Source organism: Hemibagrus wyckioides, linkage group LG16 (assembly GCF_019097595.1).
Source record: "Hemibagrus wyckioides isolate EC202008001 linkage group LG16, SWU_Hwy_1.0, whole genome shotgun sequence".
NCBI classification, from domain to species: Eukaryota; Metazoa; Chordata; class Actinopteri; order Siluriformes; family Bagridae; genus Hemibagrus; species Hemibagrus wyckioides.
Window position 1 is genome coordinate 8677814 of NC_080725.1, and position 72089 is coordinate 8749902.

At 37.6% G+C, this 72089-nt stretch overlaps 4 protein-coding genes across 11 annotated transcripts in view; all 4 read left to right on the forward strand.

Moving 5' to 3' along the window:
• The first annotated feature begins 10126 nt into the window (after positions 1 to 10126).
• Positions 10127 to 27799, forward strand: slc4a5b (solute carrier family 4 member 5b). 3 transcript variants are annotated; one of them, XM_058411561.1, is made up of 24 exons: positions 10127 to 10461; positions 11616 to 11742; positions 12314 to 12474; positions 12622 to 12777; positions 13329 to 13415; positions 16660 to 16715; positions 18226 to 18383; positions 18487 to 18574; positions 18688 to 18842; positions 18970 to 19098; positions 19587 to 19761; positions 20019 to 20152; positions 20345 to 20616; positions 20884 to 20948; positions 21139 to 21330; positions 21732 to 21845; positions 22471 to 22632; positions 22911 to 23089; positions 23261 to 23333; positions 24868 to 24936; positions 25146 to 25319; positions 25884 to 26054; positions 26366 to 26487; positions 27260 to 27799. In XM_058411561.1, the coding sequence occupies exons 1-23, from the start codon at positions 10362 to 10364 to the stop codon at positions 26462 to 26464; spliced, it is 3096 nt and encodes a 1031-aa protein (XP_058267544.1). In that variant the 5' UTR covers positions 10127 to 10361; the 3' UTR covers positions 26465 to 26487; positions 27260 to 27799. The 3 variants fall into 3 exon arrangements, with proteins under 3 accessions (XP_058267544.1, XP_058267546.1, XP_058267545.1); XM_058411563.1 differs by lacking the exon at positions 13329 to 13415 and having other exon boundaries at positions 10128 to 10461; positions 12622 to 12771; XM_058411562.1 differs by lacking the exon at positions 13329 to 13415 and having other exon boundaries at positions 10129 to 10461.
• A 2959-nt stretch (positions 27800 to 30758) lies between these two features.
• vps37bb (VPS37B subunit of ESCRT-I b) lies at positions 30759 to 44948 on the forward strand. Its single transcript, XM_058411569.1, has 4 exons — positions 30759 to 30931; positions 33313 to 33484; positions 37056 to 37138; positions 43256 to 44948. Exons 1-4 carry the CDS (start codon positions 30818 to 30820, stop codon positions 43676 to 43678), a joined length of 792 nt encoding a protein of 263 aa, XP_058267552.1. The 5' UTR covers positions 30759 to 30817; the 3' UTR covers positions 43679 to 44948.
• A 4777-nt stretch (positions 44949 to 49725) lies between these two features.
• On the forward strand, positions 49726 to 60030 carry sec14l7 (SEC14-like lipid binding 7). Of its 5 annotated transcripts, none has more exons than XR_009206855.1 (13): positions 49726 to 49883; positions 49990 to 50065; positions 51301 to 51344; positions 51805 to 51867; positions 51964 to 52152; positions 54949 to 55044; positions 55120 to 55180; positions 55377 to 55460; positions 55605 to 55711; positions 56592 to 56731; positions 56822 to 56991; positions 57149 to 57264; positions 58116 to 60030. XR_009206855.1 is itself a non-coding variant. In XM_058411568.1 (13 exons), the coding sequence occupies exons 4-13, from the start codon at positions 51333 to 51335 to the stop codon at positions 58226 to 58228; spliced, it is 1035 nt and encodes a 344-aa protein (XP_058267551.1). In that variant the 5' UTR covers positions 49830 to 49883; positions 49990 to 50065; positions 50799 to 50847; positions 51301 to 51332; the 3' UTR covers positions 58229 to 60030. The 5 variants fall into 5 exon arrangements, 4 of the variants coding, with proteins under 4 accessions (XP_058267549.1, XP_058267547.1, XP_058267551.1 ...); XM_058411568.1 differs by lacking the exon at positions 57149 to 57264 and adding an exon at positions 50799 to 50847 and having other exon boundaries at positions 49830 to 49883; XM_058411566.1 differs by lacking the exon at positions 58116 to 60030 and having other exon boundaries at positions 57149 to 58109.
• A 1405-nt stretch (positions 60031 to 61435) lies between these two features.
• The window catches only part of LOC131367067 (metal transporter CNNM4), a 23018-nt gene continuing 12364 nt past the window's right edge, over positions 61436 to 72089 (forward strand). For both annotated transcript variants that reach the window (XM_058412277.1, XM_058412278.1), the window contains exons 1-4: positions 61436 to 62852; positions 64696 to 64839; positions 64933 to 65067; positions 65168 to 65337. In XM_058412277.1, coding sequence (XP_058268260.1) covers positions 61445 to 62852; positions 64696 to 64839; positions 64933 to 65067; positions 65168 to 65337 — 1857 coding nt within the window. In that variant the 5' untranslated portion in view covers positions 61436 to 61444. The remainder of the gene's footprint in view (positions 62853 to 64695; positions 64840 to 64932; positions 65068 to 65167; positions 65338 to 72089) is intronic.

The window sequence follows — 72089 nt, forward strand, 5'->3', positions numbered from 1 at the left end:
TAGTTCCTTATTCAAATGTAATCAAATTTGTGATATTGAGCAGGTTCTCAACATTTTCCTCACACCTAATCTCATCTACTGAAGCAAAAGTGGATGAGTGTAAATGGTCATTAAAGCAAAAGTGGAGCATACCAAATACTAAGAAACATCATGTTTATGCAAATATTTTGAAAAATTTGAAATGTTTCTTTCCACATTGTTTTATTCATATAAATGACAAAAAGGAAGACAAAATAGAATAATTTTCACTAGTGGTCTCAGACTTTTGGACCACACTCTGTGTGTGTGTGTGTGTGTGTGTGAGAAGGGAGAGAGCATTTTAAAGTGTGTCAAAATATAAATTTCTACACAGTTGGATCAATTGCTCAGTTATATACAGTATTTATGGATATAGAGATTTTAATAATTACCTGGACTGAAAAGGAACTGTTGGACTGTAAGAGGTCACTTTAAATACATTAATGAGCATTATCAAACTCTGACTGATGACACACATCAACAAAAAAGTTTGAATAGTTTAGTTTCACATTTTGTACACTTCCCACAAGGTGACAATACAAAGAGGTCTTAATAATATACCACTCTAAAAAGTCCTAAACAAGTAAAAACCAAATTTACGCTCATCATCCACTTTATAAGGGACACCTTATATATATACAGCTCCACATTCATGCAGTTAACCCATCTGCCAATCATGCAGATATAGATCAAGAACTTCAATTAATGTTCACCTCAAACATCTGATACCCTCAGGTTTTAACTCTAGATTTAAATAAAGCTGTATGTTTGTTGAAAACCCTTAGACATTTACTGCAACCAGCTATTATATACACTACCAGTCAAACGTTTGGACACACCTTTTAATTCAATGTTTTTTGTTTAGGGATTTATTTTCTACATTCTAGAACAATACTGGAGATTTCAAAACTATGAAATAACACACACGGACTTAAGTAATCCATATGTAATGACAAAAAAAACAGTTATGTTATTTTAAGACACGAAGGTCAGGTGTTCTGGAATAGTTCTTGCAAGAACAGTATTGTCAAGTGCATTTGCAAAACCCATCAAGCACCATGATGAAACTGGCTCACATGAAGACCATCCCAGGAAAGCAAGACCAAAATTTACCTCTGCTGCAGAGGAGAAGTTCATTTAGAGTTACCAGCCTCAGAAATCACCAATTAACAGCACCTCAGATTAGAGCCGTTATGAAGGCTTTACAGAGCATCAGTAGCAGACATATCTCAATATCAACTGTTCAAAGGACATTACTGTGTATTTCGTCCGCCTTCAGCATTGTTTTACAGTGTAGAAAAAAATAAACATCAGGAAAGACCACAGAATTAGAAGATGTGTCCAAACTTTTGACTGGTAGTGTACATTAATATTTATGCCATTTGACAGACACCCTTACCCAGAGCAACTTACATTTTCTTATTTTCATGTAACTGAGCAGTTGAAAGTTTAGGGCCTTGCTCAAGGGCCCAGCAGAGGCAGCTTGGTGGTCCTGGGATTTGAACACACAAATTTCATGTTAGTAGTTCAACATCTTAACAACTGAGCTACCGCTAACTCTATACAATGTTTTCAATAGACTACACATTTTAAAAATGAGTAGTCAAATAAGGGCTAGGGCTATTCTCCCACCATCCTCACAAGAATCTTTTAATTTAACTTACATAATTTTAATGTTACTATTTTAATAATACATTTGATATACATTATACATTATGATAATACATTATCATTCCTTTTGATGATAATTCCAGTGAACTATCCTAAATGCATAGGTACAAAAGCAAGAAGAAAAGCAACACTGCAACAAGGCAGTGCAGTGTGCATGCCATTTGCTGTGCCTAGTATAGACTATCTGCCCCAATCATCTTTTGCCCACTCTTTCACAGACCTCAGGCATTTGACCGTCCACACAGTGCTATAGCTGAATGTAATAGAGTGATGAGTATTTGTGTTCAGCCAGTCTTTTCAGTAATGCATAGTTAATTATCTTGTTTTTCTCTTATAGACATAAATGCTTTTTGTAGTGCTTATCTGTCATACATCAGCTCTCCTCCACCTGTGAGTTAATGCTTCTTGGTTTTTAAGGTAAGGCTTTTTTCTTTTAAATTGTAAATATAATATTTTGGAATTCTCCTGGCTATCCATAAAGGGTTTGTTTTTTTTTGGTTGAAATGGTTGGTTACACTGAGTGATTGTGTTAGATCATCTCAATCACTGCAACCTTCAACAGAGTTACCAAATCTTTTGTTTTATTGTTAACTGGGAAGTAATCAAAATATAACAGAATCTGCAAATTTTGTATGTACAGTTGTGAATTAACCCCCTAAAATGTTCATGTAAGTCCAGTTGGAAATGAGTGAAAACTGTAAGCATTAAATGAAATAAAAGAAGCTTTAATTTGTCACACATTTATTATAATACAGTGAAGTTCTTTTATTCACATGTATACTAAGAATGTATATACTTTGCATAAGGATACTATGGATGTTCTTATGAATTCTAAATGAGAATAATATAAATAGTTCATCTGGGGTGAAAAATCCAAACTGTTATTACAATTTTCTAAAATTATGAGTAAAATAGCATTTATTCATTTTTGACTATACCAGACTTGGTGTTACTGCTTAAATCTCTCAAGGATAGATGAGATTATGGAATCCAAAGCTTGAAGTTCAGTGTATTGTTTCTGTTTTTAATGTAAATTTATTCATGCATAGTTTACAATTCAATATTGGGCCCTGTAATATTTTCTTTATACCAAATCACTGACATATACAGAGAGATATTAAGATGAAATTTGAAACTGTGTGTGTTTCCTAAAGGTTTGCAGGTTAATCAATAATACTGTCAGTGCTGATTATTGGCTTCCCCAAGAGCCTCTGTTCATTCAGCATGAAGGACGGTGATCTAATGATATTGAGTATACACATGGAATATTGACTCATAGAAAAGCCTGCAAGTGAGTTTTCTATAGAAAAATCTCTACATTGTTTATTTTATATGACCATTTTATTCTTTAGTTCATTTACATGAAAGAGCTGTACTAATTTTTTTTTGCAATGAAGACAGTAACACATGAGATATGAATGTGCTGATACTGTGTGTGGAGGTGGTTGGTGGTGGTTGTATGAGAGGGGGAGCCCAGTTTTAATTACATCTTCATTGGCTTTTCCTCACATTGATTTGGTGAGGCTGCACGTTCACGTGCTTGTGCTGTTTAGTTTCAAGGAAATTATTTCTAAACTTGTCTGAGTCTTTACATCATAGAAGCAGGATTTCCTATTTTTGCCTATGCAACATTCATTTAACCACAGATATCACATTTTGACATTTAGGTCAATAATGTGCCTCTGCCTTATTTCATTTAATACAAAGATCAGACATTAGCCCATTGGGATTACAAGAAAGTCTTTCTGGCCTACCTTTGTCAATTGATATAAATAAATGTTATCAGTGTGTAAATGTTGTGGAATCTTGTGGAAATTTCTGGAAAAAAACGTAAACTTTTAAATCTACATTTTATTATCTAAAACTCTAATTAAATTAATTAACTTGTATTAATTTTGAATTATTTGTATAGCACTTGTAGTAACAGACATTGTCACAAATCAGCTTTACAGAATTATTGTAAAGACTAACATCTCTAATGATTAAGCCAGAGATGACAGTGGAAAGGAGAAACTACCTGAGATTATATGAGTTAGAAACTTTGAGAGGAACCAGAAAAAAAACATTGGTTTCTACAAAGAGTTTCCTCAATAAGAAAGGTAAATTCTAAGTCTGAGTAGCTACAGTAGCAAGAAGGTTAATTATTAGTTTAGATAATGTGTGTACAAGATGAGAAAGTAGAAACAGCAGAAGAGCAATCAGGAGCAATGAGCATTAATTTGGAAATCCAGAAAGAAAGAGGAGTCATATCACAGCACCACATTAAACAGAATATGTGGGTTCATGTATAACTTGACAGAAATCGAGAACATATACAGAACAGGTGTAAACAACAGCTATAAACTGTAAAATAAATAAATAAATAAAAAATACTGTTATTTATTTTACACCTAAATGTTTACTCTAAATGATTGGGAAATTAGAACAGTGCATGCATGCTGGGATAACATTTTAGGCAGGGGTGAGAATGATAAATATTCTCTTTTTATTGATATCTGAAAATTAGTGGATAGTTATTGTATACTTTTAAACAAATAGTCTAGGTGAATATAAAACCTTCTTTGAGCTTATATGCAAAGTAAAACCTGTGGTTTAGTAAACTTTAGTTTTGTTTTTTAGTGTGAGTTAATTCAGTGTGGTTGAATCAGTGCAAGCTAGTTGAGGGAAATGGTGGCTCAGTGCTTAATCTTTTGGGCTGCAGTCTGTAAGGTCACATGTTCAAAGTCCAGCAATGCAAACTTGCCAGGGTAGGTTAGATAACCCTCAACTCTTCATTAATCTCAGTTGCATTAGACAGACATAAATGTAGTGGATTACATTTGCTGTTAAATTTGCTGTTATTGCATTATAAAAATGAATTATAGAATGTTACATTGGCCAGTTTAACTCAGTCTTCCATGTTCAAATCAGGTGGCAGAAATGGTGACAGTTGTAGAAAATGCTTTTATGAAAAAGAAAGGCAAGCATAAAAACAAATCTTGTTATAGATAGAACAGAGCTTTTGGAATTTTGGGGTGTACATGCAGTGTTCAGTGTACATGGTTCATTCCAGGTGTGTTTAATCGACTGAGTTTGTGTGTGTTGTAGTCAATGTGTTGTAGTCATTTCTGTAGGCCATAAAACCTACACTTGGAGCCATCTTTGTCAGGATGTATTTTAGGGATTGTAGTGTGATGCCATTTTAGTCACCAATGTGACAACTTTCTTTTTAAATATTTATATTTGGAGTCTAAAAGAGATACAGACATCAATTCAGAATCTGTGTAAACCCTGTTAAAGATCATGGATTTGAAGAAGATAAATGAAAAGAAAATTAAATATATAAATATATATAAAGCAAAAATTCCTTTGATTAACAAAGCAACAGTATTTTTATCTTCTGTGCTATATGTGCAAGCAAATGCTGTGCTATTTTTTTTTTTTTAGCTAACTAGTATTGTTATAGTTACTTGTTTAAAATCATATATAATCTTAAAAAATAAAGTAAACTTATTACTGAATTGTTACTATGTTCTCTAATGGTTAATGATGATGGATTGATTAAATCCAACATTGTGTGTTGTGTTTTCTTTTTTAAAAGTAACATTTTTGACACAAAGAGTTTGACCTGAATTGCCTAAATAAAACACACTAACCCTGTATTCTCCCCTAAAAATCACACACTGGTGCTGAAGATGGCCCTGCATGGATAGTCTACAGATTACCGCAGGTTTATTATAGATGGTGCTACACAGACACCATAAAGATGGTACACATGAGGGGGGTGAAGTGTATGAATGAAGAGCATGCACAGCATTCAGCTGGTATTACAATAGGCTTCATGCTTCAAATAATTCAAATGATGTGAACATTCAGTGACAAGGGAATACTATTTTCAGACTAATCAACAACGCCCCTGGTGTGAATGGTCTTTCCTAAAGGGAGCAATTACTTAAAACCATCTAACTCAATTCTTCATCATTGATCAGTTGATAACTCAAGTTCATTTTAACACACTTGGCACTGCTTGAAGGCCGCTCCACAGATTAACTGTACAGTTTTTATGACACGCTGGAGAGCTTTCCTGCCCTGAACAGTGCAGCTTCCATGCTACACTGTGATTGAGCTGGTGATTACATTTTCAACTGTACATGTGTAGAAGTTGCTGAGGATCTCGGTTGACAAATTCCTCAGCCTTTTTAAGAAGTACAGACGCTGCTGGGATCTTCTCAGGAGCTGCTGAGTGTTGTGAGACCAGGTGAAGTCCTCACTGATGTAGTTTTCACCCTCTCTACCTCTGTCTCACAGATGTAGATTGGGGTGTGCTGCTCCGTCCTCCTTCTCATAGGATCGATCATCTCCTTGGTCTTATCTGTATTTAAGGAGAGATTATTTTCCTTACACCAGTCTACTGTATCAGACCTGCTACATCCGTTGTGTAAGATGTTTCCTCTCCACTAATGAGTGCGATGACTGTGGTATCATTTGCAAACTTTATTATCTTGGTGTTGGTTTGGGAGTCCACGCAGTCATAGGTAAAGAGGGTGTACAGCAGTGGGCTCAGGACATATCCTTGGGGAGTCCCTATGCTCACAGTTCTGATGCCTGATGTCCGGTTTCCTATTCTGACTGACTGGGGTCTGTCCGTCAGGAACTTCAGCACCCAGTTACAGAAAGAGGGTGTCAATCAGAGGGTGAGGAGCTTTTCGGAGAGTCCGTGTGGAATAACTGTGTTGAATGCCGAGCTGTAGTCGATGAATAGCATTCTCATATATGTGTCCTTACCCTTTAAGTGTTTGAGGGCTGTGTGATGATGACAGCATCTTCAGTGGACCGGTTTTGTCAGTATGCAATCTGAAATGGTCCAAGGTGGTCAGAATGTTCCTTTTAATGTGAGACATAGAATAGAAATAGCCTTTATTTGTCACATATATATTACAGCACAGTGAAATTCTTTCTTCGCATATCCCATCCTTGGAGGTTGGGGTCAGAGCACAGGGTCAGCCATGAAACAGCGCCCCTGAAGCAGAGAGGGTTAAGGGCCTTGCTCAAGGGCCCAACAGTGGCAACTTGGTGGTGCTGGGGCTTGAACTTGATCTTCCGTTCAATGACCCAGAGCTTTAACCACTTGAGCCACCACTGCCCCTAGAATTCTACCACTGAACCACCAATTCTTATATTGTAGGGACATGACTAGCCTTTCAAAATACTTCATTGCCATTGGAGTGAGTGCAATGGGACGATAGTCATTCAAGCAGGTGACAGTGTTCTTCTTCGGGAGAGGTATGATGGTGGTGTACTTGAAGGAGGTGGGCACCAAGGCCTGAGCGAGGGACAGATTATAGATGTCTATAACACGCCAGCCAGTTCCAATGAGAAAACCATGATTGCCTGTCCTGGAATGTTATCTGGGCCAGCTGCCTTGCATGGGTTTGTTTTCCTCAGAGCCATGCGCACCTCTGCTGATGACACGGTGAGTGACATGTCCAGTATGCCCTCTGAGGCCAGAGTCTTATGCTGTTGGCCAGTATTTGGGGCCTCGAAGCAAGCATAAAACTCATTCAGCTCATCTGGGAGTGTGATCTTGGGAGTTATGAGTAAGCAAGAAAAGATTCAGTAATAAATGCAAACTCAAATACTTGGGCCAAGTGTGAAAATTCCGTAAGTGTTCATTGTTCTCATTTGTTCTTGTTTAGTTCCTGTATAGTTACCTATGTTTATGGATCACTATTAAGTGTTACTGTTAGTACCTGCATTGTCACTGCAGTTTGTTTTGATACTAAATTTCATCCTTTTAAAAATGATAAGTTGTAAGCATACAAAATGATGTGCTTAAACTGGTATATATAACACATTTTTCATATTGTTCCATCCCTAATGGTTACTGGTATTTACACTCAACCATCTTTTTTGTTTCTCCTATTCTTCATCTTAACAGAATGGACTATGATTATTGTCACGGCAGTAAAAGAAGCAGATGCTATGAAGACGATGATGGTGGGATGTCCTATTGTGCATTTTATTGTAGTGTACTATAGCAAGATTTACTATTACAGGATTTTTCCTTTTACATGTACAGAATTAAAGTATCATACTATTCATAAACCATGAGGCCTCACAACAAAATTTGCTCTACATTTTTCTCAAATGGAAACTGTTAATGAGGGTTGGAGCTGATGTAATAATTAAACAAAAACATTATTGCTGAGTGACTAATTTTTCAAAATGAATCATCAATATTAATCAATATTGTGTTAGTTTTAGAGGTGACCAAGACACACAAAAAAAATTATGGCTAGCTTGTTCTGTAATATCATAAGCAAGTAAATATTGCTTGAATTCTCATATAAAAATAATATACACTAATTATATTATATTATATCAATTTTGAGTATGCAGTTCACCTTTGTTGTTGTTTTTGTTCTTTTTCTTCTTCTTTTTCTTGCTTTTGTTTCATTATTATTATTATTATTATTATTAGTAGTAGTAGTAGTAGTAGCATTTTCGACAACAACTACAATATTACAGATAATAATAATAGTTCTACTACTTCTAACAATAACCATCAACATCATCATTCCGACTCTAAATTCATGAAAAACATGAAAAACTATTTCTAAAACACTGAAACAATAGGACAACTATTGTTATTTAATGATATATATACTGTATCTATTATTTGTTTGTTGTGTTTAACATGCTTTTATATTCTTTGTTTCCTTCCTCTCTCTCGTCTTAGAGAACCAGTCTGTTTACATTGGTGTTCCAGTGTCCAGAGGTTACAGAAAGAAACGGCGCCAACGGAGACACACATCACGGCATGACCATGGGAGTCATGAAAGACATCATCATGGGTGCCATGAACAAGTGGAACAGTACGATCAATACAATGAAGGACATAGCTCAAATGAACAGCTCTCAGATGTCAACTCTAACAGTAAGTTAAATGCTTCATTCTTTCAGCGTAATTTTTCCGCTTTAATTTTAGATTAAGATTTTTATGCCTCTGCCTTTGCCTACGCCTGGTTACCTAAATAATATCAACTTTGGAATTCATTAGATTCCAACATTTTGCAAATCATGATCCACATAACCAACCACAAAATCACAAAAAAAAGAGCATTTTAAAACAATAATTGATATCAATTAATGTGGTGGTGGTAGCTCAAGTGGTTAAGGCTCTGTGTCGTTGAACGGAAGATCGGGGGTTCAAGCCCTGGCATTGCCACTGTTGGGCCCTTGAGCAATTCCCTTAACCCTCTCTACTCCAGGGGCACTGTATCATGGTTGACCCTGCGCTCTGACCCCAACCTCCAAGGCTGGGATATGCGAAGAAAGAATTTCACTGTGCTGTAATGTATATGTGACAAATGAAGCCTATTTCTTTTTTTCTATATCGGTTACAAATATTCACAAATACCTCACACTCATCATAAATGGTGTTACCAAAACAGCTCTAGAAAATCTGAGACTATATTTGTGATCATTAAGCAGAGCTCAATAAGTCTCCCTAACTGTAATAACTGATTCGTGTCAATGATTCTTTTGTGTAAAAAAATGTGTGGAGTATATATTGTGGACCTATACAATTACAGCATATTTAACTCTAGAATACAGTTAAACCATATTATCGAAATTATGAACTTGTATTCCATTCTCACTTAATTCTCAAACTATAGAATTCAGACTTGTTGAAAAGTTAAAAATGGATAAAATTATAAAAGTATGCCTTTATCTTAGGCTTTTGTAGGTTCTTTCTAGTGGCTAGGAGGTTTTAGTCCCAGGACTGGCCATGAGCACTATTTACATTCAACTGCTCAGTTCCCCAGATTGTAATAGACTTTAGCAGTTCATCAGTGAATAAAAATGCAATCCACATGTATAAATGTAATATATTTACTATATGTTATAGACCCATACAGGGACACTAGGGATATATTAGGCAGCAAGTAGTCAGCTCTTGAATTTGACGTCTTGGAATCAGGGAAAATGGGCAAGTGTAAGGAGCTGAGCGGCTTTGACAAGGACCAAATAGAGATGGCTAAACAACTGGATCAGAGCATCTCCAAACAGCTGATCTTGTAGTGTTCCCAGTATGCTGTGGTTATAACCTACCATTTCACAATGATGTATGCAGTGGAATGAAAGCTAGCCTGTCTAGCCCAATCCCATAGAACAGCTACTGTAGCACAAAATACAGAAAAGGTCTTGTGAATGCTTGCAGTTTTATTGTTATAGCTAATTGGTATGTTTTACTGGCATCAATAACATGTGGTTACATCAGGTGTAAATATATATTTCATAACTGTCCCATAGTTATTTAGATGGTATACAAGATGTAGTTAATGTTTATTTTAGCTTTGGATTATGACTCAAGAGGGGAATGGGGAAAAATAAAGAGGAGGGCTCACCGGAGGTGGAGGAGGAGAACACTTGTTAGGTCTTTCATGCATAAGGCACTTTACTTTGCTCTCGACTTTAGTTTTGCATAGCCTTATACAAAAGCACAATCAGCAAGATGTGTGGAAATGGTGCAGGACAAGGAACTGAGGAATGAACTGAAAGAAATATGAAAAGCAAAAAGTAACAGTGAAGAGGGACAGCAGAGTTGAAGAAACCAAAGTTTGACAGGAAATATTTTTTTACACACCTGGTGTTTTGTTAAAAAGCTGGTGAGGTGAGATAAATTGAAGATGGATCCGAAAAGCTCAGATATACCACTAGTATCTTGCCATGTTCAGGTTTCAGATCAGTCTTTTTCCTCTGGTCTGGGGTCCTACACTTCTCTGTCAGGTAAAGCTACTACTTTACATTCCATCTTGATTGTGTCTTCATTTCGATCCCTTACACTGTTCTTCAAACACATAACAGGAATTGTCAATGTATGATGCCTAGATGAGGTGTGCTTTCTTTTATGCTTGTATTATATTTTGTTGGGCATTATTCTACCTTTCTTCAGTGTTTTAGGTGACAGTTTTCAAAGTTCTTTTTAAAGTTCTTTTTCAGTCATGTAGTCGAACTGAAGCTTGAGCTTTGTACAATCAGAGAAAAAGTCTCATAATTTGCTCCCTAAAGTGCTTATTCACTAATTTCAAGCAACTCACTTTAAAACTACTGCTACCTTGTGAGCAAGAATAATTACATTTCATTTAGTCAATTTGCTGCAACTAATGAATTTTATCCAGATCAAGATGAAAACACAGCAACACTTAAAAACAAGTTGTAATTTTCCATTGTGAAAATAGCATTCCACTGGCAGATATGGCTTTGGTTGAGCCACAGGATCAGTAGGATTACATAGTGGTTAACAACTAGAGAAAAACAATCACGTGCTAATAATCCTCTGGGCCATGATGGCAGGGAGCCAAGGTGTGGAAAAATAAGAAATTTGTGCTTACCAGAAGTTCAGTTTATGGTGCACATTGACATTGATATATTGATATTTTGCTATGTCTTTAGAATTGTTTTAGTTTTAATTAATGATGGATAGGTTTCACTGGTCTGCTTAAAAGAAAAGCTGTAAATAGATAAACTGTAGTACAGTGTAGTGTCCAAAGTCCAAAATTCAAAGGGGGGCCTTTGGCATTGGAATGGCTCATCTGAATAGTTCAGCATATTGTATATGGTCACAGGATACACTCATACAATATGCACATAATATTTCTAATGAAGCATATGAAGAAATATGTCACCCTTTTTTGAGGCATACACTTATATAACTTGTGAAATATAAAGTATGTGTGTGTCAGAATAATTCAAATACATTTCAAAATGTTGATATGTTTATCTCTATTTTATTTCTTGTTAGTAAGATAATTAGATAATTGAAGACTTAATGATGAAGTGTTAATAGTTAATTTTTGTGTTTTGTGTTTTTAACAATTCTTTATTTAAGTATGTTTTTAGCTAGCCCAAAAACCCCTGGTGTGTGTGTGTGTGTGTGTCAGTGTCACCAGCTGCAGAGAGACTGCGCTGCATCCTTGGAGAGGATGATGAGTCCACACCAACACTCTTTACAGAGATGGACACACTGCATCATGAAGGTGGAGAACCAGAGTGGAAGGAATCAGCAAGGTAACTCACACATATCATTTTCAAACAAACTTAATCAAAGCCACACTCATAACGACATACATACTTATGTCCATTTACACACATACATGATTATGTACTCTTGATTATGTACTCTTGATGTATTTTGATTATGTCTATATTGTGATTTTTCTCTAAATTTTAGCAGTTTAAACACAAAATCATCTTTGACATTGATATGACTTCTTTAACACTGTTGGAGACTATTCCCAATGGCTCTTTTACATGTCATGTGAGCGCCCATGGAGGACTGTTTGCTGGCTGAAAGGGACAGCTGGAAAAAAAAGAACTCTGAAAGAGAACCTGGTGATAGCTGGTGAGGCTATCAGCAAGTCAGCAGTGTGCAATCTCCGCACAGACCAGCATCTAGTTCTATACTGTGTCAAGTGCTGATCTGCAATCATCTGACTTGTGCAAGTTGTGCCCCTACACTATTACTTCTATGGGGACAGATACAAATTACTCCAATTTTTCATCCCTAGATTATAATGCACTCCACAACTCAATCAAATAGACAGAAACCTAAATGTTAATTAATTGTGTGTTTTCTCAGGTGGGTAAAATTTGAGGAGAAAGTGGAGGAGGGGGGAGAACGATGGAGCAAGCCCCATGTTTCCACACTGTCACTGCACAGTCTGTTCGAGCTGCGAACATGTTTACAGACTGGTAGCATCCTGTTGGACCTGGAGGGCTACTCTCTGCCTCAAATAGTTGGTGAGTTAATCCTGTGTGTGTGTGTGTGTGTGTCAAGGCAGCTGGACCATTTTGTCAGTATGACGTTTATACTGTCTATACTATCTAAGCCAATTCATGTTCTTGTTTTGCTTAAGCATTATAACTGGGTATCTTTTTCATGTTCAGAAGAAATAGTGCACAGGCATGTACAGGATGGCCTGATAGACTCTGAGCTCAAAGACAAGATCAGTTTCATTTTGCTGAGGAAGCATCGACACCAGACCAAGAAGCCCATCCATCGCTCACTGGCTGACATTGGAAAGCCCAGTCCTACAAGTAAAGGTCTTGTGCTCTATTTTGTATATGAATTGTTGCTGTTTTCCTTATGTGGATGTCCATTAAAAAAAGTATGTGCCAAGATTGTTGGTCATTAGTTACCTGCCACAGCCTCTTTTTGTCAGTGCTGGATGCATATATGGAACATATAGAGTGACCTGAGACATTTCCCCATGCAAGATCTCTCTAGCGTTGATAATCTTTATACTTCTTCAGCCCCTTCTCACGGGTTTTAGAATGGAATTGGGTGAAGATACTGGAAAGACTTCTGCAAAGCTTGAAGGACTCTTTTTTTTCTAGTTTTAACAATGTAGTATCTTTACTAAGACAAAGAATTTGGGAGTATATTCATGATTACAAATGATATACTTTGAACCTCATTAAAAAAAAACTCTTTCATGATTCTTCCATTCTATCTTCTATGCCTTCTCAGCTCATCCTTCTCATCTTCTGTCCTTTTTTAATTTCTAATGAACCCTACACCTTGCATTCTCTCAACATGTCTCTTTGGATCTTTTTCTCTTTTCCCCTCTTCATTCTTACCCTGGGTCTCTCAGACCGGAGTCCAAGTCGTAGCCATAGCTCCATGTATCACTCCACTGAGGATTTGCGGGGTCACCAGAGTGGAAGTCTGGGAAAACTATGTGAGTCTAGGATTCTCACCCCAATGTAGTCTACCTCTTGAATAAAATCTATATAAGTTTCTCAAAGTCATAAATGTTAATTGTAGTTGACTATGTCTGCTTTACCTAATCTATAGTAGTCCTTACAGCAACATTATGCAGCTTATATTGATGTGTATAATAAGCATCATATCATTTATCATACAACATCATATATTGTATCATATGACCGTGTATGGAATTTCATACGTTTTTGTCTAATAATACTTGCTTAGTGGCAAATAAAGAAAGGCTGCAAGGATGCAAATGTAGCTAAGACAGTTTTAACAAAGAGATTGCAAACAGTTTCCAAACGTACTGCAAAGTTAAAAACAGGTAAGGTTCAGTTGATTATTAAACAATAGCTATGGTTCAAAACAAAAACTAGGCTAAATCAACCCAATCAAACAAAATGAAAAGGCTTGGTAATGCTAGGAACAAATTGTAAATGTGCAACGAAAATAAAGTAATTGTAAGCTGTGACTGTGAGTGCAGGAGATTGGAAACAGATGTGTGTGATTAGTATGAAGGTGACTCAACAATGTTTCTCTGAGCCATAGCCTTCCTGCTTGAGAAGGTATGATTTACATATGTCTTTTACTAAATAAGCAGGTTGGTCTTCAACAATGGAGCTGGAGGAACTGCTGGTGGCTGGTGGATGGTGCATGGGTCTGTTTCGACTGATTTGAGGCAGGATACCGGATACAAGGATGGGGCTATGTGCCTGGTGGCAGAGTGAATGTGTGACAAAGCACCGACCTTGGAGTTTTTAGAGCCTGGCAGAAAGATATGCTAAATTTGATTCAGGCAAAGAATAGAGACTAGCAGGCCTGGGTTTCAGGCGCTTAGTGGTTCTCCAGCCATCTTGACTGCCAGCAGTTCTCAGTTGCTGACATTGGAATTGTGCTAATATTGAGAGATGATGGCACCTACTCCAGTCTTTAAGGCATGACCTCCATGATGAAGGGCCTAGACCTAGACCTACCCTAGTCTGGGTACCTAAATAAAGGGGCTGTGGTGAAAGTTTTCTTGAGCTGGGCCTTGGCTTATTTGGCTGTGATGTTTCAATCTAGGCATTTGGGTTTTTTGGGCATTTGGCCCCATAGCAGAGAGATGAGGGGGTGAGCGACGGAGTTGAAGCCCAAAATGAAGCATCAGTTGAAGGAACACTTTATTTGATCCATGGACACTCCATTAGGGCTGATGATGTATCCCAGAAATGAAATTGTGCACTGATGGAAATTGTATTTCTTCCCCTTCACATATAGTTGGTGTTTAAGAATCTCTAAGAATACACCAGAATGTCATTCATATATGCCACCACAAACCTTTCCATTATGTTTATCAGCACATCATTGATCAGAGTACATCATTCATCATTGCTGATAAAGAGCCCATATGGCATGGTATTCGTCCCTTATGGCCTGGTATTTATAAAGAGTCCGTATGGCATGGTATTCATAGTGGCCACTAGAGGTGCTGAAGGGTGTTTTCCACTCATCCCCCTTGTGGATAGGCACCAGCTTGTATGCACTGCATAGGTCAAACTGGGTGAAGACTTTGGCTGCTTAGAGCTGTTCTACTGACACTGAGATGAATGGTTAGGGATATGCATAATTTACTGTGCACTAGTTTAGGCCCCTATAATCAATTCAGGGTCAAAGGCTACCCACCAGTGCTGGGGAGGTGGTTGGCCTTGTTGAAGTGCCTCCGGAATATATTCCTTTATGGCTCATTATTCTGCTAGTAAAAGGGGGTAAACTCAACCAAGAGAGAGTATGGTGCCTGGCAGCAGATCTATGGCCACTGGCCTTGGTCTTGCTAAGGACCTCTTGTAGGTCACAATATTCTTCAGGGATGTTACTGTCTGAATGTGTTTCAGGGTTCTCTATGGATGTGGATAATATCATGTATTCAGGTCTGCAAATACAATGCTGTATGCAGTACTGGGACTAGTGGGTAAAATGCCTGTCCGGCCATGACAACTGAAGGTTGTGGAGCTTCATCCATGGGAGGTTCAGGATCACTGGTTGCTTGGGGGAAATGGTGAACAGCAGCCTCATGGTGAAGCCCACAGAAGGAAAAACTGGGTGCACCTAGTGGTGGTATGTCTGCTGATGGAACCCCTGGCTTGGATGTGTAGCAGTTGGGGCAGCAGTTTCATAGAGATTCATGTTGAGATGAATCACAACTTCTGGACTGGAATTTACTTACACTCTGCCATCTGCTCTCGCTCGTGGTCAAGCTGGTCTTGGTGAATTGGGGGCACTGTCCAATGCGGTGGTCAGCTTGGTCACAGTAGAAATAGCAATGCTCTCTGTGACTCTCTCTCTCTCACTCTCACGGTGTATTTCTTTCTCACCAAGCAACGTGCACCAGCTGCATGGGCTTGGCAGCAACATTGGTATCTGGCATCATGCACTAAAGCAGGTTTTAAAGGCTATAAAGGCATCCCACCAGTCCGGCTCATTTGCTGCATCTATACATTGGTGAAATTTTCTGTCAGGTAAAGAAAGGCTGAGAAGATGCAAAGAAAGTTATAATGAGGAGGTTACAAACAGTTTCAAAATGACTGGTAAAAGGCAAAGGTAAAAAATAGGCAAGGTTCAGGAGATCAACAAACAGAGACTAGGTAATTATGTTATATGGAAATCAAAGCACAAGGCAAAAAGCCTGCTAATGTCAGAAAACACGTGTAATCTGAGCATATCTTGAAAGATGAAAGAAAGTATTTTTGAGCTGTGATTATTAAAACATGACACAGTGTTTTTCTAGATACTGTATATATACATAGTCATTAAGTTTTGAATTAAAATCTTAGGTGTTAGACTGCCTTCTTGTTTAATTTTCCTCTCCTCATGTATGAGCATCAAAATGTTTTCTGAAATCAGATTAACAAAAGCTGGTTGAAGAAGGAAGTGATAGCTAGCTATTTAGATGTACAAACAACCAATTTCAGTAATTAATGCAAATAAACAAACAGAATTTTATACTTTTATACTTTATATTTATTTGCGATTATTTTTTTTATTGCTGAACAGGTAAGATATTTATTTGTTATTTCATTTGTTGCATATCAGTGAACAATAAATATATATTCTTATTAACTTGTTAATGTTAATTAAAACTTCATAAAAACTGTTATTCATGGTTAATTTAAATGACAATTTCATTATTAATTAATGTGTGCATTTCCTGTCTTGTTGTATTTGTATTTCCTCTCTAGATCATGTTCAGAGTCGAAGCATGAATGATATCTCAATTACTCCAAGTTCTGACCAGGTATGTTATTTTTCTGTGTGTATATGCTTTCAGTGTGAGTTAATTAAATTACAAGTGGGAATTTAAGAAGTGTACCAATCTGTGCAATATTTTGGCTGGTGTAATAGATATTTTAGAGATTTTGGTAACAATAGCAGTCTAACAGTAGGACTTCTAACAGTAGGACTATAGGCACTTCTGTGGGCCCTGAACAGTGTTGAGTAACATGCTTGTGGTGGTTTGTTCTATTTTACATGGAGAAGGGGATATAAAGCCTTAAAGTACACATCCTTTGAAGTCCAGACCAAAACTAAACCACAATAAATGTGTTTTTTCCCTTATATGGATTGCTTATATTATAGTTAGACGAATTAAAATGTGTCTGCTAATGTGTTTATAAGATGACAGGTCAATTTGTTGCTGGGAACAGCACTTTATTTCTATATATATTTCTATTTATCTCAGATATACTTCTGTATCTGTTACTGTTTCCTAATACATTACAAATTTACAAATGTCATTTTAATTTAGTTGTTAGTCCCCTAAGTGGGGCAGCAGAAATCCAAAATAACAAAATTGAATGCATGCATTCTGGGAGTGGAGGGATTGCATATTCTCTCTCCCTTCACAATCACACTAGCCAATTGTGTGCCTCTGTGAGCTCATTATTCAGAACAGGAAAGAAAGCACTGTGTGTGTTACACTGCCTTGAGATGCCTTCTAACTGGAGCTGTCTGGTTTACAGGAATTGCAAGGTAAACAAAATTAGGGAGAAAATATTTTATCAGAAATATTTTATAAATAGCAAAGCAAAAAATGTGAATATGAAGAGTTTTTTGAGGAGGACCGGGAAATAGGTATTTTATTGTTTGGAAATTATGTTGTAATTATGCTACCATTTTATAAGCACAAGTATTTGGTAAAATAGTGAGATGCCTTCTTTGTAAATCAAAGCAAAAAAATCAGATTATATTGTGTTTGTATAAACTGGTGTGGCATCTATATAGTGGCCAACTGGTTACAGTGCCAACCCCAATGCCCCCCCCACACACACACACAATGGCAAGGCAGAGAAAACAGGCAGCAAAAGGGTGAAAAGCAGCAGACCAAATATGACTCTGATGTCTCATTTCCATTTTATACTTAATAAAGTCTAATGTCTGAAGCTGAAGTTTATGTCTAAAAACATGACATGCCATTACCCATGGGTGGGATAAGATTAAGGCTTTTCTGCTTATTAACCAATGTTAAATGTATGTAGTGATTTTTACTCCTCATATTCTCAGTTACTGTATGTACTGAGGGCATTGAAACAAACAAATGTAAAAGACAGACTGAGGAATGTCTAAAATGTGGAACAGTATTTTTACAACTGGGTTTCATAAAACATGTCAATCATGTGCTAGCACTTGTCATGTTTTTTTGTTTTACTGTTTTTGTTTACTAGAATACTAATAAAATGAGAAATTCATAATTTTTGTTTTAATTTTTAATGAATAATAGATGACTATTTTGAAATGTTACCCACCAGCTCAAGAACAAGTTTATGAAGAAAATTCCTAGAGATGCTGAAGCATCCAATGTGTTGATTGGAGAGGTGGACTTTCTGGACAAGCCTTTCGTGGCCTTTGTCCGTCTTGCTCAAGCCACAACATTGGGTGGACTGACTGAAGTCCCAGTACCTACCAGGTAAAGAAAAATATACTGTTGTTTTTATAGTTGGATTTTTTCAGTCTTGAATGCTGAAAATGATCTGTATTTCCTCAGCAATCTTACGGTTTTGTTTTTGTAGATTCCTCTTTGTTTTGCTTGGACCTCATGGCAAAGTCAAATCCTACAATGAAATTGGCCGTGCTATTGCCACACTCATGGTTGATGATGTAAGAATGAATGTATAAATCTTTGTATAACTAAATCATTTTGTGCCCGAAATTTTGTGTAAAGAATACAAAAAACATACATTATGTCAATATTTATTTAATTGTCTCTTCAGCTCTTTAGCAGTGTGGCCTATAAGGCCAGACACCGTGATGACTTGATTGCAGGTCTTGATGAGTTTTTGAATGAGGTGACAGTTCTCCCACCAGGAGAGTGGGACCCAAAGATTCGTATTGAGCCACCAAAGAAAGTTCCTTCAGCAGAGATGAGGTATCAGGATATGACTTGTGTGTAACTGATATGGTGTAATCTGGTTTTGAATATCTGTATAGATCGCAAGAAACCAAAAATTGCAAAACAGCTGAGAAAAATGAAATTGTTTTTTATTTTGCTACAGAAAGTCAGTGTTTTCACTAAATGAGCTGGGACAAGCAAATGGAACTGCAGGTGGAGGAGGAACAGCTGATGATGATGAAGAGATGCCTGTCCCTCATGAGCTGGGAGAGGAACTGACCTTTACTGGGAGGTAATGCTACCCAGTACACTATCAGCCCCAAACCCTCTTTTGGCCCTCGAAAAAATAACAGAGAGGCATCATATGCATAGCCATTATAATTGGTTATAGTGTTGCTGGCAGAATTGATGCAACACTCTCTAAGGAGCTGACGGTATTCAGTTGATTAAGAAATTATAAATATTGGAACACCCTGAGTTACAATTAAGCTACAGTATAAGGCTTCATTTATTGCAATTAATGCATCAAAATATAGCTCAAAATAGACTAATTTGGGGGTGGTTATATTTTTATTCCAGGTTGACCATGTTACAAAAGTTCTGTGTTTATGTGCTTATTTGTACAAATGAAATTTGATTAGTTTGGCAAAATAAAAACAAAAATCAAAAATTGATTTGTAATTTCTCTTGTACTTATCTTGCAACTCTTTTGTACTTTTAGATTTTAGCGGTTTACTTACTATTTTTGCTTTGAGTTTGTATTTTGTGTATGTAATGTAGATTTTGTGGAGGTCTTTGGCTTGACATCAAACGGAAATTACCATGGCTCCTGAGTGACTTCTATGAGGGCTTTCACATCCAGTCTGTCTCAGCTGTACTCTTCATATACCTGGGATGCATCACTAATGCCATCACATTTGGAGGACTCTTAGGAGATGCCACCGACAACTACCAAGTACCATTATTTAATATAAAACAGTACCAAGTTCAGTCTCTTCCCACACTCTGTATGTTATTTTTGCCTTTACTTAATCAATAATTAAATTATTTATTTTACCTCAAGCAGAAACTCTCAAGTACATCAGTTGATTCAGTTGAAGCATTGACAGATTAGTGCAACCATTAGAAGAAAAATTAGGTTGTTAAGTTTTTATAGGGAAATGTTTGCAATAACATGATCTATATGTACTGAATTATTATTGTGTGCTCTAGGGTGTGATGGAGAGCTTCCTTGGCACAGCACTAGCAGGAGTGGTCTTCTGCATTTTTGGTGGCCAACCCCTCATTATCCTGAGTTCAACAGGACCTATACTGGTCTTTGAAAAGCTGCTCTATGAATTTTGCAAGTGAGTACAAAAGCCTGTTGGCCATACCACTACTTCATATTTGTTATTTTATTCATGTATGTGTACTGATCATTATTGATTACCTTTTTTTATCTGTTGTTGGTAATCAGCTATTAATGCCAGGCATTATGGCAAACAGCCTTGTGATAGAGACATTTTATGATATATGACTTCATTGTTTTCTGCAATCAGAGCTAATGACATTGACTACATGGAGCTGCGTTTGTGGATTGGACTGCATTCTTGCCTTCAGTGTCTTGTCCTGGTGGCCTCCGATGCTAGCTACATCATCAAGTACATAACACGTTTCACTGAGGAGGGCTTCTCCAGCCTCATCTCCTTTATATTTATCTCTGATGCTATTAAGAAGATGGTAGGGGCCTTTCAGTACTACCCTATTAACACGAACTTTAAGCCTGACTTCATCACTACCTACAAGTGTGAATGTATTGCTCCAGACCAAGGTGAGTGTAATTAAAATTAAAATAACAGTTTATGGCCTTTTCAGTGCAGCAAGGGCTAGTTCTTGAAGTTCATCACCAGTCTACTGAAATTTTTCTTTTTTCAAGGCTTTTGTTGCATACGTTACATGTTTACATTGTCCAGTTTGTCATTTATTCTACGTAGTGAGTTACAAGAGCAGTGAAGACAGTTTTAACTTGCATTCTTGATATCTTTTTTATACCATAGTCTACTTTTTTCTTGTTTTTCTTTTTTTTTTTTTTATTTAGGTGCTTCAGTGGTTTTTAATTCGTCTACTCTACTTGGCCCAGACAACTTTACTGATTACTCTCTGGTAAGAGCAAGCAGCAAGCTGGAAAACAATGATGATTGTAATATTTCTATTTTGTGTTTTGCTGCAAATTTTTTGCTATGAAAAATATCAACTACTGATAAGGTAGAATTAAATCATGTGCTTTCATTAATGCCTATATGTAATCAGATTTAGTTCCTGTATCACTGTATATGCTCTTCCTTCCATATAGTACAACTTCACAGTTCTAGACTGGAGTCAGCTGACAAAAAATGAATGTCTAAAGTTTGGTGGATCTCTGGTGGGCAAATCCTGCAAGTATGTTCCTGACCTGGCTCTCATGTCTTTCGTCCTGTTTTTCGGCACCTATTCCATGACCATTTCACTCAAGAAGTTTAAGTTCAGCCGCTACTTCCCTACCAAGGTTTGAATGAGCCAGCAAGAATATTATAATGTTATGACTTGAAATACCAAGGTGAAAAGTACTTTATTAATCCTCAAGGGGAACATAGGTAATATGGTAATTGAAATAAAGACAAACTATACTGCATAATTTGACAGAGGTTTTATAGTTGAATTCCACGTTTTTTAAATGACCAATGAGACATCAATTGCTTGTTGGGTATTACTTAATTAACTGTGAAAATATATATTTTTTATATACTTTATTACTTAATTAACTGTGAAAATATATTTGTATGTTAATGACACTAGTGACATTTACTGTGAAAACCATACAACCCATTCTTTTTCCTGCCTATCACATTTACTATAATTTTTTATGTTTACCTTTTTTGCCCCCTTCATCCCAACCTCATCCCTCAGTGGCGTACCTTGATTGCAGATTTTGCCATTATTATATCCATTATGGTCTTCTGTGCCCTGGATTACCTGATGTCCCTGGAAACACCCAAACTGCATGTGCCCACTGAGATCAAGGTCACAAGGCACCCAAAATGCCCTTCTGTGTCATAATCTAACCCTTTTCTTTTAATCACATTTCCTCCTTTTAGAATTGACTTGAAATCGTATCAAGTGCTTATGTGACTGCTGCCGTGTTGTTGTGGTGTTTCATCTAAATGCTTTTTTCTTCTCTTTCTTTAACTCATTATAATTATTTATTTACTCCCTTTCTTTAACTACTTCTGTATGATTGTAAGTCTACTATTTATATTTCTTTCTTATTCCTCTCTGTAAATGTGTAGCTTCGGAAACTCATCAGTGATTTTTCCATCTTCACTTCAATCATGACTTTTGTTGGTCTTGATATTTTAATGGGGCTTGAAACACCTAAACTTATTGTGCCCACAGAATTTAAGGTATGATCCTGATTTGCAAACTGTGTCATACATTTTTGTCAAGGACTGTTATTGGCCTACAATTTTGATTGTATTTCATACACACAAGTTTAATTCCAGTTGGTTCCTGATGGCAGTTTAAAACAGTCTTAAACTAAATTACATGTCTGAAAGCATGGGCTAATGTCAGAAAAAAACAGTAGTAGTTTTTATTAACTACCTTTTTTAAATTCAACTTACCCTAATTCTCGCTTCTGTCTCTACAGCCCACTCGGCCAGATCGTGGTTGGATGGTCATGCCTACAGGGAAGAACCCCTGGTGGATGTATTTAGCTAGTTTTGTGCCTGCTCTTCTTGTTACAATCCTTATTTTCATGGATCAGCAGATAACTGCTGTTATTGTTAACCGCAAGGAGAACAAGCTTAAGGTACACTATAGTTAAAGTCATTCTCACTTTCTTCCAATACAGTTTGGTGGAATCTTAATATTCATGTTAAAAATATGACCTGAAACCTGTATTTTTGTAATGCAATAGATAATCATTTTTGTACATCATTTATTAAATTATTTTGCCCTTAACCACTTTATTTCATGCAACATTTTAAACCAAACGTATTGTATCTTAACTCAGTGTAAATTAGAGTGGCATATTTTTTATTTATAACATTTTCTACCCATTTTTTTTCACATATTGTACTTGAGAAGAAAGGATGTGGCTACCATTTAGACCTGTTTTGGGTAGGAATCCTCATGGCTGTCTGCTCTTTCCTGTGCTTGCCATGGTATGTAGCAGCTACAGTCATCTCCATTGCTCACATAGATTCCCTTAAGATGGAGAGTGAGTGCAGTGCTCCAGGGGAGCAGCCACAGTTCCTGGGAGTGCGGTAAGCATTGCATGGTTAAGTTGAACATTATATTATTAACAGTGATATATTCTGTTTTATTCATTGTTTATTTATTCTTTTTATCTATTTATTTGATTCATTTACTTTATTTTTGTACTGTTTAAGAAATTACATTGCATCTCTTCACAATACTGCCTTTCTTTTTGACAGAGAGCAAAGGCTGACAGGTATTCTGGTTTTTGTACTCACTGGAGTTTCCATTTTCCTAGCTCCCATACTGCAGGTGAGTCTTGTGAACATAAGTTAGTGTACATCAATAAGCACCACTGTGCTTTTGGTTCATCATGCAATAAAGTGAAAGCATCTCCTATTTATAATACAAGAACATTCTGTCTCTGTTTGAATTGTTGATAGATAAATAGAAGACACTCGCCACCACAGGGTGGTAGTTCTCAAGCATCTTGTTACAGAAATTGAAAGATCTGAGTGTCCTCAGGAAATAGAGTCTCATTCCCTGCTTGTATACAGCATCAGTGTGGGTCCTCCAGTCCAGTCTGTCATTTAAGTGTACACCCAAATTCTTTGTTATAACCAAAGTTATATACTTTGGTAGTTGTTAACAATTCCAACTTCCTCACCCATGATGGTTATGGGCTCAATCAAAATTTTAGTCCTAGGCCTTCTTTATGGTCTCAGGCTGTCCTGACCTTCATAATTAAAAATATGCACTACTTACCAGGCTAATAACTGACATTAAAATAAAGCTGTAACACCCTCATTTTGAGAGAACTTTGTTAATTGAAAATTTGTGTTTGATTTGGACATTTATACATGTGGATTATTATTATTTATACAGATTGGATTATGTCCAGAGCTGCAAGTAATATATAACATTTGATAATAATATTTTTTAAAGGATTCATTTCATTTATAAAGTAGCTAGTCTAAACTCACTGTGGTACACAATTAACATCACTGTATTTAAAACTAATTTGACTCAGAGGCATTGCATCGTTTAATCAAAGTACACATTATGTATTTTCTATTTACAATCTCAATTCCCAATTGAGATTACCAATGCACAAAAAGTGTGCAGAACCAGTAAAAATGTCTGGAAAACCATAACCTTCCATTAGTATTAGACCTTTGCATATGCAGATTAAATGACTTTTAAAAAGGTGCCTTGTTTGGTTTCCATTTTTCATATTGTAAATTTTACTGATGGATGAGAGATGAAAAATTAGATGAAGCTGAGAATTCAGGATTTAAATGCTTTATTTGTATGAAAAAAAATCATGTTTGTTTTGTGGAAATAAAATGGAAAAAAGCTTCTGGCTTTCTGCTATTCATTTCAAAACAGATATGAATTAGATGGATGATACCTGGATTAGTCAGGTTTTCCTTATATCTGTTTCTGACATAAGGGCTTAATTTAATTTAATACAGGTTGAAAGTTTGCAGTATTCGTTGTTTAGCTGTTTAGGCCCAATCATGTATCTTGAGATTCTTTTCCTACAAAGACACATAATACCAGTGAAAATGAAGTGATGCATTTTATATATAAACACTGTCAACACAGAAATCTTTAAATAATAATAATAATAATAATAATAATAATAATAATAATAATAATAATAATAATAATAATAATAATAATAATAATAATAATTGCAGGATTACACAATTAGCATATATTGTATAAAGATATTTAAATTAATTTAATGTGAAACATTTTGACATTTCGCTAGTGAAGTATAAAATCGCAATATATCACTGAAACCTTTACTATAATATTATTTTAATCTGCTTTTTTCTAGTATATTCCCATGCCAGTACTTTATGGTGTGTTCCTGTACATGGGTGTAGCCTCTCTTAGTGGCATTCAGGTGCGTACACACACACACACACCCCTTTCTATTGATACTGACATAATTATTAATGCAGCTAATGCTACACTTACTCTTTAAACTAACTCTAATCTTAACCTCTCTTTTTAGTTTTCAAATAAAACATGCATTCATTTAATATGCCAGACTAAGTTCCTTTAGATTACATTTCCTTCCTTATTGTAAAGGATCTTAATCGTATTGTTTAGTTTTGGGAGAGGATCAAGCTTATCCTGATGCCTGCCAAGCACCAGCCAGACTTTGTTTTCCTCCGCCATGTACCTCTGCGTCGGGTGCATCTTTTCACCTTAGTCCAAATTACTTGTTTGGCTGTGCTCTGGATCCTCAAGTCTACTGTGGCAGCTATTATTTTCCCTGTCATGGTAAGATCTATGCTATGCTTTTTTTCTATCCTGCAGTTTCATGCATTACTGTATATTAGAAAAAAGGAATACACTGGCATTGTTTTTGATGTAAAGTAGTATTCATACTTTATTTTATACCTTTCATATTAAACTAAACTGAGCATACAAGGTTTTGGAAGAAATAAAAGTATAGTATAGTCATGCAGCAGCTAGTCAAACCATGAATCATGCAACTGGTGCATTAAAGGTGCAAAATGTGACAATAAACCTGCAGTGCTGAATTACACAAGCAATTGCAAACATCAAGAGTCAAGAAACATAATACACGTTAACTAATTACAGAGCACCAAAACCACAATTAGATTTACACACATCTTTAAATAAGTCAATGTGTCTGGATTTCAGATAAAAGATAACATTTTGACATAATTCCAACTAGCCATCTAACAGGTCCTAGATAATGGAAAATAATTGTATTAGAATACTTCTGAGCCACAATTTTTGCAATTTCAACTTAACCTTTTATCAAACTGAAAGAGTTTATGATGAACTTGGAGCGTCTTTGTTATGTCCTATTTCCAGATCCTGGGACTGATGGTAGTGAGAAAAATGCTTGACCTTGTCTTCTCCCAGCATGACCTGGCCTGGCTGGATGACATTCTCCCAGAGAAGGACAAGAAGAAAAAGGAAGATGAGAAGAAGAAGAAAGAGAGAAAGAAAGTCAAATGCAGAGATCGTGACAGTGACGAAGAAGTTAGTGGAAAAATAAGTTTTGTTTAACACATTTTAAACCACTCGTGCTATTATCAGCATTGATTTTTTTAAATTAATCATTGCATTTTTTTCCCTTCCTTTCACAGTGTTTCTAAAGAGGCACTGTGTAACTTTTGCTGCAGTCTGTATGTGTCGTTTATCTAATTTACAGTTTCTGTGCGCCAGCCCCAGCATGCCATTTAATTTATTTGGTGTGTCCTGCATGTGGTTTCTGCTGAATGTTGGGTATTTAAATGAGTACATAAATTTAGTTGCATGGCAGTAGCTTGGTGTTTCTGTGTCTCTCCCAGTTTAAATGTCCAAGTGATAACCTTCCCTCAGTGAAGATACCAAAGGAGCCAACAGAGTGTCCATCATCCTCCCCTGATCCTCCTCAAACACCCTCCTGACACACACCTTGTTATATCTAACTGTGAGTGAACCTTACATTACCTTCCTCTGATGTGATAAATAGCTATGTCCGATATGGTTTATAAATGTTTAATCATTATCCTTGAAATCTAAACATCCCAAATGAAAACTGGACATTCAAATTTCTATTAATTGGGTAGGTTTATTTGGTTTAGTTTGTAGATATGTAGATTAGGCCAGCTTCTGGCCTAAATAGAATATTGCATCAGCCTATATTTAGACAATAGCAATTAATGTTGTATTTTATTAAATTCATTTATCCCAATTTTATATCCCAAAGTTAAATAGTTAAACACAAAATATCTGCTCCAGAATTAAGTAGTGACTTACTAAAATAAGTTTAGACCAGCAAGATTTAAAATATAAGTGAAATTTGGAGATTTTTGTCATAATCATCAACTGCCTTACTGCGTTTTTGTGAATTGATTTTATTTTATGCTGCACTTCAATCTGATTCTAAATAATAAAAAAAGAAGCCAAAAACGTTAGCAAGCAATAATAACATATAACATCCTGTAACTTTAGCTATTTGGCATCAATTTAGGACAGGCACTGAATAAATCTAATTGGATGGAAAGCAGTTTGGTAAAAACATTCTTCCCAGTCCAAAAACCTACCTGTATATGTATGTTTATTTATTTATACATCTTCAGTCTGTAGTCTACAGCTCAGATTCATGGTGCAGATTCTGGAGCCTGTCCTAGGAACACTGGATACCTTTTCCTGTTTCCTGTTATTTATTTATTTATTAAAATTTGTTTGTTGCTTGTCAGTGCAAGCCTGACCTGTTGAACCTCTGCAAATGAAGATCTCCTTCCCTTCATCTCCAGCTCAGCCTGCATTTCCATTCAGCTACTCTCCTATGTTTATGGAGCCAAAATATGAGGGGACCGTGTTTTACCAGTAACAGTGTGAGACTTTGGTGGTGAAATTATAATCTTTTTGTTCTTTGAGTGAAAAATGTTTAACAGTAAAAAAATGTAACCCAAAACTTCATGTGCTTTGCCATAGTTTGTCTAATGAATTTAGAATTATTTTCATCCCTAGTGAATACACAAGATTTTATAAATGACTGCTTAGGTTAGTAAAATCACATGCCACATGCACATATTAACTTCAGAACTCACTGCAAGTAGCATAGTTTTTCAAATAGAATTCAACCTCAGTCTTTGGTTTTGCTTTGTATGTAATAAAACCAAATAATTGAAACATCCTAAAATAATATACCTCCACAGTAGACCCACGATTTAATCAAAAAGTGACTATAAATACTAAAAGTAACTATAGAATAAATGTTGATTTAAAATCTGTATTTGAAGTTTAATATGCTATAAAATCAACTGATATGTCACAATATTAATAAATGTTTGAAATGATTAATTATTGTTAGTTGTTTACAATCGTTCCTCTGTTTGAATGAATCTACTATTTGTGAATATGCAGTCAGTTTTCTAAATCCTGTAATGTTTGCTAGAAATAAACATATTTTAAAAATCACAAAAATACTCTAATTTTTAAATGTTGCTCTCTATCAAGTTACATACACATGCACACCTTTTCAAAGGTCCTTACAGCTGTTTGTTCTGAACAAACCCTCTCATCATCTTGCTTTAGCCTGGATGGTCCTGCAATCTTAGATCTGCTTGTGCTTTAGTGCATGTACACTATATTGCCAAAAGTATTCGCTCACCCATCCAAATAATCAGAATCAGGTGTTCCAATCACTTCCATGGCCACAGGTGTATAAAATCAAGCACCTAGGCATGCAGACTGTTTTTACAAACATTTGTGAAAGAATGGGTCGCTCTCAGGAGCTCAGTGAATTCCAGCGTGGAACTGTGATAGGATGCCACCTGTGCAACAAATCCAGTCGTGAAATTTCCTCGCTCCTAAATATTCCACAGTCAACTGTCAGCTGTATTATAAGAACGTGGAAGTGTTTGGGAACGACACCAACTCAGCCACGAAGTGGTAGGCCATGTAAACTGACGGAGCGGGGTCAGCGGATGCTGAGGCGCATAGTGCGAAGAGGTCGCCAACTTTCTGCAGAGTCAATCGCTACAGACCTCCAAACTTCATGTGGCCTTCAGATTAGCTCAAGAACAGTGCGTAGAGAGCTTCATGGAATGGGTTTCCATGACCGAGCAGCTGCATCCAAGCCATACATCACCAAGTGCATTGCAAAGCGTCGGATGCAGTGGTGTAAAGCACGCCGCCACTGGACTCTAGAGCAGTGGAGACGCGTTCTCTGGAGTGACGAATCGTGCTTCTCCATCTGGCAATCTGATGGACGAGTCTGGGTTTGGCGGTTGCCAGCATTGCCAGCTGACTGCATTGTGCCAAGTGTAAAGTTTGGTGGAGGGGGGATTATGGTGTGGGGTTGTTTTTCAGGAGCTGGGCTTGGCCCCTTAGTTCCAGTGAAAGGAACTCTGAATGCTTCAGCATACCAAGACATTTTGGACAATTCCATGCTCCCAACTTTGTGGGAACAGTTTGGAGCTGGCCCCTTCCACTTCCAACATGACTGTGCACCAGTGCACAAAGCAAGGTCCATAAAGACATGGATGACAGAGTCTGGTGTGGATGAACTTGACTGGCCTGCACCTCAACCCGATAGAACACCTTTGGGATGAATTAGAGCAGAGACTGAGAGCCAGGCCTTCTCGTCCAACATCAGTGTGTGACCTCACAAATGCGCTTCTGGAAGAATGGTCAAAAATTCCCATAAACACACTCCTAAACCTTGTGGACAGCCTTCCCAGAAGAGTTGAAGCTGTTATAGCTGCAAAGGGTGGACTGACGTCATATTGAACCCTATGGATTAGGAATGGGATGTCACTTAAGTTCATATGCGAGTCAAGGCAGGTGAGCGAATATTTTGGCAATATAGTGTATGTTGCCAGACACTGTTGAGGTTTAAGTTTTTAAGTGGCGTCTACACCACCACCTTTAAACACAAGCACATGTTCTTATAATATTTATCAACATGGCTTCCATGAACATCCATGTTCCAGAACATCCTATTGTTTCAAAGAAAAATGACCATGCACAGACAGTGAAGCATGTGTACAAGTGAACAAGATTCTAAACTGAAGTCATGAAATTTTAATGTGTCTGTGGGTTAAACTATAAGCTATTTACCTTTATATACATTTATATACCTATTTTTTGCACAAAAGCGATAATCAAAAAGAGATAATAATCTCTTTGTGTTTTTGTGTTAGAATATAACCCCACTGTGGTAATCTAAAATAATTTAAATTGTATATAGCATGTTTACATGGTTGCAAAGCCTGGTAGAGCATCACCAGGGAGTTTTTGGGCTCCAGACCTCAGGTAGACATTGACTGCAATATGTACAATAGTTTAGAATTCTTATTTAATTCACCCAATTTGGATGTGAAGCTGAAATTCTTATTATATAAGTCATTTAATATAATTCATCTGCTCCTATTGGACAAGAATAGCAGGATTTGCTGGAGGAATAGTAAAGGGGTAAATATTTGCAAGCAAATTTAGTTCATATTCAATTAAACAACTTAAACAAATTGTTTGAGGATGATGACAGGCTTAATAAAATTCTCAAAGGAATGCATAAGTGCTCACTGGAAACAAATAATCAATAATGTGCACATATGCTGCACAAAGGAAATAGAAAATTTCCAGATAACATTTAACCAGTGGGAACAGGATTTGCATATGAAAACCTCAGGCAAGTGCCAGGTAGCACATACATACAGGCAATGGTTAAGGCTTAATTTCTGGACAGAGGGAAACAGAATAAGACTGTCAGTCTCCATTAGCATACAGCAAAATGTACACTCACCATCAACTGCCAGCTGAACTTTTATAAATTCTCTATATTGAGAAACGTCAACATGACATCATAGCTATGGCAGCTATATAATCTCGGAGCTATTTAAAGTGTTTTAATGTACTTCACTTTGAATGTCAAAATTTTGCTGAATCTTACGTTTTGTAAAAAATTTCTTCTAAGCTAAAAACAATGCTGATAAGTTTTACTGATGACAATGTTTTGTTACAAACATTGCTGATAAGTTTTACTGATGACAATCCATGTTTGACGTCGGTCTTTGAGAGGAAATCATAGTAGAGAAGACTAAAAAGGAGTTCACGAGCAGGGATTTCAAGTCGAGGGTCGCTTTTCCTAGTCGGATGCTGCGGTTTTCCGAAGTCTAGTCGAACACGGCTTTAGGACCGAAAGAGCGATTACTTCACTATGACGTCACTTGCCGCTCCTCTCCCGCTCCTATTGGACGCGAATTCCATTTCCGCTTGATGGAATAGCAGGATTTGTTGGTGGAATAGCAATGGGGGAAATATTTGGGCTCACGAGCAAATTTAGTTCATATTCAATGACACAACTAAACGAATTGCTCGAGGATGATGACAAGCTTAATGAAATTGTCAAAGAAATGGACGAGGTAAGTGCTCGCTGTCAACAAATACCACCGAGATCTCTGCATGACTCTCTTCCTTGCAAATCGCCTCTCCTTTGTCATGTTTATCTCGCTACACATATCTCACAACTATTTGTTATTACCTATATTCGCTAATGTTTAACTGTACTTGGAGTGTTGATAAGAAGTATGAAAATGAACTGCAAACGGACAGATTGTTACTTGTTTCGTCTCTTAAAATCTGCTGTTATGTAATACAAATACAAAATTACTTTTGCCTTGTCATGTAAAGTGGACTCCCTGTTTCTGTTGCCTTTTATGCTTGTTTTTATTCACAGTGGTCGATATTGCTTGTACTATGAACTAGTATCAAGGTTGTTTATGGTAATTATTTATTTATTAAGTGTGAGCCTAATGGATTGCTCTCGTGAAATGTCAGGGTTTAATCTAACTCAATTATTAAAAATAAACAAACCTAAATAACTGCAATTTTAATAAAACCAGGAAAGGTTATTGATGTGATACACAGGTGTAGAACGGTGTAAGCATTTAAATTAATATGATGATGCATAACTGTATTGTGTTATGATCATAAGGAGGGATTTATTTATTTATTTATTTATTTATTTATTTATTTATTTATTTATTTAACTAACTCTTGATGGGGTCTCTGGATGCCAAACAATGGAGAACTAATGATTTGAAAGCAGTATGCAGTAAATCAGGCTTTGGTAGTATGGTAGGATAGCCACATATTAACTGGTCTAATATGGCACAGGGGGTCTGGTGACATAAACATACTCATAGTTGTGTCATCTGACATATTTCTTTCACATAAGGGAGATGGCACACACAGACATCTTCTTGAAAAATTCACAATGTTGTCAGATTATTATTTTCCAGCTTCCTTATGACTTGACTAAATTTTCATTTACATTTATGGCATTTAGCAGATGCCCTTATTCAGAGTGACTTTCAGAGGTGATTTGTAGTCACTATCAACAACATACCTTCATGGTAGTTCATCCTGTCAGGGACTATGTGTATTGTCATTTTAAAATATCCCTGTTGGGCAGGGTTAGTACACTGTGAAAAGAAATACATTTAAGATTCAAATAGTTATGTAAGCTTTATTTATATAGCATGTTTAAAAGATTGGCCAAAGTGCAGTGCTGTCATCCACCATTCACCTAGATACTAACCTTCAGTTATCAGTAATACAGTAATACCTCACAGATCCGCGTCTCCAGATTCGCGGCTTGACTGATCCGCGGAATTTTCTTCGGAACCTAACTAATTTGCATCCACAAATTTTTCGCAGACCTGTGAAATCCTGCAAAATTGTTTACAGCTAATTTCGTGGCATTCTATACATTTTCATGCTTTTTAATGTGAAATTATTAAGAAAAGTTTAGTTTATTAATTAAGTAATATAAATATAAAAGTAAAATCAACAAAATATCAATAGAAATAAAATATAAATGTTATTTTAATGATATTGAATGTCGCTGATATCATGTACTTACAGTACAGCCATTACGACACACTATTGGCTGGAAGGGTTGAAAGTAGCCAGTCACAGAGCATTAACAGTTTTACATAGCTGGTAGCTATGATGCTTTATGATGTGTTTTGGGAGCATGATTGGGGTCATATTTAGGGTTTAAACTCATTTACACTACAGTATTAGCATTTGTAGTGACTCCACCGAACATCCGCGAAACCTCGTCATTCACGATGGGTCCTGGAACGTAACTTCGTGCATGTGTGAGGTATTACTGTACAGAAATCTGATCTGGTTGGTAATTACATATATACTGCAATGTCAAGTCAGATATTTATGTTAAGTATTTCAAATAAGTCATAAGCCTTTAAGTCAATAAGCCACAATTAGAAACAAACTTAAGGGCAAAAAAGACATTCTTCAGAAAGAGGTTCACGGAACCTCATAGAACTACTGGATTGTTTCTGTCAATGCAGGATATCTGGTCACCCTACTGTTTTTAATTTCTGTTGTACACCGTTGATTGAAATCTCTGAATATGCCTCTGTGTTTGTATTTTGTTCAGAAATACTCTTATATAATATGCTGGCAAAAATAATTTGTTGTTAATGCCGACACATAATCAGCTATTGAAAAGATCCTTTGTGGATTGGATCAGGGGATTAGGTCTGTCATGCTGACATGCAAAGATGGAATTGTTTAATATAGTCCAATATTACACACTGTCCCTATCCCATTTAACATGTGTAATACATTATAAACATAGAAATCAGTACATAGTCAAAAGGTATCTGTGCACTAGGCACCAAATAAAACAAAAAAAATTAATTTAAACATTTAATTTAACACAAGCATTGCCAATTGCAATGTCAAATGCCCCCTGATCTCCTTCTACCAACAGATGCAGGAGATGCAGCAGACTAAGGAGATGACTCTCGCCAGTAACCGCAGTCTTGCAGAGCAGAACCTCAGCCTCCAGCCCAGTTTGGAACAACAGAAAATGCAGCTAACCAAGTGCTACTGCCTTTTACAGGAGCTCTATGAGGCCTACCAGCTTCGCAAATGCACTCTCGGTTAGTTTATCACACTCTCTGTGTAATAGAGTGCTTATTTACCTCAGTGAAGGTTACATAGTACTTTTGTTCAGTTGTATTTTCCTCCCAGAAAAGTCAATGTCAAATACTTAACATTAAACATACCTGATAAACCAATCATTAGAATTCTGTGCAACATTCAGGGGATCTTGCTGGCTTAAACTGTTGGTCATAATTTTCTGATTCTGTTATACTGGTCCAACACTTTAAATAAGCAAGTAATATGACTTCTAATATTACAGCCTATCATTCTTTAATCTTCAGAAACCGTTTACAGAATACACTCTGAATGGGATGCCACATCATTTAGTTTTCCCTGTAAAAACAGTGTGGGGGGGGGTCAAAAAAATCCATTTTTTACTTATACAATTTCTTTAATTATTAATTCCCTACAGCCCACTATGTTTGTTCTCTGTTAAAAGAATTGTCTACTATGAAAAGGCCACAATGATGTTGAATTCTGGAATCTGGTTGGTCAGAAGTTAATTTCCTATAGCAGCAGATCTGACAGAAATGCCAAAAGTTTCAACATTATGACTCTGTAATATGAAAGCGACACTATTAAATTCAAAAGAGACTAAACAGCGAGATGGATATACACTACTCACAAAAAGTTAAGGGTATTTGGCTTTTGGGTGAAATTTATGGAAAATGGAAAAAGTTCACGTTATAGTGATATTATATCATGAAAGTAGGGCATTTAAGTAGAAGCATGCAATGGTGATTTCCTCATCTCAAACAATTTATTAAAACAAAAGCCAACAACAGTGTTGGGTATACCACAACAAAAAATGTTAGTGTCTCAATAATTTGTCATGTGCCCTTGACCATCAATTACAGCTTGACAACGACATCTTATGCTGTTCATGAGTCGACTTATTGTCTGCTGAGGCATGGCATTCCACTCTTCTTGAAGGGCGGCACTCAGGTCATTGAGGTTCTGGGGTGCAGGGTTATGAGCCTCTACACGGCGACTCAGCTGATCCCATAGGTTTTCTATGGGATTCAGGTCTGGAGAAAGTGCAGGCCACTCCATTTGAGGTACCCCAGCCTCCAGCAGCCGTTCCCTACTGATGCGACCTCGAAGAGCTGGAGCACTGTCGTCCATGAAGATGAAATTAGGCCTGTGTTGTTCATGCAGGGGCACAATGACTGGATTAATGATGTTATTCAGGTAGTATTGGCTTGTCACTGTACCATTCACAAGATGTAGGGCAGTTCTGTATTGAGTAGACACACCTGCCCAGACTGTACCACCACCACCACCAAAGGCTCTTCTGATGACAACAGTGGCTGATGCATAGCGCTGTCCTTGACGTCTCCAACATTGTTGGCGGCCATCATTTCTTCTCAGTGTAAATCGACTTTCATCAGAGAACAGCACTGAGGCCAACTGGCTCTTCGTCCAGCGTAAATGCTCCCTGGCCCATGCAAGACAATTATGCCTGTTGCAGGTCGTCTAGCACGCAGACCACGCTGATGTAAACGGTTTCGAATGGTCTGACGTGACACTTGGGTGCCTCTCACCTCCCTTAAATGTGCCTGGAGTTGAGTGGCATTCATCATCCAGTTCCGCAGGGCACTGTTCACAATGAAGCAGTCATCAATGTGGGATGTGGCCAAAGGACGTCCACTTCTGTGGCTCTTCCAGTCTCTCTGTATCTCTGTTGCAACCTGCTGATGACACTCTGTGACACTCTAAGCTCAGTGGCCACGTCCCTCTGAGAACATCCTGTTTTGAAGCCTCGCAATGGCGAGATACTGTTGATCAATTGTTAGGTGTGGTCTTGGTCTCATGATGTCAAAATGTGAACAGCATGATGAAGAGGACTGTTTAAATACCAATTCTAATTGAACCAGAAAATTTATTGGTCGATTCATGGATCAAACACCAGTTGTGAATTTTGCCGTTAAGCACCTTGTTAGAGAACAGCAAGTTATGCAAAAAGTACTGAAACACTGAACAGTTGGACATGTGCATTCAAAAGTGTAGAGAAGGTCAAAGTAAGTTCACCTGTAAAGGTTATAGTGCATTTTAGGTGCATCCTGAAATTTCACCCGAAAGCCCAATATCCTTAACTTTTTGTGAGTAGTGTATATGCTTATAGCTGCTGTATCTGGAACCTTTCACAAATTAAGTGTCAGAAAACATAATCAGTTGAAAAGCAACTTGTTCTTAAATAAATGAGAAACTATTGGCAACAGGGGGAAAACATGTCTATTACAACTTTGGGGTGGTAACAGTAACTTTGCTTCACACCACTCCATTATTGATTATTTTACCCAAATAATTTACAAATTACATACTTTTTTACATGAGATGATGTATCATAATTTCAGCTTTCATTTGCTGATATTAACACCTAATGTGTTAAACAGCTTGGAATATTTTTTGTTTGAACCCTCATATTTATTAAGTGATTAGAAATGTAAAGACCAGAGAGCTGTCTGTGGGAGGAGAGCAAGCCATTTTGAAGCTGAGGAAATATGGAAAATTGAGCTAAACCATTGGGCATAGTGAATAAAGCAAATGTCCAAATAAGAATGCCCCTCAAGTTAAAAAAAAAAAGAAAGGAAGAAAGAAAGAATCCACTGGTGTATCCGCTGGTGTACTACAACCAGACATCAAATGGGTCATCAAAATCGTCATCACAACCATTGTGAGGGTTGTGAAGAATAAACCCAAAATAACAGTCAGTGACATCACCAACAACCTCCACAGGGCAGGGGTGAAGTTACCAAAAGAGTCCATACTACATGATACAAATTATTCATCAGTAGTACAAATCCTAAGAAATAGTGTAAAGAAAGATAGAGATGAGTCACAAAATTCTGGAAAGCAAGATTAACCTCTACTAAAGAGATGGAAAGGCAAATGATCCAAAACATACTCGCTCATTTATTGATTACATAACTCATGATGGTAGGAATTCAGAAGCAACAAAGAAGAAACATTGCTAATTTACAGAGAAAAGCACCCCAAAACACTGCCAACACAACAAAGGACTTAATCAGAGTTTTAGAATCACCAGAGCTTAAGAGACTGGAATTAACGAAACTGGGTTTCGAAAAGCATCACAAAAGAAAAATGTAATAGTTTGGTGAAGTCTGTGGCTCACTGACTTGATTATTGCTAGGTACATGCAACTGCAAATTTGCTTTAAGACTGTCCTTTACTTGTGCAAATATTGCAAATATACTGCACATAACTTTCTTCCATATATAGTCCATATTTTTTTCTGCCATCTCTTTCTTATCCTTTGTTATATTTTTTAATATTTTCTTTCTCTACTTGCATAAGTAACTTTATATCACTGGACAGTCATAAGAAGTATTTCATTGCATGTCATACTGTGTATGGTTATGTGTGACCAATAGAATTTTTTGAAATATCAGAAAACTAACTTTTCTCCAAGCCAAATGTCATTGTGTAGCAAAATCCAGTACATTCAATGGGGACTGTATGTGCTTTAGTCATTTTGTAAAACAGAATGTTTAGATGACTAAGTATGTATTGTTTGGATGATGATATTGCTTTGTGCTTGCTCAGATCACAACTCAGGAAAAAGCTCACTGGACACACTGTTAGCCCTGCTACAAGCTGAAGGAGCCAAAATTGAAGAGGAAACAGAGGTAAAATTAGTTTCAGTATACATAACTTTATGAGCAGTGACAGGTGAAGTGAATAACACTGATTATCTCCTCATCATGGCACCTGTTAGTGGGTGGGATATACACTATATTGCCAAAAGTATTCGCTCACCCATCCAAATAATCAGAATCAGGTGTTCCAATCACTTCCATGGCCACAGGTGTATAAAATCAAGCACCTAGGCATGCAGACTGTTTTTACAAACATTTGTGAAAGAATGGGTCGCTCTCAGGAGCTCAGTGAATTCCAGCGTGGAACTGTGATAGGATGCCACCTGTGCAACAAATCCAGTCGTGAAATTTCCTCGCTCCTAAATATTCCACAGTCAACTGTCAGCTGTATTATAAGAATGTGGAAGTGTTTGGGAACAACAGCAACTCAGCCACGAAGTGGTAGGCCACGTAAACTGACGGAGCGGGGTCGGCAGATGCTGAGGCTCATAGTGCGAAGAGGTCGCCAACTTTCTGCAGAGTCAATCGCTACAGACCTCCAAACTTCATGTGGCCTTCAGATTAGCTCAAGAACAGTGCGCAGAGAGCTTCATGGAATGGGTTTCCATGGCCAAGCAGCTGCATCCAAGCCATACATCACCAAGTGCAATGCAAAGCGTCGGATGCAGTGGTGTAAAGCACGCCGCCACTGGACTCTAGAGCAGTGGAGACGCGTTCTCTGGAGTGACGAATCGCACTTCTCCGTCTGGCAATCTGATGGACGAGTCTGGGTTTGGCGGTTGCCAGGAGAACGGTACTTGTCTGACTGCATTGTGCCAAGTGTAAAGTTTGGTGGAGGGGGGATTATGGTGTGGGGTTGTTTTTCAGGAGCTGGGCTTGGCCCCTTAGTTCCAGTGAAAGGAACTCTGAATGCTTCAGCATACCAAGACATTTTGGACAATTCCATGCTCCCAACATTGTGGGAACAGTTTGGAGCTGGCCCCTTCCACTTCCAACATGACTGTGCACCAGTGCACAAAGCAAGGTCCATAAAGACATGGATGACAGAGTCTGGTGTGGATGAACTTGACTGGCCTGCACAGAGTCCTGACCTCAACCTGATAGAACACCTTTGGGATGAATTAGAGCGGAGACTGAGAGCCAGGCCTTCTCGTCCAACATCAGTGTGTGACCTCACAAATGCGCTTCTGGAAGAATGGTCAAAAATTCCCATAAACACACTCCTAAACCTTGTGGACAGTCTTCCCAGAAGAGTTGAAGCTGTTATAGCTGCAAAGGGTGGACCGACATCATATTGAACCCTATGGATTAGGAATGGGATGTCACTTAAGTTCATATGCGAGTCAAGGCAGGTGAGTGAATACTTTTGGCAACATAGTGTATCAGGCAGCAAGTGAACATTTTGTCCTTAAAGTCGATGTGTTAGAAGCAGTGAAAATGGGAAAAGAGTTTGACAAGGGCCAAATTGTGGGGTGTTCCCGGTCTGCAGTGGTCAGTATCTATCAAAAGTGGTCCCAGAAAGGAACAGTGGTGAACCGGCGACAGGGTCATGGGCGGCCAAGGCTCACTGATGCACGTGGGGAGCAAAGGCTGGCCCGTGTGGTCCGTACCCAACAGATGAGCTACTGTTGCTCAAATTGCTGAAGAAGTTAATACTGGTTCTGATAGAAAGGTGTCAGAACACACAGTGCATTGCAGTTTGTTGCGTATGGGGCTACATAGCCGCAGACCAGTCAGGGTGCCTATGCTGACCCCTGTGGACTACCAAAAGTGGCAACAATGGGTATGTAAGCATCAGAACTGTACCAAGGAGCAATGGTAGAAAGGTGGCCTGGTCTGATGAATCACATTTTCTTTTACATCACGTGGATGGCCGGGTGCATGTGCGTCGCTTACCTGGGAAACACATGGCACCAGGATGCATTATGGGAAGAAGGCAAGCCGGCGGATGCAGTGTCATGTTTTGGGAAATGTTCTGCTGGGAAACCTTGGGACCCGCCATCCATGTGGATGTTATTTTGACACGTAAGACCTACCTAAGCAATGTTGCAGACCATGTACACCCTTTCATGGAAACGGTATTCCCTGATAGCTGTGGCCTCTTTCAGCAGGATAATGCACCAAGCCACAAAGTAAAAATGGTTTAGGAATGGTTTGAGCACAACAACGAGTTTGAGGTGTTGACTTGGCCTTCAAATTCCCCAGATCTCAATCCAGTTGAGCATCTGTAGGATGTGCTGGACAAATAAGTCCGACCCATGGAGGCCCCACCTCACAACTTACAGGTCTTAAAGTATCTGCTGCTAACATCTTGGCGCCAGATACCACAGTACACCTTCAGGGATCTAGTAGAGTCCATGCTGTGAAGGGTCAGGGCTGTATTGGCAGCAAAAGGGGACCAACACAATATTAGGCAGGTGGTCATAATGTTATGGCTGATTGCATCACTGGCATGATTATAATAATATCTGTGTTATTCTGTATCGGCTATAAATTATTCCATCTGGAAAGTGAAAATATACCTTACAGCAAAGTTATGTACTGTAGACGAGAGTTATCTGATAATTACACTAGCAAGCCACAAAGCAACAGGTAACCATTCAATTTTTATATACATGCATGACATGGCAATAGCGATTTTTAACAAGAGTCCAAGTGCATTTTAAAATTGAGATTTTCTTACTCTATGCAAATGAGGTATCGACCAGCATTTCTTCAGTTCATATATTTCTACCAGCAGTCAGTACCTATTTGTTTAATGTGCTTAATGTGAATGCTTAATCTGTAAAAATGGAAGAAAAAAAATAAAACCCATGGTTTCATATTATCCTTGCATGTGATGTCTCATTAAATGTGTCTAGAATAAAGAAAAGTTATCTTGGAAGTAATTGGCAGGGTCCCAAAATTTAAGTACTAGTACTGTTTTTTTACTGTTTTAGCTTACTTTCCTGATCTTCCAACAAAGCTAGTAAGAATGTAACCCAAACAACTGTCACACTGATTATTGCATTACTTAGCTTATATATACAGGAAGGGGGCAAATATATATAGTATCTCACAAAAGTGAGTACACCCCTCACATTTTTGTAAATATTTTTTATATCTTTTCATGTGACAACACTGAAGAAATGACACTCTGCTACAATGTAAAGTAGTGAGTGTACAGCCTGTATAACAGTGTAAATTTGCTGTCCCCTCAAAATAACTCAACACACAGCCATTAATGTCTAAACCGTTGGCAACAAAAGTGAGTACACCCCCAAGTGGAAATGTCCAAATTTGGCCCAAAGTGTCAATATTTTGTGTGGCCACCATTATTTTCCAGCACTGTCTTAACCCTCTTGGGCATGATCACCAGAGCTTCACAGGTTGCCACTGGAGTCCTCTTCCACTCCTCCATGATGACATCACAGAGCTGGTGGATGTTAGAGACCTTGCGCTCCCCCACCTTCCGTTTGAGGATGCCCCACAGATGCTCAATAGGGTTTAGGTCTGGAGACATGCTTAGCCAGTCCATCACCTTTACCCTCTGCTTCTTTAGCAAGGCAGTGGTCGTCTTGGAGGTGTGTTCGGGGTCGTTATCATGTTGGAATACTGCCCTGCGGCCCAGTCTCCAAAGGGAGGGGATAATGCTCTGCTTCAGTATGTCACAGTACATGTTGGCATTCATGGTTCCCTCAATGAACTGTAGCACCCCAGTGCCGGCAGCACTCATGCAGGCCCAGACCATGACACTCCCACCACCATGTTTGACTGTAGGCAAGACACACTTGTCTTTGTACTCCTCACCTGGTTGCCACCACACACGCTTGACACCATCTGAACCAAATAAGTTTATCTTGGTCTCATTGGACCGCAGGACATGGTTCCAGTAATCCATGTCCTTAGTCTACTTGTCTTCAGCAAACTGTATGCGGGCTTTCTTGTGCATCATCTTTAGTAGAGGCTTCCTTCTGGGACGACAGCCATGCAGACCAATTTGATGCAGTGTGCGGCGTATGGTCTGAGCACTGACAGGCTGACCCCCCACTCCTTCAACCTCTGCAGCAATGCTGGCAGCACTCATACGTCTATTTCCCAAAGACAACTTCTGGATATGACGCTAAGCACGTGCACTCAACTTCTTTGGTCGACCATGGCGAGGCCTGTTCTAAGTGGAACCTATCCTGTTAAACCGCTGTATGGTCTTGCCCACCGTGCTGCAGCTCAGTTTCAGGGTCTTGGCTTCTTATAGCCTAGGCCATCTTTATGTAGAGCAACAATTTTTTCAGATCTTCAGAGAGTTCTTTGCCATGAGGTGCCATGTTGAACTTCCAGTGACCAGTATGAGAGTGTGAGAGCGATAACACCAAATTTAACACACCTGCTCCCCATTCACACCTGAGACCTTGTAACACTAACGAGTCACATGACACCGGGGAGGGTAAATGGCTAATTGGGCCCAATTTGGACATTTCCACTTAGGGGTGTACTCACTTTTGTTGCCAACAGTTTAGACATTAATGGCTGTGTGTTGAGTTATTTTGAGGGGACATTGTAGCAGAGTGTCATTTCTTCAGTGTTGTCACATGAAAAGATATAAAAAATATTTACAAAAATGAGATACTGTATATATTTGCCCCCTTCCTGTTTTTTTTTTTTTTTTTTTTTGCATATTTGTCACGCTAAAAGATTTAGATCATCTAACAAATTTTAATATTACACAAAGATAATGCAAGTAAAAACAAAAAGCAGTTTTTAAATGGTTATTTCATTTATTAAGGGAAAGAAAGCTGTGCAAACCTTCCTGGCACTATGTGAAAAAGTAATTGCCCCCTAAATCTAATAACTGGTTGTGTCACCCTTTGCAGCAACAGCTGCAATCAAGCATTTGCAATAACTGGCAATGAGTCTTTCACATCGCTGTGGAGGAATTTTTGCCCACTCTTATTTGCAGAATTGTTTTAATTCAGCCACATTGGAGGGTTTTTGAGCATGAATGGACTGTTTAAGGCCATGCCACAGCATCTCAATTGGATTTAAGTCCAGATTTTGACTTGGTCACTCCAAAACCTTAATTTTGTTTTTCTTGAGCCATTCAGAGGTGGACTTGCTGGTGTGTTTGGGATCATTGTCCTGTTGCATAACCCAAGTGCGCTTGAGCTTGAGGTCACAAACTGATGACTGGCCATTCTCCTTCAGGATTTTCTGACAGAGTGCAGAATTCATGGTTCCATCAATTATGGCAAGTTGTCCAGGTCCTGAACAGGTCCAGCCCTAGACCATCACGCTACCACCACCAAGTTTGACTGTTGGTATGATGTTCTTTTTATGAAATGCTGTGTTGGTTTTATGCCAGATGTAACGGGACACACACCTTCCAAAAAGTTTAACTTTTGTCTCATTAGTCCACAGAATATTTGCCCAAAAGTCTTGGGGATAATCAAGATATTTTTGGCAAATGTGAGACGAGCCTTTGTGTTCTTTTTGGTCAGCAATGGCTTTTGCCTTGGAACTCTCCCATGGATGCCATTTTTGCCCAGTCTCTTTCTTATTGTTGAATCATGAACACTGACCATTGAGGCAAGGGAGGCCTGCAATTCTTTAGATGTTGTTCTGGGTTCTTTTATCACCTCCTGGATGAGTCGGCGTTGCACTCTTTGAGTAATTTTGGTAGGCCGGCCACTCCTGGGAAGGTTCACCACTGTTCCAAGTTTTCTCCATTTGTGGATAATGGCTCTGACCGTGGTTCACTGGAGTCCCAAAGCCTTTTGTTTAAGTGTGACAAATTACAAAAAATTACAAAAAAACAGGAAGGGAGCAAAAACCTTTTCACAGCACTGTATATATAAGCTGACTAGACAAATACAAATTAAGTAATGCAATAATCAGTGTGACAATTGTTTTGATTATATATGTTAAAAGAAAATATAAATATATGTTGAAAAAAAATGCTGCACAATGCATGTGCCCCAAAAGTGACACAAGAGACTTGTCACTTGCTAGTGTGCATGTTATATGAGGAATGTATGTTTTTGATCCTGTTAATGGGAGATTTATGTGGTTAATCCAAATCTAATCACCACCTTCCATGTATTCTTGTCAATGTTCCTACCACTAGAGATGGCATTGAGACTGTTATTCTAAATTACGTAATTTTCATTTTAGAACATGGCCGACTCCTTCCTCGATGGTGATTTGTCTCTGGACACCTTTATCGAAAGCTATCGGAGCAAGAGAAAGCTGGCTCATTTGCGGCGAGTGAAGATTGATAAGCTACAGGAAATGGTGCTCAAGTATTTCCAGATGCCACAGGAATCAGTCGAGCGTGTTCAGTCACAGACGCCCACTTCAACTACACCCTTTCATGGTCAGGCTAATGGCTCCCCGGTTCCAATGGGAGCAGCAATTTCATCCTCAATTCAGTTGACAGGGCAGCAGGCCGCTTTACCCTACCCAGCAGCTCCTTACCCTCCTGTCCAAATGCCCACCATGGTGCCATCCTACACGGGTCCCCTGACACAGCCGTACACACCAGCATTTCCCCAGAGGCCCGATCTTCCCCCAAGGACTGGCTTCATCATGCAGTGAAATAATACTCAAGTATTTTCAAATGTAAATGAATAACCTGGGCATTTTCCCTGTTGCTAAAAAAAGAAGTTTGTTTGTAAGCACTTTGGTCTTGTACAGGTTTATCCTTGAGTGTTGATGGATTATTAAAAACTGGTCTCATTTTTTGTTTGTTTGTAACTGCAGTCAGTATGTTTTTCAGCAGGACATGGCTTACTTTTGTAGACATACAGAAAATGGACCAGTCCATGTTCAACTAATTCTCTAAAGAAAATAGTAGTACAAATATCTTGGAAACTAAAACCATCAAATGATGGCACTGGATCTGCAAGAAATTCTATTTCTTTATGTAACCATTTTTTACATGGTGACTGTGGTCAGTTAAAATTTACAAAATTACTCATTAGAAATACAAATATGTTAATGTATGACATTTTGAAGGGAATGTAAATTACATAATGAAGGAGTATGCTGTGCATGTAAGGAAATGAGTATGATATATTGTCTACCATATTTCAACTAAAATTTTGGATTCAACTGACCAGCAACCAAAGACATTCTTCCTTTCCCTCTAAAATAAGATTTTGTTTTGTTTTTATTTTTTATTTTTTTGTGGTATTCTGATTTAAACATGCTGAAAACTAAACCCATTTCAGTGCATATGCAGTTAGTCATTTCCATTTTAATCCGTCTTAAGGCTGTAACATTATAATTAGAGGTAGCGCACGAAACATTATTAAACTACGAACCCATTTGATTCAAATCCTGAATCATAAGTTACAGGATTTGTATGTTCTATTATAAATGACATTTGTACTATGCATCTCTTTCGAAATTCCTCCACTGTAATTCCATCCAGCAGTGGAACTCTAGGTGTCTGTACAAGTCATGGCAAGTTGTACAGCATTAAATATGTTCTAGATATGGGCAGGTCTCAAAATCTACATATTTGACAAAAACAATACCTGCTGTGTGATTTCTTATCAGTTTTGTCTATGATGAAATTATTGAGAATGAGTAAAATCTTGCTGCATTCAAATGAACAGCCATAACTCAAGTGTGCCTTGGAGAAAAGTTTAGTTTAATTTTTTTCTCCCTTGTTTTAGTGTCTGTCATCCACAGAAGGTGTTGTTATGGCATAATACAAAGTACTCGGTACTCTGTGGTACACTACATAGAACACTTAAGTCAGTTAAGTATAGTATGTTTCAATTGTTTTCTTTAGTGGTGAAATTTTGAAGGTATGTGACTTTTATAAAAATGCTAATTAAAAGAAAATCAGTTAAGTCTATTGAAATGTCTCACCAGTTTTTGAGCAACATTTGCCAAAATCTGCACCACTGTTGCCTTACTGTGGGGAAAAAAATAACATTTAGAAATAGTTCAGAAAAAACAACTGTTGTAATTATTATTATTAGGGGGAAAACATTAAAGTTTCAAATTGGGAAGCACATAATAAATATTATAGCACAGTTTAAAATAATGTTAATCAGAACACATTAATTATTAAATGCAGATCTTTTCCTCTCCTTCTCCCCCTGTTTCAACCAAGTCAGCAACAACCTCCTCTTAGTTTTGATAGATCTCTTAGACCTCATAGATCTGTCAGAACTTCATATCTCTAAAAAAAACTGCCCTCCTCTATTGTCTCTCTCACATAGCACTCAGAAATAGTCTCTTAGCATACATAAGGTTGAACTAGTGATTCAGATGGGCATAGGACTTGGCAATAGCAGTGTTTCTCTACATGTACACAGCCCACTATACTTTGGCAAGGTCACTAACTTCAACCACAGCTGGCTGATAGATGATGCAAAATAAAATTACTTGAAACAATCAGAGGAATGTTCTTTGTTGTTTTGGTTATAAAACACCAACACAAATGACATCACCGTCCCTAGAAAGAAAAAGAAATTTGAATTATTGTGCCTTTACCACTTTCATGAGACATTTTCTCAGATGAACTGCAATATATACTTTTATTGATTATAAATAACTGATCAGAATCTGTCCTCTGGTCTGAGGATTTCAACATCAAAAATGATACCAGACTGCTCTTGCAAATATTAGTGATTTTGGGTCATTGTTTAAATTAATCTTTAAAAAAGTTAGCCCAAGCACCTCAACTGCCACTGTATCATGGCTGTTCCTGCACTCTGACCCCAAATTCCTAACAAACTGAGATATGCAAAGAAGAGCATTTCACTGTGCTGTTATGTGTATGTGACAAATAAAGGCTTCAAAATGGATGAACAAAGTGATGGCATAACCCAAGGCAGCTAATACTAGCTCAGTTTTATAATGATTTACAGTTGGCTGTATGACTGTAGCAAACAGGCTGTTAAGGTAAACCAGTCCTTCAGGGGTTCACTGTTTTTTAAACAAACTTTACTCACAGAACAAGCAAAGCAAAGACACTGCAAAGCTGAAGTGCTGTTTTCACTTGCAATTCATGTAATGTTTCAGAACTGCATGCTAGGCAGGTCTAGAGGTGTGGGATGTAATGAAGGGTGAAACAATAGATTTAGCCATTGTCTAAGAATCAGTGCATATAGTTTGAAAAACTTGCCTTCTGGTCTGAAATGTTTCTTTGTATTAGTTCAAGCTAGTGGATCCACCATTTGGTGTGGGTGGAACTATGGAAAATGAAAATAAAGGGTAGGTTTAATGTAGATAATAATTCAAATGTAATTTAACCTTATCCATTACACACATTTTCCCCTAGAGGTCTATTGCATCTTTAAAGCTCCACAAAGTCTACTATTGATAGAATGTTAACATCTAGAATTCATTTTCGTTATGCCTACATTTGACAATTAAATCCAAACAGTTCTGCCCATTCAAAAATATGCTATGTCATGAAATATGTTGTTGCTAAAGAAAAATCTGACAGACATTACGATGCACACTGTTCAGTTTTTCAGTAAGTGCTTTAGTGTAATTGTCAACAATCACCTCCAGGTCACCAAGGAAATACCAGGATTACTTTTAGTCCAAGGAGATGAAAATGGTATATAGAGGGTTAGGGTTAGTATTTCTAAAAATCTCATATAGTTGTGATTTTGGATGTGGTGTCATGCAAATTTCACAAAGAACTGAGGGCAGGACATCCGTCAAGTTTTGTCTTTATTTATTTCTATTTGCCTATTTATTTATTTATTTTTTAAATTTCTGGCCGCATCTTTAATGTATCAATCACATACTTATAATCCCATTGAGGGTCACCATATCCATTAAAGATGAGAATTTTAGCTGTGTTTAAATCATTATTTTCAAAAGAATAGGGACACCAATGTTTCTGTCCCTCGATCCACCCTGCTAAATTATCAATAAAAGGTTGTACAAAAACACTAAAACTGTGATTATACATCCAGTTGTTGGGAGTTTGCTTAGACTGGCCATTTCTACCTTCTACCTCTTACAATACACACAAAACGCAAAGACGACAGTGACAATACAGACACAAAAGACAGTTTGAGGAGCTTGCGCAGTGTGAACAAGAACACAAAGTCAAATTTATTTATTTTCAGTTTAATGCTATTTATGTTCTAATTTTCTAGTGGTCTGTTTTAATGTGCATGTGTGATTACTAAGGTGCTAGGGTTTTTTTTTTATCTATAAATCTTTTTCTTCTAAGTGGAGCTATATTAACTATGTGGTAGCAAAACTTTGACTCTTAATGATCAGTCACCTGATCAAGTTCTGTGGGGTCAGACTCTGATCCAACCATGGATGATAACTCTGGGAGACTGTTCATAAACATCTCTGCAGCAGCAGTTTTAGGCAGGTGTGAAAAATTGGTGCAAAGTAAGAATGCTTTCAAAAATAAAAGTGTTTATAGTTTTTTTTTTTTATCAATTAACAAATTGGAAAGTAAATGAACAGAAGACAAATCCAAATCAATATTTGGTGTGACCACTCTGTCTCTTTATGTTATCCCAGAAAGACTGGATGATGTTGAGATTATGGCTCTATGGGGGCCTTCTGGTGGTATTGCTTGATGGATAAGTACGTGCCTTTAACACCTTTAATCCTGAACAAATCTCCAACTCCATTTACAAAAATGCAGCCCCAAATTTGCAAGGAACCTCCACCATGTTTCACTGTTGCACAGACTTCTCCAGACAGTAGCTGGGTGTGCCTGGGTCCCAGTGGTTTCTGCCAGTTCTATGCTGATGACACTGCTGGACATCTTCTGATGTTGAAGGGAAGTAAGCATGATGTCTTTCATCTGCTGCATTAAGCTTCCTTAAGAGGTCACAATCCTCAACATTGCCTGTTTCTTTGTGTTTCTTCAGAACAGCTTTAAAGCACATCTTAAAAACACAGTCTGCTTTGAAATCTTTTCTTGGGACTTTGCTGATGCCATGGTGTATGACCCGTGACATGAAACTGTCTTCCACAACCTCACCTAAGTAGTACAATTTGACTGTTCTTTACAAAGTTTTAAGCTTCTGCACAGCTGTTTCTGTTTCATTTAATGACTATTTTTCAACGTACATACAACCACTACACAGTCAGCAAGCCTGAGCAACTTGTTATGGTGGTAAGGCATCCAAACAATGTATCATAAGTGCTTCATAGGTCAATGCGAAATTTGACTGGGTGCCAATTTAGTGTGGCTAAGAGAGGAATAAATGGTATATATTTTTAAAAGCATTCTAAGTTTACTGCATTTTTTCACACCTGCCTAAAACCTTTGCACAGTCCTGTGTGTTTAACATGGCAAAGTGCATATATCAAGTCTAAGACATTAATGAATGAGATGAGATGATGGTCAGAGCTTCAGAGCGGAAATGTTTTCTACATCTGAATGTTAGAATGAGATCCATGGTGTGTGACCTCCACTATGAGTGGGTCCTCTTACATTCTGATTAACTCCTACTGAATCTAGGATGGTCACTGCTGTTCCGTAGACTTATTATTTGTAGCTACATATGCTATATTAATATAAAGAAATTAAATATTTATGTCTAGGCTTTTGTTTGATGCCTAGATTATCATCATAAATAACTGTGAAACCTCCTCCGCTGTAAGGTTGATGTATATAACTATAAACAGACGACTAGCTTCATTTAATGCTACATACGTGTTTGGTTTAATCACCATTTCTGTTAAACATAGTACAGTGGAACCTCGGCATACTGAATTTTGCAAGGAATGAACAAACGGAACCAAATTGAATGGCGGCTAAATTGTGCTTGTCAGTACTTGTTTGGGTCAGTGGAAAGCCAAGCAAAGCGAGTTTATGAATTTTCAGAATTTTTTGTCAGTCAGTGAAAGCTTTTTTGAAAGAGTCAACCCACGATACCAACATTGCTTTTGGCATGTGTTCAAAAGCTACATGATTTTTCACCCGTTTTTTTGTTGACAGATTGGTGGCATAGGTGGTATGTTTTATTTTTAGCCCAAGCTTGGTGGCACAACTTCCTGTGAGGACCCTCGACACGGAATGCTTGGCTTGGGTGAGTTCTTTGTAAGCAAACATACAGTTTACATACGCTTTGTATTGGTAATACTGGTAATATTATTGGGTGGCTGGAACAGATTATCTGCATTTACATTATTTCATATGGGAAAATTTGTTTCACAACACAAATTTTCACCTTAAGAACTCGCCTCCAGAACAAATTATCCAGTGTACATTAAACTACTGATCAGTAATAGTTTCATTAACAATAACTTTTTTTAGAGGTAAGAGACACAATATTTAACAGTCCTAGCTTCAGAATGATCACTTGCTGCTGCTAAATACTGTTTTGACTTACAGATAAAATAATGTGATTTAGTGTTCACTTATGGCCCTCAAATGTTCAGTAACCCTGAACATTACTGTAGATGAATAAAATGAACATTAAAGTGATGTATATTGCCATATATTATCAGTAGTAAACTTTTGCTCACATATTAGCAGTGAGTTTCCTACTTGTCCCTCTCATCAGTGAACTCTAAACTGACATAAAAACAAATATTACTCAGAATGATCAAAGGTACTGTGTGGCTTCTCTGTCCATAAACTCATGTTCTAAATCTCTGTCCACTCATGTTTTCCCAGAGGGCAAAGAGCAATTCTTTCCTACACTGTATAAATACATCAGGTAGGGGAATATGAACACAGAAATAAAAGAGCAATTCACACAAGCTGCAGGGTTTTTTTTATTACGCAAAGCAAATGAGTGGCTATGTTGGAGATCTCAGTCCTAACCAGGCTGTGGCTCTTGAACAGGTAAGTATGGTACATGTAATCCACCTTACACTACAATATTGCACCTAAATCTATATGCATTTAAAACAGTTGAAATTGCTAGAAAATTTGTTGTCATTTTGTCTAGTTGCATGAGAGAATTGAGGATGTATATGTCCAGCTGCCCAATCAAAGTGACCATTATCTGCTTCGCTGGCTCCGAGGTAATTGGCAAATGATTCACGGTTGATGTTTTTCCCATATCATTTAGCCATTAAAAAACACACACAGGTATTTGGCATTTTAAAAATAAAACTTTTGGAACTATATCACAAATATTACAAATATTTAAATAAAACAAAGTGTTTTAAATAATTACAAATGTACTCTGTAAGCAATATCAAGGCATAAAACATTTGCATTTAATTATATATAAAACTATATATACAGGCCTTGCACAGAAAGTTATATCTACAGAATTCATTATCTCACATGCTGAACATAAGAATATTCCTAAAGCAATGTTTGATAATTCATTGATATTTTGATATTTTCTAATTTTGAATAAATGAGCATAATGGTTGGCTCGGCTAACATATATTAAATAAGACAGATTTTCCTTTTATGTGCTTGATGCTGGAAATTTGCTTTTGGCATGCAACAAATCATATATTTCATAAGTGCAATCATAAACATTAAAAAAATAGCAGTTCAAATCAATACCAAGTCAGCTCAAGTGTAACAAATGAAAATATTCAAGATTACAAATGTAAGGCAGAAAACTCAGTCCACTGATGCAAAAATAGTCAATTAACTTTTTATTCAAAGTTTTATTCAAAGAATATTTTCTAGGGTATGTGTCAGCGTTATATCATTTTTGTGTGGCTTCTTCAGATCATTTTACATCTGCCCAGTTAAAAGTTTGTTCATGTTTGTCCTAATGACTTGCAATTTTAGCATATGTACCACAAGAGAAGTTCAAGGTGAAATTCCTGTTGCATCTGTGGTAAATATTTGTAGTTCCCTTCACCTGGATTTTTATCATCTGCAAAAATATTTGCTTGTTCCTTTAAAACCATTTTAATGATTGAGATGTATCCTTTTTACTATAAACAACTTACAACAATCATGTATTTGCAAATTTAAATATTTCAATTGCAAAAGTCGTAGGCACCTTAAGTTCTGACACTGTTGATTGGTAAATGTTGGTTTTCCAATTGGTACATTGTTGGTTTATGCTCTATTTTTGTTATTCCATTGAATAATATTTCTTGCACTTGTTACAATGGTATTTATTTCTTAAATATTTAAAACAGTCCACCTGGCACCAACAGTCATGTTAGAAAGCTTCTGAGTTCATATTCTGAGATATAATGTGAACAGTTAACTGAAGCATTTGATATGTATCTGCAGGATTTCAGGCATTGTCGCATTAAATTCTGTTTTTGTTTTTTTGTAGCCAGAAACTTCAACATCCTGAAGGCTGAAGCAATGCTTAGAAAGGTGATTCTTATTATTCCTTATTAATCAAATCTATTTTGATACAAGTCTTGGTGACCAAACACATTTCTCTTTTAAGTTAAAACATTTTGCAGCTATGACACAATTACATAAGTAAGGAATTAAACATACCAGGACAAACAATTATGAGAAAATAATCTGTGGTGCACAGTGCAAAGTGGAGTATACAGAACAACATGCCCTACTTTTTTCAATTTTTAGTTACTTTTAGTGTTGTGGAAGTTTTCTGCATATTTAATAACACAAGAAATTTAGCTTTCACCAAAGTGCAAAGTCCACCATTCTTAAGATTTTCCCAGGGTTAGATTACTTTAAATAAATGTGTATTCAGTCATGAGCATTAATATAAATTTCTGACTTCTGAGCCTTTTCCTACAAATCAACCTACAAATCTTTAAACAACCTGTAAGCAAGCAAGTTCATCAATGTGATTGATTTCCAGCATTTGGAATTTCGCAAGCGTTTGAAAGTAGATTCAATCCTAGAAGACTGGAAGCCACCAGAGGTAAAATTCACAAGAGACAACATAGTTTATTAGTAATACTTTTGCCTTATAGTGTGAATTTTTACTTTTATATATTATGTGGGATGATGTGTTCAGGTAATTGAGAACTATGTCTCTGGTGGAATGTGTGGTTATGATCGAGAGGGAAGTCCAGTCTGGTATGACATTATTGGTCCCCTTGATCCAAAAGGCCTCCTCATGTCTGCCTCTAAGCAAGACTACATCAAGACCAAAATTAGAGACTGTGAGCTTCTACGGAGAGAGTGTTTAAGGCAGTCTGAGAAGGTAGAGACAAACACACACACACACACACACACACACACATATATATATATATATATATATATATATATATATATATATATATATATATATATATATATATATGTGATATGGGACATATATATATATATATATATATATATATATATATATATATATATATATATATATATATATTGTTAAACATTGCCATTTATTTGGGAAACATGACTTATAATGCAAAAGATGTTTTTCTTATTTAAGGATAGTGGTTGCATGAAGTCATTAATTATCACATAGTTGTTTGACCTAATGATAACTGAAATCACCCAAACAACAATGTTTGGCCACATTATAAACACAGAAGTACTTGTGTGGAGGTGGGATCGGCTCTGAGCCCCTTCCTGTTTGCTATGGTGATGGACCAGTTGTCAGAGAAGGTCAGTCAGGAGTCTCCTTGGACAATGATGTTTGCAGATGGCATTGTGATCTGTAGTGAGAGCAGGGAGCAGGTGGAGGAAAACCTGGAGAGGTGCAGATTTGCGCTGGAGAGAAGAGGAATGAAAGTCATTCGTAGTAAGACTGAGTACATGTGTGTGAATGAAAGGGAGGGAAGTGGAACAGCAAGATTACAGGGTGAAGAGGTGAAGAAGGTACAGGAGTTTAAGTATTTGGGCTCAACAGTCCAGAGTGATGGAGAGTGTGGGAAAGAGGTAAAGAAGCGAGTGCAGGCAGGTTGGAATGGGTGGAGAAAGGTGTCAGGAGTTCTGTGTGATAGAAAAATATCTGTGAGAATCAAGGGGAAGGTGTACAAGACAGTGGTGAGACCGGCCATGCTGTATGGTTTAGAGACAGTGTCACTGAGGAAGAGACAGGAGTCAGTGCTAGAGGTAGCAGAGCTGAAGATGTTGAGGTTCCCTTTGGGAGTGACAAGGTTGGACAGGATTAGGAACGAGTACATCAGAGGGACAGCTCATTTTGGACATTTGGGGGACAAAGTTAGAGAGGCCAGATCAAGATGGTGGACAAGTTCAGAGAGGGAGAATGAGTATATTGGTAGGAGAATGTTGGACATGGAGCTGCCAGGCAGGAGGCAAAGTGGAAGGCCAAAGAGGAGGTATATGGATGTAATAAATGATATATGAAGCTAGTGTCTGCAAGTGTTGAGGATGCAGAAGATAGAGATAGGTGGAGAGAGACGATTCGCTGTGGCGACCCCTAAAGGGAAAAGCTGATAGAAGAAGAAGAAGACCCAAACAACAATGTTTGGCCACATTATAAACACACAGGTACTTGAATACAAATGACCTGCATGGTCGAGTTGCCAGGAGAAAGCCGTTATTGCACCCATGCCACAAAATACCCGCTTTCAGTACGCGAGACAGCACCTAGACAATCCTCACAGCTTCTGGAGCAGAGTCATTTGGAGTAATGGGACCAAAATTTTGCTTTATAGTCACAACCATAAACGCTTTGTTTAGAGAGGAGTCAACAAGGCCTACAGTGAAAAGAACACCATCCCCACTGTAAAGCATGGTGGTGGATCTCTTATGTTTTGGGGCTGTGTGAGCTCCAGTGGCACAGGGAAGTTAATCAAAATTGATGGTAAGATGAATGCAGCATGTTAGAAAATACTGGCAGACAATTTGCATTCTACAGCACGAAATCTGCACATGAGACACTCTTGGATGTTCCAAAATAACAATGATCAAAAGCACAAGGCCAAGTTGACCTTCCAATGGCTACAGCAGAAAAGGTGAAGGTTCTGGAGTGGTCATCACAGTCTCCTGACCTCAATATCACTGAGCCACTTTGGGGAGATCTCATGCAGTTTGTGCATGATAACCAAAAGGTTTACAGGAACTGGAGGCATTTTGCCACAAATGGGCAACTATACCACCTGAGAGAATTAAGGACCTCCTGCACAATTATTACAAAAGAGCGCATGCCATCATTGATGCTAAAGGGGATAATACATGATATTAAGAATTAAAGGTATGCAAACTTTTGATCAGGGATTATTTCCTCATTTTCTTTATTGTCATGTTTTGTCTTATATATGAACTTGAGTCCTATAAGAAAATAAAATATTTTTGTTTTGGCTTCTCACTGATGTTTTTTTTAAAAGATGGTACACATCTTCCAAATTCTCCCAAGGTATGCAAACGTTTGAGCACAACAGTATATACACCGATCAGCCATACATTCTGAGCAGTGACAGGTGAAGTGAATAACAAAGATTATCTCCTCTTCATGGCACCTGTTAGTGGGTGGGATATATTATACAGCAAGTGAACATTTTGTCCTCAAAGTTGATGTGTTAGAAGCACGATAAATGGGCAAGCGTAAGGATTTGAGCGAGTTTGACAAGGGCCAAATTGTGATGGCTAAATGACTGGGTCAGAGCATCTCCAAAACTGCAGCTCTTGTGGGGTGTTCCCAGTCTGCAGTGGTCAGTATTTATCTAAAGTGGTCCGAGGAAGGGTGGCCAAGGGTCTTTGATGGACGTGGGGAGCAAACAGAAGGCTGGCCCGTGTGATCCGATCCAACAGACCACCTACTGTTGCTCAGATTGCTGAAGTTAACGCTGGTTCTGAAAGGTGAGAGAAAGGTGTCCGAATACACAGTGCATTGCAGTTTGTTGCGTATGGGGCTGCATAGCTGCATATGCAGGGTGCCCATGCATATATATATATATGTATGTATGTATATATATATATATATATATATATGAGAGAGAGAGCAAACATATACATATACAGTATATATGAGTATACATATTGTATGTTAAAACTGTGAGATTTTTTTTTTTTTTATCAGCTTGGGAAACCAGTGGAGTCCATCACTCTTATCTACGATTGTGAAGATCTTGGCCTTAAACATATCTGGAAGCCTGCAGTTGAAGCCTATGGAGAAGTAAGGCACGACATACATAGTGTACATAATTGATAATATTTGTATTTTATATTATATTTATTTACATGTGTGCAGATTTTGACCATGTTTGAGGAAAACTATCCTGAGGGTCTTAAGAGGGTTCTTCTTATTAAAGGTAGTTAATAAGATATGATCTTCCTGAATGAGATGAGTGAGTGATTATGTATTAAGCTATTTTATTTTATTTTATTTTATTTTATTTTATTTTATTTTATTTTATTTTATTTTATTTTATGTTGGGTCATGATCTAATTATATAACAAGAACCACTGTATGTAACCTGTTAAAACTTTGTTTCTTTTTTCTTGCAGCTCCTAAAATCTTTCCTATTGCCTACAACTTGATCAAGCCATTCCTGTGTGAAGAGACTCGGAGAAAGATTATCATAATTGGCTGTAGGTCTGCTGCATTTGATATTCTCATTTTTAGAATGCAAAAGAAAACTGATGCAATCTCTATTACATAAAGATAAGCATAAAGTCAATTTTAAAAGGTTTTATTTAAATAAATGTACAAAAATGTATTTTATTCTCCTGCAGCCAACTGGAAAGAAGTACTGCAGAAATATGTAGCACCAGATCAACTGCCCGTCATCTATGGAGGCACAATGACGGATCCAAATGGAAACCCTTACTGTAAAACTATGGTGAGTATATCTACAGAAATGTGTTTACTGTAAATGGAATAGGAAAAGAAATGCCCAGTCTCAGAGTTTGCAGTTTAAAATTTTATGTGTTCAGGTAGGATGACATTAAATGTCTTATGGCAAAAACAAGACAAGTAAGTTTGGTTTGACTAACATACGATACATAATATGAAGATGTTGTCATTGCCTTTAGTAGTTTATTATGATTATCTATATTGCTACAGTCTAACATTACCTTATAACTATTTCAGATGTCCCTATCACAGTACATGCAATTATCCATACCTAGTTCAAAAATAGTAACGCATTACAGGTATTAATACTTAAGCTTTTTTATTGTCTGTTATTATGTTAATGGAAAGAACAGCAAATATTCTAAGTAAAAATAAGGGCAAAATATATTTCTGTAAACAATTATTTTTCAAAAAAAAAAAAAATTCTAGAAATTTCTGTTACCAAACACAAAATCTTTTATATGGGTCCACTAGGATCACCTCACCCCCACCTCACCCCACTTGCTCTCAGGTGTTAATATGTATCAAGTGTGTATCAGTGTGTGTATGACGATTTTCTGCATATCACCCAGTGTTCTTGGATTTCTGACAAATTTTTGAATGTATTCTGTCTCTTAGTGGCAAATTGTTGTGTAGCCTGTTTATTTAATAAAGAAAGTTGCAATAGAATTGTCTTGTCATGCATTGCCTTGAAAAAGTAAACAAAAAAGCAGTTTCCTTAAGAATAAAAATTTAAGAAGATTTGGAAAACTTGCAATGCATATACTATGTAGAGTAGTTTGGGGCTGTTTTTTTTCTGTTGTTGCTTATTCCAGCCCCAGTACATAAAACTCAACACAATCTACTTAGTTGCATTTTTCTTCCAGATTAAGTATGGTGGTGTAGTGCCAAAGTCTTACTACATAAAAGATTCTGTTGATGTACAGTATGAAAAGTGCATCACCATCAGCCGTGGTTCTGACCACCATCTGGAGTGTGAAGTCCTTGTCCCTAACTGCTTATTAAGGTGAGTAATTATTTAAATCTGTCTTCCTTGTCTTTTGAAGAATTTCTTTGGTTCAAAAATTATTTATTCATCCATTTATGCTAATTATAGATGGCAGTTTGCTAGTGATGGTAGTGATATTGGTTTTGGTATCTACATGAAGACCAAAACAGGGGTGAAACAGAAAATCACAGAAATGCAGGAGGTGTTGCCAACTACGCGTTATAATGCACACCTAGTGCCCGAGGATGGATCCTACACGTGTGAAGAACCAGGCATCTGTAAGTACAAACTTGTGTTAAATCAGTAATGATGTCCCAAACAAAGCAAAACCAATGTCCTAAGATTTATAGTCGTACCTTTTGAATGTGTACTTGACTTTTAATTAGTCTGAGGCAGCAGTACCTCAAGTGGTTAAGGCTATGGGTTGTTTATCAGAGTTCAAGACCCAGCACTGCAAAGCTGCCACTGTTGGGACCCTGGGCAAGGTCCAGAAACCCTCCCAGAGGCGTTGTATGGTGGCTGACCCTGCACTCTGACACCAAACTTCCAAAGTTGAGATATGCAAAGAAAACATTTTACTGTGTGGCTTCTTCTTCTTCTACTTCTTTTTCTGCTTCTTCTTCTTCTCCTTCATACCACAGCACTGTTACATTTTTAAGTCTAGTTGGTCAGAAGGTGATGATTTACTTTCTAAAACAGCAGCTCTTATAATAGGGATGGCAGTAGTTCTAAAAAATCATAGGTTACTATTGGGGTGCTTGTTCTAATTTGTTATCATTTTAATACTAAGAGCTATTTCACAGGGACTTGTGAGACAACATGCTTCACAATATCTAAGGGTAGTATTATATTTTTAAAAAAAGTAGCCATTCAACCTGGGTTAGTCTCACCTGGGTGAGCTTCAGGTGTCAGTTCCACAGGAATGTCTTCATTACAGAGCACTGCATTTTCTAGTTTCTCTGTAACATGTTTTTTTGCTTTTTGTGTTACTAACTTCTAGAAATAGTAAAAAGAGAAGCTGATGAGAGAATCTGTAGAGTTTGATAGAATATAATTGATAGGAGGAACTTTCCTGGATGTTCTACAACATTAAATGTAACCATAAACCTTTAAACATGAGGTGACATTTAACAATAAAGTTATAAGTATTAGCAGGTTGCTGTGATACAAAAGGAATAAAATAAGTCTGACCACATCGCACCACCTTATAATTGATTATTATCTCCTCATTATTTTCATTCCTTACCTAAAACATATGTAGGAAGACACAACTCAAATATGTGAAAGAAATTAGAGTTTATATTATACTATTTTATTCCTCATAATGACATGTTTTATGACCTTTGGAATATATTATTTGTAGAGCTATCCGTGAACAGTGTAATTTTGCATCTCTCTACAGATGTGCTACGATTTGATAACACTTACAGCATTCTTCAGTCAAAGAAGATAAGTTTCACAGTGGATGTTGTTCTACCTGAAATGCACACTCAGAACTTGGAGGAACAGCCATGACTTGAGAGTACTTCATGTAGCTAGTATGAGACAAGGTCAATGTCTAGTAATTATATCATGTTAGAGATACATTTGAAGTTCAATCGTCACATTTGTACAATACAATGAATGCCAGTGGGAGACAATGTTTTTTTCAGTGTGAGGTTTCAGATCCACTGTCACCGTCACCAGGATAATATGTTTACTGAAGATAAACAAATCAATATACTGGACATATACACAGACACATACACCTTGGGCTGTATTCAGAGCTGGCAATAAAATCCTATAATTTAGTTAATTTACTATAAATTAGTTAATTAATAGGCAATAGGCAATTAAAATGCCAGATTTGTGTATTCAGTGTTGGCCTCAAATTGCATTCAATGTTTTGAGTGTATTTACAGCTCCAAACATGACTTTTAGCCTGACATCAAACCATCAGACTTTGGTGCTTGACTTGTTCAAATGCTCCTTGTTTGTTCAAGCTAAAACTCACATTTAAGTGACACATGCACTCCTGCCAGTGTGTGTAATTCTCATATAGCGTATTAAAACCTCAACTACCTCTGTTTAACTGAACTCTGAATATGACCCATATGTGTCTATACACCAACACACAATTCATACATACAGTTGATTTTTTTGTTTGTTTTTGATGTAAAAAAGAAAAGAAAAGAAAGAAATCATGATAAATCATGTCAGATCTTTTCCAACCTTTAATGTGCCAATCATCATATTTCAAGTAAAACAAAGAGAAACATTTTCACATTTTATGGGCTAAAAAAGAAACTGATTAAAATAAAATACTGGTTAAAATAAACCACAGTTTATGTGTAATACAGTTATATTGGACTAAGGGTCTATCAACATGACAGATTTGGATTTGCCAATTTTATTCCACTTAGATCTATCAAATTGTGGAGGGAAACACCTGTGCACAGCCCTCTTCAAGTCATTCAAGGCAGGTTTTATGCCAAAACACATTGGTATTTAGAGCTATCCATGATTCCCTATCTTGACAAGAGCCCCAGTCCCAGCTAAAGAAAAACTTTCTTGGTATGCTTTTTTTTTGTGATACGAAGCCTTGTTTTTGCATCAAACCTATATTTTAGTATTATGGCCCAAACGTTCTTCTTTGGTCTAATAAAAAAACATCTTACCACATTTTTGGGGTGATTTGGGTGATTTTGTCCCTAAAATGTTTACATTTGTTTTCACTTTAGATTGAAAAAGATCTGACATAATTAATCTTTGCTTCATATGTTTTGTTTTTTTTGTTTTGTTGCCATTTGAAATCTGCAAGTGTGTAGACAAGAGTGTGTAGGCTTTTTATGTCCACAGCACAGAGTACACTGCCTACACACAAGTTACAGTTAATACTTTGTTTTGGATTATTACTAAGTCATTATCAGTATTGAAAGAAAGACAAGTTTATATTTGTTTTTTAATTATGACTTTATTGGTGTAAGGACATTTGGGGTATACATCACATGTTTTAACCAAAATAACTGTAGATATTCTGGGGGAAATTTGTTATTGATTAAATGATAGTTGATGATGATAGTTCTATCATTATGAGTTGGATAATAATGCTTAAAATGCTTAACTTGCATTTCTTCACATTTCTTTTCGTATAAAATTATTATTATTATTATTATTATTATTATTATTATTATTATTATTATTATTATTATTATTATATCACAAAATAAATGCTTTATTTTGGTGATAATTATTCTTGAATATTGCTCGGAGTTTGGAGAGTATCTTGTAGTTTGTAATTTTGTGCTAATTTGTATTAAAATGTTTAACTTGATTAATTCAGCAGTTTAACATTGTCTTTTTTTAAACCTAAAGGTACTGTACCTCTATCACTGTAATCTATCATAGTATCAGGGTCAGGTGTAAAATAACTAGTCATGTGTGAGCCAACCTGATCTTTGTGTGGAATATAGTTTATAAAAAAATGTGGAATATAATTATATTATTAAAGTGACATAGTAACATGCCCTGCTTTCTAATATCATTGCCATAATAATCATAAGAATATGGCTATATTATTTCATATTAGCAGTTTATAAAAGGGTAAAGCATACAGGTGATACAGCACGTATTCTTAGCAATTATATACCAGTACTGTTGAATACTCTATTCTGAAACAGCATATCATTTGCTGCAGCTGATCATTGCATATTAGTGGAGATTTAAAATAGTAGAAGCACTTTGTTTGGTAGTTTACGAGGTGATTATTAGGTTCATTTTGAGAGGTCTACCAATTATCTTATAAAAAAGTAGTGTTTCCAGGTAAGAAGATTGTGCTCTCCAATAAATGCTGAGATTCTTTTTTTCCTGTGCAAAATGCATTTGCAATGCTATGTTTTAAAGCCTGCTGCCCAATTTGCGTTATTCTTTTGTCCCATTAAAAGATGTTACTTGAAAATAGATGAAAATGCACACTTTGACATATTGCAGATGCAGGAGTTAGGGTAGACTTTAACATGACTTTTCTGTCCCATGAGCTACATCTCACTGGAAGTTTTTTTCGTTTTTCACACCATTCTGTTTAAGAGAATACTAGCTACTGTTGTGTGTGTGTGTGTGTGTGTGTGTGTGAAAATCCAAGGAAATCAGGAGTTTCTGATAAAAATGGAACCATTCCATTCAGCATATTTAATGGCAAATATAATAGTGTAGTACAAAAAGTGTACATTGATAGACAAGATATTTTGGACAAAAGTCCTTCATTGTGTTGGTGCAGACTCATGGCATCAGGCTTTGAATACTGGAGGCTCATGGAGTTTTTTTATGTTCTTTTCATGTCTGGGTGGGTTTACCCTGGATGACCACCCAGAACATGCCAGTAAGTGCACTGGCTACACTAAATAGTGTATGGTGATCTATGATGCAATAGTGTCCCATTCAGGGTGTATCCCTGCTAATGCGTATCAGTTAACTTTGTTCATTCATCTTCAGTAACTGCTTTATACTGGTCAAGGTCGCAGTGAATCTTAATGACACTGGATGCCACACTGGGCTTGTGTTTTTCTGGAACTTGTTCATGAAAAAATGCACATTGGCAGAATCCTGAATCAATAACTACGTCATTGGAACGCTGACAATAAAGTAATGGCTTATACAGCCTACATGATGCACTTTTATACCCAAGTTGTTTGGGATGCAGCAGTTAGAGATCGCCTGCGCGTATTTTGCGTTGCGCATGTGCGGATCATCTTAATGTCGATGCGCGTGACGTCACCGCGCCGTTACCCGAGGAGCGAAACAAACATGGCGACAGAGTGGAGTGGACAGGGCTACCTGCTAACTTTAGTCGTAGTCCTTTGGAGCGCTGTGGGGGGTCGAACGGAGACGACGAGTGTTGGCTGGAGCCAGATATTGGGCATGAGACTGGAGAGGAGCAATAAACCGGCCACAATCACCGAGGACGGTGTCATTCAGGTAACGGAAGAGAGCAGTGTCCAGCTCAGGATTTACGGGCTGCAGCTCAGTTCGGACTCAGCTTCCCAGATCCGGTTCGCGGAGATCGACGAGGATAACAGGACTTGTGTCTCCGATTTTACCAAAGATATTAGTGTCGTAAATTACATGAACGTTAGCAGTCGGGGGACATCAGGTGTAGTGAGTGTAAACGTCAAGCCGCTACGAAAAACTGAGCGCGAGCGGGAATATGTCGCGTGCATCAGGAGTCAGGAAGACAAGTGGCACCTGCTGTCAGAGAACGACGGTAGGTTACGAGTTGTGGAGGAGAAAACTTCTCTGCTCCCTCTATGGCTTCAGATCATCCTGGTGTCGTGCCTGCTTGTCCTGTCCGGTATGTTCAGTGGACTAAATCTGGGGCTCATGGCATTAGATCCGATGGAGCTTCGCATAGTGCAGAGTTGTGGTACTGATAAAGAAAAGAGGTATGCCCGCAAAATCGAGCCCATTCGTAGGAAGGGTAATTACCTGCTTTGTTCCTTATTGCTTGGTAATGTCCTTGTAAATACCACGCTTACTATCCTGCTGGATGACCTTATCGGATCAGGTTTTGGCGCAGTAGTGGCATCCACTGTGGGCATTGTGATTTTTGGGGAGATCGTGCCACAGGCACTTTGTTCTCGCCATGGTTTAGCGGTTGGTGCCAACACCATCCTGCTGACCAAGTTCTTCATGCTCCTCACCTTCCCACTGTCATTTCCCATCAGCAAGCTCCTGGACTTCATTCTTGGCCAGGAAATTGGAACAGTTTACAATCGGGAGAAGTTGGTGGAGATGCTCAAGGTGACAGAACCATACAACGACTTGGTTAAGGAGGAGCTCAACATGATTCAGGGTGCATTGGAGCTAAGGACCAAAACAGTGGAGGATGTCATGACACCACTGAACAACTGCTTCATGATCAAATCTGATGCTGTGCTAGACTTCAACACCATGTCCGAGATCATGGAGAGCGGCTACACACGCATCCCAGTCTACGAAGATGAACGCTCCAACATCGTTGACATTCTGTATGTAAAGGACTTGGCCTTTGTTGATCCAGATGACTGCACAACACTTAAAACTGTGACCAAGTTTTATAACCACCCAGTCCACTTCGTCTTCCATGACACCAAACTGGATGCCATGTTAGAGGAGTTCAAAAAAGGTGAGTCATTTCACTGTAAGTAAATGATTAGGAATTGTTGACCAAATTTTTAAAAAGTCTTATCTGTCGAAATTCACTTGTCAGTCCAAGTCAATTGGCAGTCCATAACCTTGCACTGCTGAGGAGCTGAATCAATAACCATATGGCTTTTGTATTAGCTTAGTCTGCAGTGTTTTTGTGCAATCACATTAATTATTGAAACCTGTTTTATGCTGCTGAAATCATCTGTTGGTTCTAAAGTAAATGTCTTTTTAAAATCCTCATTCTATTTCTTGGTGAATTGTGTGACTGTAATTTATGGTGTTTTGGTATTTGTTGATTTATGCTATTTTATGTTGGCCTTCTTACACTAAATCATATGATTCTGTAACAGCTCTCAAACCAAATCCTAAAAATGTCCATTGACTTAAGGTTGCTTGTGGCTTGCAGATATGAGCAGCTCTTAGGGATTTATGCAATCACTGCAGCACTACAGAGACATGCCATCAGGACCATGGCTCATTTTATGTGTTTCCACTGATCACAAAAAAACTAAAAAAACTGAATGAATGGTAAAATGCTGACTCGATCATCTGCAGTCCTGAAGTAGCTCCATGTGTGTTTAGGGTAAAACAACTTGAAATTTGAGGAAAAGTATGCATGCTGATTTGGATGTTTTTATGTGATTTGACGATAGTGTAATCAAATATATGACAAAGGAGGCAGCTATCAATTCACAAACTGGACACACACTGCCTGGCTGAAGAAAAAAAGTCACACACTAATATATTGTTGGACCACCTTTTGATTCTATCTATCTATCTATCTATCCATCCATCCATCCATCCATCCATCCATCCATCAGCTTATGCAATGTCACAACACTGACGTAGTATTGATGATGGAAGAGTAGGACCACAGCGTAAAGTCTACTCCAGTACATCCCAAAGATTATGAATGGGGTTTTGTTTAAGACCAATCCATGTCTGAAAATGATGCATCATGCTCCATGAACCACTCTGTCATAATTCACAATTGACTCATCAGACCACATGGCCTTTTTCCATTGCTCGGGAGTTCAGTCTTTATGCACACTAGCAAAATTATGGCTTTTCTTCCTAATTAGCCTGTCTGATAAGTGGTTTTCCTAAGGCTACACATCTGTTTAGTCCCAATCTCTTGAGTTCTCTTTGCATTGTGTGTGTGAAAATGCTCTTATATTCACTATTAAACATAACTGTGAGTTCTACTGTTGCTTTTTTTCTAATTTGATTTCACCAAACGTTTTCCGACCACATTTCTTCCTTGAAGATGATGGTTCACTACGATAATTCTAGGTTTTAATAATGCGTTGGACAGTTCTTTATCCAATTTTAGTAGTTTCAGCAATCTTTTTTGCCGTTTTGTTTGCCGATTACATACTTTAACATTTGTACCAAAACAATGTAAAAATGGTTTTATTTATGTTATAATCTTGTCTAGTCTGCACATTTGGCCAGGGAACCAGTTCAAATACAATCAAATACAATGGTAAAAACAGTCCATTTTGATCAAATTATTGAATCTGATGACATCTGTCTTTCTCTTTTTTTCTGTCTATTTATATAGAATTATTATTGTAACCAGATCTGATTAGATATTGAAATTGACATAACCAGGTCAAATCGTTTATTTAGTGGCTTCCTTCATATTGAAGTACATGTTTATCAGTCGAGTTCATTTTGTTCACTTTAGAGGGCTTACAGTCTTTAAAATGCTACAGTTTTATTTCTGGTTGAGCTGCATGCATAAGAGAAACATATTTTATTTCAGGAAAGTCCCGATATCTAAATTTGACCAAAATATATTTTGTATCTTGGTCCAGGCAAATCTCACCTGGCCATAGTGCAGCGGGTGAATAATGAGGGAGAAGGAGACCCTTTCTATGAGGTGCTGGGTCTGGTGACACTGGAAGACGTTATTGAGGAGATTATCAAGTCAGAGATCCTGGATGAGTCTGATCTCTACAGTGAGTTGCCTTAAATGTAACTCTTTTTTTCCCTTCATTTTTATGAATAGTATCCTTTTAATTAGTTTAATGTTTGATTTCATTCTCTTTTAGCTGACAACCGAAACAGAAAGAAGGTGGACCCAAATAAAAATAAGAGGGACTTTTCAGCCTTCAAACATGAAAGCGAATCCAAGGTGAAGATCTCTCCCCAGCTGCTCTTAGCTGCTCATCGATTCCTGGCTACTGGTGAGTTTATTGCATGTTCTGAATTACTACACATAATTTGCATACAAGGACTATTTTATATCTAGATAACTCATTTTGGTATACATTTTGTTTTTTCCAGAGGTGAGCCTTTTCAGTCCACTCCAGATCTCTGACAAAATTTTGTTGCGAATCCTCAAGCATCCTGACGTCATCCAGGATCTGCGGTTCAATGAAAATGACAAGCGCTCACAGCAACACTACCTATATCAGCGTGGCAAGCCTGTTGACTATTTTATTCTCATCTTGCAGGTAAGCCTTAATATGTCACCTGCAAATTGAAAACTCTTATTAACGCATTTATGCCCTTTTTTTATCAGGGAAACCTACCATACTGGTTACTTTGTACTCATACACTTACTGACTATTGTCCATCTGTTCTGGATGGAATGAAAGCAACAGGACCACAGCTGAACAGATATTATTTGGGTGATGAATCTCAGACAGCAGTAACATGGCTGAGATTTATAAACAACCCTGTAAACAGGACTGCTGGGTCCACATTAGTTCTGTGGTCACTTAACTTTGATGATGGGCTAGAGGATGATTAACATAGTGCACATCAGGAAAAATCAGCATTAGTCTCTAAATGTTCAAAGTTGATGTGTCTAATAAATTATGCAGCAAGACTGCAGATTAAAAAATCCTGTCAAAGCTGAAAACACCACTGCTTTGTCAGTATTAGCTACTGAACACCTTTGGGATGAACTGAAATCCTGATTGTACCCCATACCTCCTCGTCTGACATCAGTGCCTCATTCATTCTCTTGAGGCTGATGAGCAAATTCTCAAATCCTTGAGGTAACAGCAAAGGGAGGACTAACTCTTGAATGGGATGTTTGAAATGCACATAAGAGTCTGATTTTCAGGTGTTCACAAACCTTTGACTATACTCTATATTACATTATTGGAATTGGAAAGGGATAACTTTAATTTCCTTATTACTGAATACTGATGGGTTACCAGCAGTTTTAAACAACACAATTATACATTAATATTAAAAGTCCATGTGTCATTGGTATGTATTTTTTTAATAATTATATTTAGTGCCACAAATTGTTGTAATTGTTAATATTGGACCAGTGGACCAATATTAGCCTACATGTATACATATACTATTTGTGACTAGCACAGTCAGCGCACTTTAAATGTCCTATGCTTGTTTACCATTAGTGATGGCTTACGGGTGTCCTTCGACTTGGTGTAGTGTTGCACAGTGAGGGGTGGTGCAGTGTTTATGACCTTTTTGGAGATAGTATTCACAAGCTCTGCTCTTCACTAATTGATCCCTCTTACGTAACAGAGCTTGTGCATCACAGCACCGCTTGCACCACTTCCTGCCTCCCGTGTCACCCCCCACACAAACCCACACACAAACAGAAAATAAATCAATACTTTCCCTGGTTCTATTTTAGTAATGGCGAAATCCACTAAGAAGCTCACAAAGAGACAAACAAAACCCCTTATGTACTGTGTAAGACATTTCTTCATGCTAATAAACTATATGCTATATTACTGGTGTTGCTCCCAAATTCCAATTTTGCACACAAAACCAATGCAACAGCACTTAAACAAAGAACATGGAATGAGAGTTCAGTGTCTGTACTGTATTCCTGATTCTGCAGAAGCCCACTGTGAACCAAGGTATGGATACAGGAAGTCATGTCCTGGATTTCATATCCTGGACCTATATTGTGGCTGGACAGGGACTTCCTGGGAACTTTGCAGTAAAGAGCAGCAACACATGGCTTCAGTGGAAGATATGGTTTATTTGCAGTACTATGCCAGCTGTTGGGCAGACAAAGAAAAGAATGTTAGGCTTTCATCTGGCCCTGCCAACTGGACCGATGACAATAGGTTATATTGGGGAGAGGGCAGAGTATTTTTTCCTGCCATTTTTCACTGCCTCTTTCTTTGCTTTAAGAACCTCTTGGGTTGCTTTCATTATATGTTTTGGATCATTATACATCTGAACTGTAAAGCAGCATCCTATCAGTTTTGTAGTATTTGAATATATCAAATGTTCCCTGGTGGCACCATACTTTCACCTCCCTGGCCAGGGTTCAAAACTATCCCACTGGAAGGTTGCAAGACAGTGCACCCACTGTGCTTGTTCCAACCCTGAATAAAAATGGGAGGATTGTGCCAGGAAAGGCATCAAGCATAAACTGTGCCAAAATAAATATACTGATCATATGTGGCGATCCCCTAATGAGAACAGCTGAAAGAAGAACAACTTCAATCAACAGTCACATCATCAATAACACCTGTGACACCGTTCTATTGGCAGTCATACATATCCATGCTTAGGATGCTGTCCTTCTCCATTTCCGTCATTCAGGTACAAGTTAATCTGGTTTTGCTCTGTCTAAAAAATTGTGTTCCAGAGCTGGTCAGGCTTTTTTAGATGTATAGCAAAGTCTAATCTGTTCTTTCTTTTCTTGAATGTTATCAGTGGTTTGCATCTTGTGCTAAAGCCCTCTGTATTTACCTTCATGAAGGTTTCTCTTGTTTGTAGACTTTGACAGTTGTACATTTACCTCCTCAAGAGTGTTCATGACATGGCTAGATGTTGTCGGGTGGGGGGGGTTAGGTTGTTCTTTGCTTTGCTTACTTGGTCTTCCAGGCCTTTCAGTGTTGCTGAGTTCACCAGTGCATTCCTTCTTTTTAAGAATGTACCATATTGTTCGTTTGGTCACTCCTAAAGGTTCTGCTATTTCTCTTATAGGTTTGTCTTGTTTTTTCAGCCTAATGATCATCTTTAATATGCATTTATACCTTATTGGACTGCGTATTGAGAATTCCCAAGAAACAGCCAACATCAAATAAGTCACAACAAATTGAATCAACTTCAGACCTTTTAATTCCTTAATTTGTTATAAAATAATTTAGAAACAGGCCAAACCTGGCTATGCTTCATCAGTCAGTTATTTGAGCTGTGAACTGTTGACTTTTAGGGTGAACATGGCAGATTTTAAAACATTTGTAATTGGACATATTTATTTAGCATTTTTAAATGTGCAATGTCTCCAGTGTCAGTGCTTTAACATTGATTAGTAAAGCTGTAAAGCACTATCTACAGTGAGGGAAAATAATTATTTGATCCCCTGTTGATTTTGTATGTTTGCCCACTGACAAAGAAATGATCAGTCTATAATTTTAATGGTAGGTTTATTTGAACAGTGAGAGACAGAATGACAAAAAAAATCCAGAAAAATGCATTTCAAAACAGTTATACATTGATTTGCATTTTAATGAGTGAAATAAGTATTTGACCCCTTCGCAAAACATGACTTACTACTTGGTTACTACTACCCTTGTGGGCAATCACAGAGGTCTGACATTTCCTGTAGTTGGCCACCAGGTTTGCACACATCTCTGGAGGGATTTTGTCGCACTCCACGATGTGAGATCTTTCATGGAGCCTCAGACTGAGAAAGAGGGAAAGTTATTTTGTGTTTCTTCCATTTGCGAATATTCACACCAACTGTTGTCACTTTATCACCAAGCTGCTTGGCAATGGTCTTGTAGCCCATTCCAGCCTTGTGTAGGTCTACAATCTTGTCCCTGACATCCTTGGACAGTTTGGAATCTGATTGATTGATTGCTATTGTGGACAGGTGTCTTTTATACAGGTAACAAGCTGAGATTAGGAGCGCTCCCTTTAGGAAAGTACTAATCTCATCTTGTGTTTACCATACACTGTGCATTTTATACTATTCCCTATAGGCCTTTAAGTTATGTAAATTGTTTAAGCAAATCTTTGAAACATTGGATGTTTAATCCTTCAAGTGCTCTAAAAAAAATCAATGCACCACAGTAAGTAATCAGTCAGTCAATTATAACCTATTAATGAGCTTGTGTCAAATCACATAGTAAAAATGTACTCAATTAAAACTTATATATAACATTACATTTATCATTTATATATATAATTAATTATAATTAAAATAATATATAACATTAGCTAAACATTATAATATAAATAGTATAATATATACTATAGTATAATATATAATATAAATATATTTAATTAATACAGGAGGGCTATGTGACTGAATTGTGCTGTAATTCTGGAAGTCAAGAAGCTTGTCATTTCCACCATGTGCAGCTGATATAGCTCATAGTAAAATGAAACAAGGTTCCGCCAAGACCAAGGTGCTTCATAAAACAACACCGAGCTACGAAACATGGGCAGTGCAGACAGACAATACAATACTCTACCAGACAGATACATTAAATAGCACTGACCAGTATGCAGTCTGTATGGACCAAGAAAAGGATGCTTGTAAAATATGTACAAAGTTGGTAGAGGCATTCAGAGTGTGATGTGCAAAAACAGCATTAATGTGTCACTTTAAATTGTAATGTGCAAGGAACAATCTGGAAAATGATGGCAGAAGGGTAAGAGTGTGTGTGAGGGGTGTGTGGGGTCATCCACATTGCTGTCCACTAGCGCTCTCAGCACATTAACACCATTCTGTATTACCTCCTCACTTCTGGTTCTGATTTGTTGGCAGGGCTTTCAAAAACAGTGTGTAATTGAGCTTTTACTTATGCGTGCACCTGAACTAGGAAAGCAGAGGTGAGAATATTCCAATCGTGTGTCATGCAAACAGATACCCATATCTGGTTTCTGGTTTTCTGAGGGGAAACTTGTAACTGGGGCAAGGAGATGCGAAAAATATGAGGAGTGAGACACTGAAGCCTGTGTGTGTGGTCTGCTGACTGCATATACACTATTCATGCTGTGATCTGGTTTCTTAATCCTAGGATTACTGCTCCCACACCTCTCTTAAGGTTTGTATCATATAGCCTGTTTGAAAATAGGCAAGCGCAGTTTGATGGAGCTATAGGAGCTGGAAAGTTCATAGACACTCTGGTGTGATTCAGAAAACAACATTGGAGTCAGTAAAGTCAAATGTTTGTTTTGTTATAAGGTTTATGAGTTACTTCACAAGCACAGGAAGAGCCAAAGCTGCCCAATGCTTATTCCTCTCTAGTAAGACAGTGAGATTTGTGAGCAAAAGGGGTGTCTGTTTTTATTAACTGGCTTGCACTGAAACCACCAGTTATGTCCCCTTTGCCATGGACAGTAATATTAAAATTTTCTTTTTATGTATTTATATATATATACAGTATCTCACAAAAGTGAGTACACCCCTCAAATTTTTGTAAAAATTTTTATTATATCTTTTAATGTGACAACACTGAAGAAATGACACTCTGCTACAATGTAAAGTAGTGAGTGTACAGCCTGTATAACAGTGTAAATTTGCTGTCCCCTCAAAATAACTCAACACACAGCCATTAATGTCTAAACCGTTGGCAACAAAAGTGAGTACACCCCTAAGTGGAAATGTCCAAATTTGGCCCAATTAGCCATTTACCCTCCCAGGTGTCATGTAACTTGTTAGTGTTACAAGGTTTCAGGTGTGAATGGGTTAGGGTTAGGAAGGAAGCCTCTACTAAAGATGATGCACAAGAAAGCCCGCATACAGTTTGCTGAAGACAAGCAGACTAAGGACATGGATTACTGGAACCATGTCCTGTGGTCCGATGAGACCAAGATAAACTTATTTGGTTCAGATGGTGTCAAGCGTGTGTGGCGGCAACCAGGTGAGGAGTACAAAGACAAGTGTGTCTTACCTACAGTCAAGTATGGTGGTGGGAGTGTCATGGTCTGGGCCTGCATGAGTGCTGTCAGCACTGGGGAGCTACAGTTCATTGAGGGAACCATGAATGCCAACATGTACTGTGACATACTGAAGCAGAGCATGATCCCCTCCCTTTGGAGACTGGGCCGCAGGGCTACTGCATGATATCCAACATGATAACGACCCCAAACACACCTCCAAGATGACCACTGCCTTGGTGATGGACTGGCCAAGCATGTCTCCAGACCTAAACCCTATTGAGCATCTGTGGGGCATCCTCAAACGGAAGCTGGGGAAGCGCAAGGTCTCTAACATCCACCAGCTCTGTGATGTCATCATGTAGGAGTGGAAGAGGACTCCAGTGGCAACCTGTGAAGCTCTGGTGAACTCCATGCCCAAGAGGGTTAAGGCAGTGCTGGAAAATAATGGTGGCCACACAAAATATTGACACTTTGAGCCCAATTTGGACGTTTCCACTTGGGGGTGTACTCACTTTTGTTGCCAACAGTTTAGGCATTAATGGCTGTGTGTTGAGTTATTTTGAGGGGACAGCAAATTTACACTGTTATACAGGCTGACCTACAGGTATATCACATCATGTGCAGATGATTAGAACATTGTTACAGAGCATTTGAAGGAGGCTTGTCTTATTTAAACCTCAGACATTTGGTTTGCTCTTAATTGTTGAAGTGAGAGGTATCACTATGGTGAGATTCAAAGAGCTCTCTGAAGCCTTCAGAAAGAAGATTGTTGATGCTTATGAGTCTGGTAAGGGATATAAAAAGATCTCAGAGGAATATGTAATGAGCCATTTCATTGTCCAGAAAATCATTTACAAGTGGAGAACATTTTAAAACGACTGCAAACATGACCAGGTCAGGCCGTCCAAGCAAATTCACCCCAAGAGCAGAACACAAGATGCTTAAAGACGTCTCCAAAAACCCTAAAATATCATCATGGGACCTACAGCACGCTTTTGCTACAGTTTATGCCAAAGTGCATAAATCTACAATCAGAAAAAGACTACACAGCTTTAATTATTATGAGAGGTGTGCAAGAAGGAGACCTTTGCTGTCTACAAAAACATGAGGGCAAGACTGAAGTTTCCCAAAGAACACAGAGACAACCTAAGGTCAAGACTTCTGGAATAATGTGCTTCAGACAGATGACTCGTAAATTGAATTATTTGGGCACCATAACAGGGCATGTTTAGCGTATAACAAATACAGCATTTCAGCAACCTCATACCAACTATGAAACATGGAGGTGGAAGTCTTATGGTTTGGGGATGCTTTGCTGCAGCAGGACCTGGCTGGCTGTTTAATAAGTGTAAAGTGGTATTTTGTT

Coding starts and splice junctions, on each gene's coding strand:
- sec14l7 (XM_058411564.1), top strand. CDS start 49,830: ATGAGTGGCTATGTTGGAGATCTCAGTCCTAACCAGGCTGTGGCTCTT. Junction 52,153..54,948: donor GTTTAAGGCAGTCTGAGAAG/GTAGAGACAAAC, acceptor TTTTTTTATCAG/CTTGGGAAACCAGTGGAGTC. Junction 56,732..56,821: donor GTCCCTAACTGCTTATTAAG/GTGAGTAATTAT, acceptor TGCTAATTATAG/ATGGCAGTTTGCTAGTGATG.
- slc4a5b (XM_058411561.1), top strand. CDS start 10,362: ATGGATCCGAAAAGCTCAGATATACCACTAGTATCTTGCCATGTTCAG. Junction 16,716..18,225: donor TTACTCCAAGTTCTGACCAG/GTATGTTATTTT, acceptor GTTACCCACCAG/CTCAAGAACAAGTTTATGAA. Junction 25,320..25,883: donor CTATTATTTTCCCTGTCATG/GTAAGATCTATG, acceptor TCCTATTTCCAG/ATCCTGGGACTGATGGTAGT.
- vps37bb (XM_058411569.1), top strand. CDS start 30,818: ATGGGGGAAATATTTGGGCTCACGAGCAAATTTAGTTCATATTCAATG. Junction 30,932..33,312: donor TTGTCAAAGAAATGGACGAG/GTAAGTGCTCGC, acceptor TTCTACCAACAG/ATGCAGGAGATGCAGCAGAC. Junction 33,485..37,055: donor GCTTCGCAAATGCACTCTCG/GTTAGTTTATCA, acceptor GTGCTTGCTCAG/ATCACAACTCAGGAAAAAGC.